We start from the raw sequence: 72,089 nt of genomic DNA on the forward strand, positions 1-72,089 counted from the left end.
TGATGACGAACATTTATTGACCATCACCAAAAGTAACTAAAAAGATCATTAGTGACGGTCAATAAAAGATCGTCACTAGAACTGTCACCAAAGAGAGAATTAGTGATGGGCCTTTAATGGCCCTCACCAAAAGTGTCACCAAAGAGAGAATTAGTGATGGGCCTTTAATGACCCTCACCAAAAGTGTCACCAAAGAGAGAATTAGTGATGGTCCTTTAACGACCCTCACCAAAAGTGTCATTGAAAATGGCTCTGGTGACAAACCGTTAATGAACATCACTATATACACTTACAACAACATTTTTTTAAAGACCATCACCATATGCGACATTGGTGATGGACCTTAAAGGTCCGTCACAAGAATGACCCTCACCAATGACCTTTTTTCTTGTAGTGATCATTGTGTTTGATAGTTAATTCATTATTGTTCTATGCCAATAAATCTGTATCAAATAGCAAAGAAGGATGACCTGGCTGCTTTAGAGATATATAATATGAATTAATTAAAAATTCACAGGGTTATTTCGATTATCATCTTTGTATTTCACTTCTTTTTTTTCACGTAGAAAAAAGTCGTAATTTATATTCATATGTGAAATAAATTACATTTTGTAGATGCTTAGAGCATATGCAGATAGCTGTCCAAGAATTAGGACAAAGTACACTGATAAAAAAAGAAATAATCAAAAAATAACATCAAGCCTATACTTTTCTTCCCTTCTTCTTTTCCACCCTTCGCCAACCCCCTGAGTCAGGTGGGGGAACAATGATGGCCTGCGGGTTCTCTTGTGCGTTCGCTGGAGGTTCTTTGTCGGATTCTGATCCTTCAGATCCATGTGTTCTTTTATTGCCGCTAAATTCCAGCTGTGGAGTTTGCTGCTGCTGTAAATGGTCCTCCGCTTGTGGGTCCGGTACTTTGTCTTCGTGTGTGCCCTTCTGTTCCATATTTATATCAGGTTTTTGTATTTCACTTCTTTAGAGGAAACTATATATTAAAATACCAACTCAACTCAAACCAAACTAAAATAGAGAAGCCTAGTTATGAAGATGTTTCTCTCTCCGTACCTTATAATGACATCAATTTTTTGAATTATACTTTAACTCACTGATAATAACCTGGATCTATATATTTATTTTAGCACCAAATTGAAGTCATGGTAAAAATATGAATATCCCATTAAATATGACCTAAAGATGATTCAAAGAATATCACCTTTAGTCTGAGCACGTTTCAAAGTAATTTTTGAGGTGTGAAGTTTTATTAGAGGCATTGTTTGTTTATTTGTTTTGGTTAGAAAATGGTTTTCTCTTGCTTTTATGTGACTTTCAATTTATCATTTCTAGCAGGTTGAGAAATGGGAAAGAATAATGTGTGACATTTCTCTTGTGGAAATTGATGTTGAATGAAAGGATAAAGAGTTTAACCAAGTTAAAATCCACTTTGGTAAACGTAGAGGGAAATTTTAAAAGGTTACCTAAGAATACACCATATACATAGTTTGAACATAAGTAATATATGGATTTTTCCTTTGCAAATATGTTCTTTTTTCTATCCAAGATATCACAAGAAGACAAATATTGATATTGTAGAAATTGTTAGAGGACCTCATTGAGGTCAATTTTTCTAATGTTCTACTTGATTGATACATTCTCATGACAGAAAGGCTTTAAATACAAATTAATATGCTACCAAAATAAATTATATTCAAAGTTTATACATATAAAAGGTAAAAGAAAATGTGAATTCCTTCATTTGATAGTTACTTAACTCTAGTTTGCGTAGGTTACATGAAATTTGATTGGAAAAAGGATGGGGAGACAATATAGAGATCATGTCTTGGATATGATTCATTTTTTGTTGGAGATCCTTCACGCACTTCAGCCATCGACTTTGGAAATGTTTCTAGTAAGTATTCCTATGGTTTTTAATGTTGTGATTCTTTCACCTCATGGTTATTTTGGGAAAGCAAATTTTTTAGGAATGCGTGATAAGATATCGATGGACAGGTAAACAAATTTTTTATAATTGCAATGTCCATTCCATGATATCCTCTCTTTACTGTTTGATTGTATTTTGAACGTTTATTTCAATTTCTCTTTGTATTTTAACTATGAAATTGAAAGTACTTGGTATTATGTCTATTTAAACAACAACCAAAGCTTGAAGATGAAATTAATATTACACGATATTGATTGAAATCATTTTAACTATTTTGTATTGAAAGATTTCCATGATTATTAGAAAAGTTTACTTTCATGTTATTATTTGAAGACATGTTGTTTATGTACTTGACCAAAGTCATGCATTAGACAACAAATTGTTGTTGCGAATAAAATGACAAGGATTAAAAATCACACCTTAGATTATTTGTTTTAACAATTTATTTACAGCTTGAGCTTTTAATCATGTAACTTAGTTCACATGATTGTGCCTAAGCTTTCCCTGAAGGTTGAATACTAAGTTACAATTAAGGTGTTATTTTCTATGCTGACTTTAATTTGTTTGTACAAGTCATCTAGCCACATAGTGGCCACTATTGCTCAACTGAAGAACACTTGTTCGAGTTTCTTGCTCTTATGGGGAAGAATGGCTTTAACATTGTTGCTGTTGAGGTATATGTAATATAAATCCTTTATAGTCTACTTTCATTTATATTCTAGTGTTCATCATCTTTCATGTCTTACCCTTTGCATTCTAGGTTCTTTTTTTTTTTCAGAAAAGGAACTCAATATTAATGGTAAGAGACAGGATTTGGAGAAAGAGGAGAACACTAACACTGGAGCGAAAAATGTAAAAAGAGAGAGAAGAGAACCGGTCTAGTGGTACCCTTAAAACCAATATCCTACATAAGACACACACATAAAGATTGATGTTCAAGTCTTCATAGTTGGTGAATTCACCTGCAATGACTTGACAACACAATAATAATGTTTTATAGTGATGAAACAACATTTCATGTGTAAATTGTAGTCCAACGAATGTTAAGTTGGAAATTCATATTGTAATACCCGACATTTCATATAATATAATTTCTGTGGTTGAAATTATTTATAGTTGCACTTGATATTATTTAGTATTTTAACTAACATATGTAATTTTGAATTTTCATATTAGATGAACCAATTCACATTGTATGATGTTTTTTTTAATTTAGTCACAAATCATACTAATTAATCTATGTTGATTAATAATGAACACATAAAATCAATCTGAAACTACTAAATTAGTAGTTTATATTGATTAATGATGAACACAAATAAAATAAATATATGACTAAATTAGTCATTTATAATGATTATTATGAAAATAAATGAAACGAATATAAACTACTAAATTAGTCATTTTGATAATGAAAATGAAACTACCAAAAAAATATAAATGACTACTGCAAATGATTAATTTTTCATTACAAATGACAACTAAATTTTTCATATATACGATTAGTATTAGTTAATCTACAGTATCCTATAACACGACAAAAATTTAGTCATATTTCTTTGGTCATTAATTGGTTTCAAATGATGACTAAAATTTTCATATATATGACTATTAGTAGCTAATTTGCAGTATCTTATAACACGACCAAAATTTTGGTCACATTTCTTTAGTCATTAATTAGTTTTCTTAGATGACCATATGGTAATATATTTTGTTGTATATTTGGTCATTAATTGTGGAAATTAACGACTAAATCAATAACTAAATTAATGTCCAAATTTATGACTAAATATACTACTAGATGATAAAATTGATACAATCAATTAATGACTAAGCTAAAAATGATTAAAAGTTGGTCACATTTTAAGATACTGTAAATTAGCTACTATAGGTCACCGACTGAAAAATTGTCATTTATATGCAAATTTTAGTCATTGTTTTAGTAACTAATTATCCATTTTGTACTAGTGATATATGTTTCATATATGCTTATTGATGTATATCAACCACATTGGTAAATGTGGTTGTGCTATTATTTAACCATGTTGAGGGTTGGTGTGCCCTAAGTCATGACAGGTGTTATCTCTAGATTACTTTAAAAATTAAGATGCCCCTAAGTAGTGACTACCTTTAGGTAGTGGCTACTGAATCCATTTGTTAGTAATACAGTTATCTTGAGACTCACATAAAATGACAGGCTCCAAAAAATAACAACCAATACTTAAGTAGATCAAGTATTATATATTATGGATAATTCGATTTCCATTTACACGCGATAACGAGAATGATGGAGAATCTGTTAGCATCTCGACTACCACTGGAATTTTAGATAAATGGACATTTTTCTTTTCTACACAAAGAATATCCACAAAGAAAATATTCGTCGGCCTCCTCCAAAGGGAAGCTACTGAGACGAAGGTCTATAACCTTCTGAAATCTGAATTGTCTTGGAGTTTCTCATTTTCTTCACTCTCTGCATGATGTTCACACCCTCACCCAACCTTGCTCTCGTCCAGCAGTTTTTTGCAAGTGGGCAACTTAAGAAAATCCACTCTAACACAGCATAGGTTTCTCTACTTGTCCATCTTTAGAGTATAAGAGTACTCTATAAATTCAATAATTAAAATATTAGACATAAGTGGCACTCACAAAATTGACTCTCATCTATCCTTTCACTTTAGATTGTTCGAGGGTATTTGCAACAACTATAGCGATGAGATGTTAGCATTGTGCGGAGCTTTGTAGGTGGTGCTTTGGCTCAGCATTGACAACATTTTTTTTCCTGGGGACTCTCTTTCCACAACTCGTTTGACACAATATTGCTTTGTTTTACAGGTCCCATCCCTCTTCAACTAGATGTAGCGTATCTTAAATCTCAAGGCTCTCTTCTCATAGGTTTCCTTTCAACATATATTTAGAGAGAATAATGTTGATGTTGATGCCCACTCCAAGCGTGCTCTTTCACTTTTGCCTGGGTATATATTTTTTGAACAAATTCTGGATGGATCTATTTGTAGTGAGGGCTCTTTTTCTTGTGTCTGATACATTGTTTTTTATCTGCGACCTTCATTTCCTTTTACGGGGTGGTTCCATGCTTTCTACCTTAGATTTTGTTTCTCCTTCAACATTTATTATAGGTTCCCTCAATGGCATGATTGCTGAGCAATGTCCTATTTCTTTATGAAGTGGCGAGGAATATTAGTGTTCTAATTTTTGTTAGATGTGAATCAGGGGTCTTTTTCCTTGGCTTACCAAAGGATGTATGTCTGTCATAGTTTCCAAAGTCCAAAGTGTACTAGAACCATGAATATGTAAAACATTTTATCTATATAATGAAAATGTTTCAGATTTTCTTCTTGAGAAAAAGTGGCACTCACAAAACAAAGCAAGAAAAAGTAGCATAGTACGTAATACTTTTGTCTTACGAGCTACACTGAGTTAAGGTTGTACTGCTTGTTATGTGCATTATCTGCATTTTCCTTAAGTCTAGACCACAACAAATAAATGAATGTACAGCAAATCTGAATATCATTTAAATGGGAAAGAGTTGGAATTAGTTTCCAGTAGTACTTATTTAATAAAATAAAGAGTAGGAGGTATCTATTATGATATAAGATCAAAGTAGGAAGAAGTTCAATTAAAGGGGATAGAGTTAGGAATTGGTTTTAATGGAATTTATCTAATATGATAAATAGATTAGAATGGCTATTAACAATAATATATAACAAAACTTAAAATATTTACTAACATTTACTATATTATATATTTTATTTGGTTAATATTTAAAAATCATAAAAAAAAACTAAATTATAATTATAATTTAAATAATTATCAATATTATCATTATTAAATAATAAAGGGTAGTAATGGCTGAGGAAGGCCTCCCCAACTTAGTAAGGTAGAGATGTTGTCCACACTAAATCAAATTACCTAAAAGAAAAACTAAAAAAAAAAATGTAAAGTAAACATTTTACTTTGTCAAAATAAAATAAAGAAATAAAAATAACAAAATAAAAATAAACCGATAAAAACAAATTATAAATGTCCATGGTATTGAGAACTCATGGTATTCATGTAGAATCTAGCGTATTCAAAGGGGAAATTAAACAAACCTAAATCCATCTTAACTCCAAATCTACAAGGCTGACATGGATCAAATCTCTTGAGATGTATCTTGAGATGCAAACGTCTTTTAGAGTGAAAAGGGATTGAGCCTAAATCCATCTTAACTCCAAATCTACAAGGACGAGAGGGATCAAATCTCTTGAGACGTCTATTGAGATGAAAACCTCTTTCAGACTGAAAATATATTTGATGGCTCTGTGTAGTTGGTAGATCCAAAGTTAATATGGATCTAGGTTGATATATAAGTTAATTGGCTAGTATGGTAGAGATGTTATATATATATATATATATATATATATATATATATATATATATATATATATATATATATATATATATATATATATATATATATATATATATATATATGTTGTAAACCTCTAAAAATCACTATTTTATAATTATAATTTATATTATTAGTATTATTATTATTATTAAGGGAATTAGTATATAAGTTACTTTATATACATTAAAAAAAAACATGGAACAATATTGTTAATCATTGATTTACTCTCATTTTACCATAAAGATTCATAATTTGTACAATACCATGGCTTCAATATCACATTCCCAAAAAACCATAGGTCACTTGATATGGCATTTGTTTAGATAATCAATTTAATTCAAAGGAGAAAACAAATCTCAAGATTTGATTTTCTGTATCCTACTATGAATATGGTACAATAAAATGTGAAGATTAAATCTCTACCATCCACTTAATATTTATTTATTAAACTAAAATTCTGGAAACCCTAGTCTAAAATACACAACTTAAAAATAGATATTTTCAACATTAAAATTTATTAAGTTTAAAGAGAAATGAGAAACTTTTATGTATAATGTTTTAATCATTTTATTTTATTTATATGCTAATGCATTGCATTCTTTATATTGTTAAATAATTTTATATTTGTTTGGAAAATCTTTATGGAAAGTATAATTTATTGAAGAATATGATGATGTATTTTGTATTAATCACAACATTAGGATTTGGTTGACGTTTGGAACCAACTAATGTGGTTCATCCTCAAGACAAAGGTGAGGATGAACCACATTAATTGGTTCGAAACTTCGACCAAATCTTAATGATGTGATTAATCCAAAAGACATTATTATTCACAATATGGATCACAAAAGTCTAAGATCTAACAATATCATGATGATTAATAACAATAATGCAAGGTTGGTTAAGTTTAGTAAAATTTTGTTAAAATGTGCTTTTTAGGTAACTAGGTTGAGTTTAGACTATCATAACCACATTAATAAATGTGGTTGATATAGGTTGATATTGTATATCAATCACATGTACAAACAAATTAGTAAATGTGGTTGATACCCACCGATATTAATATTCATATTTATAAAAATATAATTATAGTAATGATATTATAAAAATAATTATTATTTTAAAAAAATATTATTTTTTTTATATTAGAATTACAATAAAAATTATAATAATCATACTAATAATTTATAGCTATTATTATTATATTATAATAGTATGATAATATTAATGATATTATCAATAATGGTAGCATTCTGGGGCTCTGAGCTAGGGTTCTGAACGACCTACCTACGGCGCCGACAGTACAGCAGGAAAGACCCTCACGGACGAAGAGAGGACCCCTATAGCGTTTTAGAGCTGCAGGGCATTAGCGCATCGCAATGGCACAACCTCTGGGGGGGGCGTCAGAGCCCTCCTTGTCGCAGCGCGAGCTGGAGCAAACCGTTATTTTCGGATCTGTTGACAAGGAAATATTGGACAGAGGGAAGAAACTCCAAAATGACAATAGGGAAACTGGAAAGCGGAAGGACGAAGACAGTGATCCACAAGAAGGAAAAGAAACCCCAGAAGAAGGCCCGAAAATATCCTCAACAACATGCCGACCAGTGGCCAAGGAACGGCCACGAATAGAGCTGCCGGGAGACAAGATTGACAGACGAATAGAGTACATGCGAGATCATGCCCTCATTGGGAAGTTCATAGGGTTCTGGCCGACTGAGAAAGCCCTATATGGTTGGATCGCGGCGAAATGGAAACCCAAGGGAGATGTCACACTGCAGCTAGGGCCGAAAGGCTTCTTCACTGCAATCTTTTTCTGTCTAGAGGACAAATACAGAATACTAGGAGGAGGGCCTTACTTTTTTAACTCTGCAGGATTATATCTGAGGGAATGGATTCCCAGATTCAATCCAGACAAGGAAGATCTTACCTGGGCGCCAGTTTGGATCAGACTATACTCTCTCCCAGATGAATATTGGGATGAGGACCTCCTCAAAAGGATCGGAAATGGGGTGGGAGAGTACATCAGAGCAGCAGAAGAAACCAAATCGCGTAAGTACATCTCCTACGCTCGTATATGTGTTTTCATACGTCTGAATGAAGCTCTACCAGAGTCGGTAACTCTAGCCCATCGAGATGAAGAATGGATCCAGCCACTCGACTATGAACATGTTCCCTTTCGGTGCAGGAAATGTCATGTCCTGGGACATCTCTTCAGGGATTGCCCTCAAAATGCCAAAATCAGTACCCCTGACCCTTCCAATACCCTAACTCAGGAAGGCTTCACTAAAGTCCCAAGCAGGAAGCGCTCTCTCAAAAAACCCCAAAATGGGTACAAACCGCAAGCCAACAAATCCCATGGCCCAGTAACCAAGAACAGCTTTGATATTCTTGGACAAACCTCTGATGAGCTCCCTACTAACGCTGAGGCCAACCCTACTCACCCATCTTCCTCATCCCATCCCCCACCATCAAAATCCCCTCCGAAATCCCCACCCCCCATCATTATCCCTACTATCCTCAGTCGAGATCAGAAAGAATCAGAAGAGATCCACAAGGAAATGGAAGTTGACGGAAAAGCAGACCTCCCCCAGAATCCAGAGAACAGCATTGAAGACAGCAATCAAGGGCAACCAATGGAAGAAGAGCCAGAAAGCATAGATCTGAATGGCCTAGATATTCTGGAATTAGAACTTGCCTGCAAAAAGAAAGCATACGATTCAATTCCAGAGCACCAACTTAATAAGCTCGAAGTGATCATCTCGCGAGCTTATCATCAGCACCAACTCGGGATACAACCGGGAAGCCAATGGGATGGTAATCTACGCCCAAAGGATACAAAAAAGAGAGGAAGGAAAACCGACCTCCAAAGAACGATTGAGATTGGGAAAATCCTGGTAGACTCAGGCAGATATGCTAAGTTGACAAAGTACTACAAGCCCTCTGTCAATGGTTAAATCATGAAGCTAGTATCATGGAATTTAAGAGGGCTAAATAGCCCCGGAAAGCTCAGGATGTTAAAAAATATGATAAAAATGGAAAAGCCACAAATGTGCTTCCTCCAGGAAACTAAGTGTAACAGTTCTATGCTAGGCAGCATTCTCTCAAAAGCCTGGCCAGGATGTCGTTCGGTTGCAGTAGATGCCTCCGGAGCTTCAGGAGGGCTTGCTATAGCATGGAACACCCAAGCGGTAACCCTCACAGATTTTCATGCATCTCATCATCTCATACAGGCGACCTTTCACATTTTGGGTACCAATATTCATGGCAACTTATCAAATGTATATTTCCCGCAAGACACAGGAAGTAAAGTAGCGCTCCTTGACACGATAGAAGCTCTGAGCAACAATAGAAGGTACCCACTTTGGATTGTTGCAGGTGACTTCAACATGATCACTAAAACCGAAGAGAAGATAGGAGGGAGGAACAGAATGGAACCAGAAGCCAATCGCTTCAAGGAATTCATCCAATCAACGTCTCTCATAGATATGCCATTTTGTAACGGTACCTTCACTTGGAGCAACCGCAGGGCTGGAAAACATCAAATCGCCTCCAAATTGGATCGCTTCCTCCACTCAAACAACGCGGTTCACTTAGGAGGAGACATCTTAGCAGCTATTCTTGCTCACACAGGGTCGGATCACTGGCCGATCGCTCTACAATGGCAAAGACCAGGTAACTTAACAAAAAGACCCTTCCGCTTTGAAGGGTTCTGGCTTACGCATCCCACCTTCATGGACTTTTTCAAGACCACTTGGGCATCTTTCATCCCTCCAGAAGGCACAAAAATGTATCAATTCCAGCAGAAGTTAAGATTTCTCAAAAATCACCTAAAAAGATGGAACAGGGAAACCTTTGGAAATATCTTCAAGGCACAACAAGAATTAAATCAGGATTTGGCGGATCTCCATCAAAAAATTATATCGGAAGGGCACACGGAAGCAACCCTGGAGCAGGAACGGCTCATCCATAGCCAGATGGAGGATAGGAGAAAGCAGGAAGAAATCTACTGGAGGCAAAAGTCAAGAGTCAGATGGCTGAAGGAGGGGGAGCGTAACACCAAATTCTTCCACAGAACTACAGTGCAGAGGAGGATGCACAACAACATACCCTTCATCCAAAATCAAGTAGGGGCAAAAGTAGAGAAACACGAGGAAATTGAAGAGGTGCTCCTCAATCACTTTCAACATGTCCATCAAGAGCCAATAGAAGACCGGCAACAAGCTATTAGCAAAATAATCAGCAATGTGCCAAAGCTCATCACGGAGGAACACAATGAGATGCTCATGCACCCTATTCTTCCCCAGGAAGTGGATGAGGCGATGTCTCAGCTCAAAGAAGGTAAGGCCCCTGCCCCAGATGGATTCACTACCACATTCTTTCACACTTTTTGGGATATGTTAAAGATGGAAGTCTGGCAGATAGTTGAAGAATCCAGGGCCATGCGCTGGCTTCTTCCCTCCCTCAACTCCACTTTCATAACTCTCATCCCCAAAGAGGAGGACTCCATCACCCCTGATAAATTCAGACCAATTGCCTTATGCAACGTCATTTACAAAGTCATATCTAAAGTCATTGCAAATCGGCTTAAACCCCTCCTACCTCGGCTCATCTCTCCGGAACAGTCAGGGTACGTGGAAGGTCGACAAATAATGGATGGTATTCTACTCACTCACGAGATCATTCACTCCCTCAAGCACTCAAAGCAAGCAGGTATGCTTCTTAAATTGGATCTTTCCAAGGCATTTGATAAACTCAGTTGGAATTACATATCTCATATGCTAAAAGCTTTTGGTTTTTGCTCCACTTGGGTCCGATGGATTATGAGCCTAATCACATCTACTCAATTTTCAATCCTGGTGAATGGCATTCCCTCCCGCCCCTTCAAACCCTCTAGGGGTATCCGGCAAGGGGATCCCTTATCCCCCTTTCTCTTTGTTCTCATGGCTGAAGGGCTTGGTCGACACATTAAACAGGCCCTCCATTCTCATCAGCTCAAAGGCATCTCCGTTCACAACACTGCTGCCACCTCTCATCAGCAGTTCGTTGATGACACCATGCTTTTTGGCTATCCCTCTGTACAAGAAGCCTCCCGCCTAAAATCCCTCCTCCAGGATTTCTCGGAAGCCTCTGGCACCCATGTCAACTGCTCTAAATCGCAGGTTTTCTTCTTTCACACTCCCCCTTCGGTCAAATCTGCTGTAACTCGCATCTTGGGCTTCCCCTCCGCAACCCTCCCCTCCAAATACCTTGGTGCGCCCCTCACCGCTTCAGCCATAAAGCAGCCAGCATGGCGCACCCTCCTTGAGAAACTTGATTCCCGCCTCAACCTCTGGACTCATAGATCTCTAAACTTAGCCAGTCGCGTGGTTCTCATCAAATCTGTCCTTCAGGCAATGCCACTGTATTTGTTCTCTATCCTTGCAGTGCCAAAGTGGGTACTAAAAAGCATAAGGAACCTTCAGCGCAATTTTCTATGGAGCAGCTCGGCTACCAATCACAAATGGGCCCTGGTCAAATGGACCACTATATGCATGCCCAAAGATAAGGGAGGCATAGGGCTAAGGGACCCGGAGTACAGCAACTCCATTATGAACGCCAAGATTTGGTGGCATTGGATCACTAACCCAGATAAGACCTGGGTCAAAATCTGGACAGCCAAATATGCTGGCAACAGACCTCAAGAAGAACTCATCAGATTTATTCCCACCGAAAAGGGATCGCTAATATGGAATGCGGCCAAACAGCACTATCAGCTAATTCAACAGCACAGCTTCTGGGAAATCAGGAATGGACGTACGACAAGATTCTGGACAGATGCCTGGAACCAAATGCCCAAGCTCACAAGTGTTCTTCACCCTTCTCTGATACCAGATAGACAGGAGCAGCAGCAGGAAAAAGTACAACAATTTTGGACGCAGGAGATGGAGCATGGATTCAGAAAATGGAAACAGAGTAACCAAATTCTCAACAATACAGATGCTTGGAAGGAAGAAGAGTTGGGGACAGAGTTAAGGAAAAGAAGCATAAGGCAGGATGACGGCGGGGATATCCTCAGATGGGGATACCAACCCAAGGGGACCTATACTACCTCAGAAGCCTACAAGATGATATGCAATTTCCCCACTCCACCAGACCCTTTATGGAGCAAAATCCGGGGGCTCGGATCCTGGCCAAAAGTCTCCTGCTTTCTCTAGCTGGTAGGACATAAAAAAATTCTCACATGGGATAAACTTAGAAAACGTAACTTTCATGGTCCCTCTATTTGTTACAACTGCTTTCAAAGTGAAGAAACTCTTCAACACCTCCTGGATACTTGTCCACTTGCCAACCAACTATGGGATAAGGTCGGCTTCAGATGCCAGAAAAGATGCAGAGAGGAAAATGACATCATCAACTCCATAAGACAATGGCTAAAGCATCCCTACAAAAGCGAGATCCTCAACCATCTATGGAGCATCATCCCGGGGATCGTCTTATGGAACGTTTGGAAGGAAAGAAACCAACGTATATTTAAAAACAAACGCTCTCCTATTGAAGAAACCTGGAACAGGATACACAGGAATCTCCAAGAAACAATGTCGCTTCAATCGTGGACAAAGGAAGATCTCCCATCCACAAACAATGAAAAAAGCATTCTGGACAATTGGCAGCTGCATTTACCTCAAGAAACGCTCAAGAATAGCCCATCTAATAGCAACTGTAAGGACAACTGCCATTGGAAAGCCCCCCCTAAAAACTCATATAAACTTAACTTTGATGGGGCTTCCAAAGGTAATCCAGGAGCAGCTGGATTTGGCGGCATATTGAGGAACCATGAAGGCACTCCTATGCAGATATACTTCGGGAATATGGGGTGGGATACCAACAACTCAGCAGAGCTAGAAGGGCTTTGGCAAGGTCTCCTGCAAGCCTGGAATCTCAATCTTCAACCCCTGATTGTAGAAGGCGACTCACAGATTCTTATTAACATGGCCACTCGCATACAGAACGGCTCGCAAGCAAGGAAAGTAGCCCCCAGTTGGAGACTAGAAGCGAGGCTAAATGACATTGCACAAAAGCTGAGCAATCATAGAGCCATCTCCTTCAATCACACTAAAAGAGAGGGCAACAAAATAGCTGACCTCCTGGCCAACATTGGAGTTGAGACCGACCATATCCTCCTATTCGGAAACACGAACATCATTCCTAACATGCACCAGCTCCAGGAATGTGAAAGCCTGATCCAAGGAGAAGCCGCCTCCCCGGATGCGGGTGTCAACATGCCAGGCAGTGAGGAGCCACATGCCCAACATGTGCCACCTCGTGATCGCCAAGGGAGTTTAATGCCCCTCGCCGCCGAGGAGTTAAGACAGGAGGCGCAGAGCAGAAACCTTAATGAGGAAGCAGGGTACGATGACGAGCTTGCAGAGAGTAATCAAAGCGGGCAAAAATCGAGGGAATGTCTGTTGTTTTAAGAATGAAGGAATGTTGCGGTTTTGGACTCAGAGTGCAGAGCAAGCAGCTCAGATCTCTGAGGGAAATTGTCTCTTTCAAGCTTTTGTTCTTGCTGGGGGCGACGGCATTCATATTGACGAAGAAAACTTCATGCTTGTTTATCCGGGGTACCGCTGCTTCTGTGAGGCTGAGCTCTGTTACAGAACAGTGGGGGGACGAAATTCAGTTGGGGGGCGACTCAATCCCGACAAGCCCTCAAGCATTGTTCGGTTACCAGCTGTTGGCATCTCTGCAACCATGGCTTCTCCCCGGGAAAGGATGCCATGTAGAAGAGGTTCTGGGCGAGGAGGTTCTTCACGTCACCCTGCAGCGGATGCCCACCATCACTGTTGCTGCTGCTACTGCCATAGAAGGGTGGGAGCCACCCCTATACCGGCCAGTCAATTTATGGAGGCCGGCAGCTCCAATGATGGAGCGCCCCTGCTTCCAGCATTTGGCTCAGTCATATTCACCCTTGGCAGCTCGCGGGACAATCCTGGCATTAACGCACACATATCGGTTCTCTTCACAAAGGTTCCTCAGGAGGATGTCGAAGGAACACAACCAGACATTGCAGAGGAACATCCAGAGGGTAGTGGGGAGAAACGCCAGGATGTGCAGAAGGCAATTGCAGAGGATAATCCAGCGAAGGAGCCTAAGCAGACCCCCACCCGACTTCAAGAGCAGGAGACGCCAGCCTCCACGCAGGACCCCATGGCAATGTGGGAAGGCTGCCCAGAAGGCCACGGGTGGTGCAAAATTATTGAGGAAGAGCCAGAGGAATAGTCTCCAACAACCCACTCTGGCATACATTTTTCTCTCTCAGGTCTGGTATAGGATCTTGGTCTCTGTTGGGGCCTGGATTAGGCTATATATCTAGGTTAGTGTCTCTTTAGTTCTTGTTTATGTGCACGTTTACTATAGTCTGGGCAGTAGGCATTGCAAGGTCTGTTACGAGTCTTTTTGTTTGATGCCCCTGCGCGGGCTGTTTTGGTATGATCCGAAAACAACTCTGTGTTATGTCATGTGGGAAACGCTGCCCCTGCGAGGGCGAATTCTGAGTCAAGAAAAGCCACCCAATGTGCCACAGTTGGCCCTGGGCAGCCTATCTTTTTGATTGTAATGTTTGCCTGTACATAATATAATAGAATAGATATCTTTACCGAGAAAAAAATGATATTATCAATAATATTATAAACTCAAGGAAATAATATTGTAAATAGAATGGAATAACATTAAATCAAAGGGATTAATAAACCTAAATGATAATAAATATTATAAATGCAAGGAATTAATATTAAAAACCTAAGGAATTAATATTAAAAAAGAAAGGGATTAATAAATCCAAGGAATAAGTCTTATAAATCTAACGAATTACTAATATTATAAACCCGAGGGATTAATGTTATAAAACTTGAGGATTAATACCATAAACCCAATAGATTATTAATATTATAAACCCAATGGATTAATAAACCCAAGGAATTAATATTAAAAACTTAAGGAATTATTTCTATTAATAGACCTGAGGGATTGATTAACCCAAGGGAATAAAAGTATTATAAACTTAAGGGATTCAAAAGCCAAGGAATTATAAATATTATAAACTTAAGGGATTAATAAACCTAAGTGATTAATATTGAAAACCCAAGGGATTAATTAATATTATAACCCTTAAGATTAATATTATAAACCCGAGGGATTAATAAAACCTAGGGATTTTTAATATTGTAAACCCAAGGGATTAATAAAATCAAGGGATCATTAATATTATAAATCCAAAGGACGAGTATTATAAGCCAGAAGTATTAATATTAAACCCAACGGATAAATTTTAAACCCTATGATTAATATTATAAACCTAAGGGATTATAAACACTAGGATTACTATTATACAATGAATGTATTATAAACCCTATAATTAATATTGTAAATCCTATGATTATAAACCCTAATATTAATATTATAAACTCAAATGATTAAAACCTAGAGAATTATTGAGACTATAAACCCAAGGATTAAAACTAAAGCCTAACATTAATATTTAACCCTACGAATATAAACACAAACATAAATATTTTAAACCCAAGGGATTATAAACGTTGCCACAATGGGTATTAAATTGATTAATATTTCAAACACTCAGATTAATATTATAAACCTAATATTCAAAATCCCTATCATTATAAACCTAACATCAAACCCCAATTTTGTAATGTAACAATGCGACAATGATTGCCCGATTGATTGCCATATAGAGACAATGTTTATCATAATGTGATGTTGGATAGAAATTTGTACCATTCCAATGTCACGATACTAAACCCTTATATAAACCCTCACATTATAAAACCCTAACATTCATATTTTATATTAATCACTTAGGGTTTAATATTATAAAACCATGCGAATAATAACCCAGGCATTAGGCACTATTAATATTTTCAATCCATGGGATTAATAGACCCTTGAGATTAACGTCGCAATGCAATGTTGAATAAATTTCAATGTAATGCAAAATTGCAATAATGATTGCTAGATTGATTGTCTCATTAAGACAAAGTTTTTCACAACGTGATGTTGCGAAAATCATTAAACTCGAGGGATTAATATTATAAATCAAAGGAATTATAAATGAAGGGAATAATATTAAACCCTAGAATTAATATTAAAACATATTACCAAACTAAAGGGATTAATAAACTCAATATATGAATATGCAAGGGATTATTATTAAACCAGAGGGATAAATAAGCCTAAGGTAAATAACATTAAACCCAAGGGATGAATATTAATGTCGTAATGTGAAGTTCAATAAAGTGAAATGTAATGTCACAATGAAAAGTTAAATAAATTGCAATATCATGTAACATTGCGACAACGATTGTCATATTGATTACCTCATTGAGACAATGTTTGTCGCAATATGACACTACGACATATATTAAATCCAACGGATTAATATTATAAACCCAAGGAATTATATATCCAAGGGAATTATATTAAAGTGTAAGATTAATATTGAATACCTAAGATGAAAAATCCATAACGTTATAAACCCAATATTAAATCCTAGTTGTGTAATGTGACAATGTGATGTTGAATAAATTGTGATGTTGATTAATAAACCATGGTAAATTTTAGGGGAAAATTTTAGCCCAAGGGCGAAATTTAAGGGGTTTTTCATTTTAGAGGGGGGAAAATTTTATAAAACACCCATTTCATATATTTAGCATAGCTTTAATTTAAAAAATAATTAACTTTTTCATTTTGGCCCAAAAAAAGGGGCGTATAAACTATGAAAAGACTCATTTGACCCGATTCGCCTGGTTTGGGAGGTTATATTCCATTACAATCACCCGATTTTCTTCTTTGTAATGTTAAGCTCATTTGCAATTGCCTATTTTCTGGTTTGGGTGGTGGTTTGGGAGGTTGTATTCGGTGTAAATAGATAAAAATATAAATAAAGTGGAGGTCTCGTAAATAAATAAAACCTCTTTTTTATACTTACTCCAAAGGTATGGTAAATAAATAAAAATATAAATAAACTAGAGGTGTGGCAAATAAATAAAACCTCTTTTTGTATTTAGTCCATAACCCTCTTTTTATTTAAGAAGTCTCAAAAAAGAGGTTTTATTTAAGTGAATCCCTGGGCCAAATACCATATTTATAAAAGAGGTATGGTAAATTAATAAAAATATAAATAAACGAGAGGTATGGTAAATATTTAAAACATTTTTTAATATTTACTCCATAAGTCACATTATATTTACGAACATGCAAGGGTGTAAATAAATAAAAATATAAATAAAGTGGAGGTATGGTAAATAAATAAAAATATAAATAAACTAGAGGTATGACAAATAAATAAAACCACTTTTTGTATTTATTCCATAACCCTCTTTTTATTTAAGAATGCTCAAAAAAGAGGTTTTATTTAAGTGAATCGTATGAGCCAAATACCATATTTATAAAAGAGGTATGGTAAATTAATAAAGATATAAATAAATGAGAGGTATGGTAAATAGATAAAACATTTTTTTTATATTTACTCCACAAGTCACCTTATATATACGAACACTCAAAAAATGAGTTATATTTAGATGAAGCCTATGGGCTAAATTATTATTAATACCATGCAAAAAAACATTATTAACCCTAATATTAGTATTAATAAAAATAAAGATGTCACATGGTATTGACCCATGGTATTCACGTGGAATGTAGACTATTTAAAAGGGGGAATTGAATGAGCATAGATCCATTATTACTTTGGATCTACTAAGCACTGAGAGGGATCAAATATCATGATATGAAAACTAGCATAGAGTGAAAAAATATTTGATCCCTCTCGTGGCTTGGTAGATCAAGGGTAAAAATGGATCTTGTAATTTAATGTCACTTAAACATTTTAACTTGGTTAAAATAAAAATCAATTATTAATTTTATTAATTTTTATAAATTACTAATTGTAGTTTTTAAGCTCCACGTTTGTGATAACCCATGGTATTGACCCATGGTAATAACATGGTATTCATGTGAGCATAGACTATTTAAAGGGGAAATTCTATCAGCTTAGATCCATCTTAATTCTGGGTCTACCAAGTGCTGAGAGGGATAAATAAAATTCATCCCTCTAAGAGTGGTAGATATGGAGTTAAGATGGATATAGGTTGGTTTTTATGATAATGAAGATATTAAATAAACTTAGGAAATTATATTGTAAAAATCATCTTAAGGTGAATGCTTAAAGCTACATTTAGTCACTTCACAAAATTTAGTAAAAAATACTAATATCTCCATTAATATTGGTTTTTCTTATTTAAGAAAAAAAAAAACAAAACAGTGAAATCTTATAGCTCTTTTTGCATCACCCTTGTAGAAGAGAGATAGTCACTGCCCAAATTTCCCACCATTTTTCAAACGTTATCAATATGATATCTTCATGAAAAAGTTAAGGTACTGATATTGGATTAGTTGTTTGAAAAATATGCTGGTTTGTACAACCTTTCATCTTCTCTGTTATTCTGAGTTTGTCGTGATGCTCTGTAGAGTTTGGGCCACTGGACCATATTGTCCTAAAAGGCGGAGATTGTGCACCAAAAAGGAAATTAATCCACATGTTACAACTCTGTTAAAAAGTGCAAGATGTAGGAAGGTAGTGAATTATGCTAACAAGAAATTTAGATCGGGAGAGATGTAATTAAATTTTATTATTTAATTGAATATTTCCAATTAAAATAATAATAAATCTACCTTTATATATTTATATATTGATTGGAAGGCTTCTGACAACGATCACTTCTTTCCATTAGATCCCCTTCAGGCCTTTGGGATACCTACTACTTTCTCATATTATATAGTTGGGGCTTGCTACTTATTGCCGTGTTGGGGTAAGCAAACTTAATTTGTTTTTTTTTTATCTCGCAGTTGGAGTCTATGAAATAAGAAAGAAATTTGATAGCTTGACAAAAGTCGTAGCCTGACAAGAGTGGTAGAGAAAAGATTAATCTCTCCTACCTTGATAGAACTGGTGGTCAAGATCAACACCTACAAGAACTTTGTTTATGGAATATTATGAAAAATAATAGAAGGATATGAAAGAGTGTATAATAAGAACCTTGACAAACACGGCCACTGAAACTTGCAACATTGTTTGTAGGAAGATAAAATTTTGTTTCTTTTTTCCAAACATGTATGTTAGTATATTACAGTTTAATGAATATGTTTTCCTATTATCATATATGGTTTCATACTTTAACAAAACATTCGCCAAGACTTCACAATGTTTTATTATTCAATGAAATATTTTCCAAGATCTTACAAGATTTTATAAATTAGCGAAAGATTCGCCATGAATTTACAAGATAATATAATCTAGTGAGAGATTCGCCAAAATTTTTATATATACATATTATATTATTGATAAAATCACCTCCCATTTTTCCTATGTATCATGGGGATTCACCCATTTATTATACATATGAGTTTAGGGTGGTTCTTAAAATTTTCCCTGTGATAAACCCAAGTGATTAATATTATAAACCTAGGAGATTAATAAAACCAATGGATTATTCATATTATAAACCCAAGTGATTATTGATATTATAAATCTAAGGGATTAATAAACCCAAGGAATCAATATTAAAAACCCAAAGGATTAGTAATATAAACCCTTAGGATTTATATTATAAACCTAATAGCTTATTAATATTATAAACCTAATGGATTAACATACAAAGTTAATTAATATTAAATACCCAACAACTTAATATTAAACACCCAAGGGGTTATTAATTAATAAACCCAAAGGACTCATAAACACAAGGATTAACATTATAAACCCAACAGAATAATAATATTAAAAACGCAAGGGATTAATAAAACCAAGTGATTAATGTTGAAAACGTAAGGCATTAATATTATAAACCCTTGGGATTAATTATATAAACCTAGGGTATTAATAGAACCCAAGGATTCTTAATATTATAAATCCAAGAGATTAATAAAACCACAGTTATTAATTTTATAAACCCAAGGAATTGTTCATATTATAAACTGAAGGACTTAACACTAAATACTATGATTAATATTATAAACCCCTGGGATTAATATTATAAACCTTATGAATATAAACACCAGCATTAACATTTTAAAACCAAGGGATTATAAACATTTCCACAATGATTTTGAGATTGATTTTATTTTAAACCTTAGGAATAATATTCTAAACTATATGTTAAACCTCAATATTATAAAACCAATATTAAAAATTCATAATATTAAAAATCTAATATTAAAAACCCTAATATCATAAACGTTATATTAAACCCCAATTTTGTAATGTAAAAGTGTGACCTTCAATAAATTGCAATGTAGTGTGACAAGATGACAATGATTTCCATATTTATTATCATATTTAGACAATGTTTTCCATAATGCAATGTTGAATATATTTTTATACCATTCCAATGTGAGAATACTAAACCCTAATATAAAACCCTGACATCATAAAACCATAACATTTACCTTTGATATTAATGAGTTAGGGATTAATATTCTCAAGCCTTTGGATTCATATTTTAAAACCATGGGATTAATAAATTGAAGGGATTATTAATATTTTGAATCCAATGAATTAACAGAGCCTTGGGATTAATGTCACAATGTGACATTGAATAAATTACAATGTAATGTACATTGTGACAATGATTGCTAGATTGGTTGTCTCATTAAGACAATGTTTGTCACAATGTTACGTTGCAAAAACTATTAAACCCAAGGTATTAACATTATAAACCAAAAGAATTATACTGATTAAAAACCTAATATCAAACCCATGGGATTAATAAACCTAAGGTATTATTAGTATTATAAACTCATAGGATTAATAAACCCAATAGATGAAAATTATAAATGCAAGGGATTAATAGTAAACTACATATTAAACCTTAATATTATTTACCCTATATTAAAAATTATACTATAAACCGAGAATTGAAAATACCTAATATTATAAACCCAATACTAAATCCCAATTTCGTAATGTAACAATGTGACGTTCAATAAATTGCAATGTAGTGTGACAATGTGACAATCATAGACAAATTCATTGTTGTATTGACAAAATGTTCATCATAATGCGATGTTGGATAGACTTTTGTACCATTCCAACGTCAGTATACTAAACCCTATATAAAACTCTGACATTATAAAACCCTAACATTCACCTTTTATATTAATTAGTTGGAGATTGTTATTAGAAATCCTTGGGATTAATATTATAAAACCATGGGTGTGATAAGCCCAATGGATTATTAATATTTTAAACCCAAGAGATTAGTAGACCCTTGGGATTAGTGTCATGATTAGATGTTGAATAAATTGCAATGTAATGTAACATTGCAACAATGATTACTAGATTGATTGCCTGATTAAGATAATATTTATCACAATGTAATGTTGTGACAAACATTAAACCTGAGGGATTAATATTATAAACCAAAGGAATTATAAATCCAACGGAATAGTATTAAACCCTAGGATTAATATTATAAACCTAATATTAAACCAAAGGGATTATTAATATTGTAAACCCATGGGACTAATAAACTCAATGATAGGATATTCCGACACATAGGAAATAGTTAAGTATAACTTGGTCTAATATAGAGTTAGGTAAAGAGTGTTTCTTTACTATGGACATTTGTAACTTACAATCTGATGGTCACGATATGTTCTAGACATGAAGTGATCCGATGGTTCATTCTGTCCTCGGTATTACCGACACTTGATCCATGGATTAACAACTGATTGGTCCATGAACTATAGTTAAAGAGCATGGAGGGTTTGTAGGGTGAACGTTCATGATAGAAGCTTGTGTAAATTTTATTTCTTTTATTAATAAATTTCCTGAAGTGGCCACATTGGCTCATGCTGTGGAATGTTTCCCTCTTTGAGGCTTTTAACCACATCAATAATATTGGTGTATTGATCTGTGATCTATTTCTGAGTGGTGTCCTTTGGCGTTCTATATGAGGAACTTACCCTGTAAATTCCTACATGGTATCAGAGCTATTTGAGGGCAGCATCTGTTTTTGATCCAAATCAGAAGCCGATACAACTGCATTCGACTGTCGTTTCCTAGATCTATTGTGTCTGACTACTTTTGGGCTGAGAGGACTACTCTATTGTGTTAGGAGTTCTAGTGAGGAACCCCTTTCATTTCAAGTGAAAAAGTTACTGATAGCCCTAGCTATGTCATTTTTAAGATCTAGAGGTATACAATCTTTATTTCCAGTTTCAGTTATTTATCTCTCTGTTTATTTCGGTTTATTTATCTCCCTTTTTTTTTAATTACCAGATCTATACCTTTCATTTCTGCATATGCTCTTTGTCCTGTGACTTTATGTGATCTAGGAAAATCAGAAATAGAGAGGAAGGATTTTTCTCATGCATATGCTCTTTTCCGCCGCGCCCTAGTGTGATCTCAGAAAATCCGAAACATTGAGGAGAATATTTAGTTTCTGGCAAAAGCTAACTTCAAGCCATAAGGTTTTGTTTTTTTGTATATCTGTGTTGGGTTGTGTGGCTTTTTGTTTTGTAGGCAAAAAGAGTTTTTTCAAGTAAGCCACACCCCAAAGCTTCAGTAACTAAAAAAGAAAGAAAGAAAAACCCCTTCCTCTTTTCCAAAAATTACTAACCTTTTAAACTAGCTAACTTGGTCCAAAGTTACTTTATGAGAATAGATGTCTTCAGTTCAAGTCTTCTTTTTGTTGAGTTAATTTTTCAAAAAGAACATGTAACTTATGTTTTAAAGCTACTTTATGCAAAAATGTTCTCACCCATTATAAAAAGTGAGTCACTTATAATTCTAAAGTCTCTTTATCTTTTATTTAAGTTACAATTTAGTGGGTAGCTCATAAAGTACCATTGTAAAAGTGACTTTCACTTATTTATAAAAGTGGGTCACATAATTTTTTTTTTTAAAGTGAGCTAATTAGATTATGTTTGGAAAGTGGCGGGGATTTTTTTAAAATATAACATTATCATTCACTTTTGCACATTCACGCACTTCGTCGGCATCTTCAACAACTTTTCTTTAAAAAGCCATAACTTCTTCATCCAGAAGCCGTTTTCAAAGCTGTTTTTTTAATCTGCCTAATTTTTCAAGATATTTCCATTGGAACACTTAGTTTCACCATCTACAGCTTTAGTTTTTGTTAGAATGGAAAATCCATGCCAAGTTATTCTTGACAGCCCCAACTAGTTCCAATGGTGGTCCTACATTGTGGATTTACTTAGAAGTAAAGGTCTTTACAGAATAGCCTTAGGCCAAGAAAATAAACCTAAAGATGAAGATAAGGCAACCAAATGGGAAAATAGGCAAGATCAAGCATGTGGGTTGATAGGGATGTCTATTTCTCCGGACCTTAGATTCCATATCGCTGAACTTGATACCCCTAACGAGGAAATGAAACAACTCACTAAAGTTTTTGGAATTAAAAATGAAATTAGATCCCATCAACTCGAAAATGAGTTGCTTACGTTGGATCCCAATAATTTTTCTTCCATTGAAGATTTTTTGTCCAAGTTCAAGGCCCTTAGACTTCTCTTGGAAGGTGTTAAGGTTAGGAAAGAAGATGGTAGCCTTATCTATTCCATTCTTACTAAGTGGGGACTAGCCTACTTTGTGCTTGTTTCCACCTTCCATTCTACTAGAGAAGCCTTTATTTCTCAAGGAAAAGACTACAAGTCCCCTTCTTTTGATGCCTTTTGTGATTATTTAATAAGAGAACAAGAAAAACTCTTACACCTTGGTCTTCTTAATCTTGGAAACTCTTCTAAGAAAGCCTTGGCCGCCCATCAACAACCAAATTCAAAGAATCCTGGGAAGTAGTATCCTAAAAAGAATGGTCCTAAACCATACAAGGGTCTTAAGAAATTTCAGTCTCAAAACGAAAAATCAATTCAACAAAATGATAAGGCAAATAAAAACAAAGGGAAGAAGACTGATAGACACTGCAACTTTTGTAATTGAGATGCCCACTAAAAATCCAAATGCTTTAAGAGGATGGATGCCTTGGAAGAAGCAATGAAGAATCATAACATCCATTTGGTGCATTCTTCAACTTCAACTTCATCTTCAGGAATAGCACTTTCTACATGTGGTTGTCAAGCATCTCGATCTTGTTATGCACTAAATGTATCTTCTTCTTTTCATTCTCATGAGTGGCTTATTGATTCTGGAGCTTCTTATCACATGGTCAAAAACAAAGTCATGTTTTTTTCTTTAAATGATTGTAACACCAAAAATATATATGTTGATGATGATAGATCTCTTAGTGTTGTAGGGACCGGAACTATTCATCTAGACAATGGTCAATTTAATGATGTATTATGTGTTCCAACCTTATCTTGCAACCTTCTATCTGTATATTAGATAACTCATTCAGGTGAAGGTAAAATCATTGAATTCTCATCTCATGATGTTGTAATTAAGGACCTAAGAGATCCTAGATAGATTTTAGCTACTAGAATTGCTAATGATTCTACAAGATTGTATAAGTTTAACAACTTTGGGTCATCAACAATTCCCTAGATATTTGTTTCTCATAATGATGAAGTGAACAAACTTTGGCATGAGTGATTTGGTCACTTAGACTATCACTCCCTTCAAAATATATATAAAGAAAATATGGTGACAGGTCTTCGTATAGTATCTTGCATAGATGGTGTTTGTTCTGGATGTGTACTTAGAAAACATCATCGGAATAGTTTTGAAAAACCTGCCTCTTGGCACGCCTCAACCCCTTTATAGCTTGTGCATAGTGATTTACGTGGTCCACTTCCAGTTGTTTCATTCTTTGGATATAAGTATTTCTTAACTTTCGTTGATGATTTCTCTAGACTCACTTGGGTATACTTCTTAAAACTCAGGAGTGAAGTATTTAACATGTTGTTGGCCTTTAAGGCCTTTGTTGAGAAACAATATGGACATCAAATTTTTAAGCTAAGATCTGATAATGGTGGAGAATATGTTAACAAAAAATCCATCAACTTTTGCACTGAACATGGAATTCAAATGCAACATATTTTTCCATATACTCCACAATAAAATGGCGTAGCTGAAAGGAAGAATCGCACCCTAAAGGAAATGGCTAATTGTATGCTTCAATCTTAAGGAATTCGTTTTAATTTTTGGGCAGAAGTAATTAACTATGCAAATTACATAGTAAATTGCACTCCTACTAAGGTTTTAAAGAATATCACTCCAGAAGAAGCATGAAGCTCAATTAAACTAGATGTAAGTCACTTTCGTGTCTTTGGAAGTGAAGCATGGGCCCATATTCTAGATGAGAAACATAAAGCTTTAGAACCTAAGACTGAAAAATGTATTTTTGTTGGATATTCTGAAGATGTCAAAGGATATAGACTTATTCCACTTAAGTCCAAAAATGTTATCATTAGAAGACATGTAAAGTTTGCTGAAAAAATATCAGCCTACAAACCTAGTTTGGTGGATGTGCCACCTCACTCTATCCCTTCTACTTCTGAAAAAATTCTTCTTTAGATGATGACAATGAGGATGACAATCCTCCCCTACCTTCTCAGGATCCTCGTTCAACTCCTCACCTTCCAAAATGGGTCTGTGCTACTTGAGATGCAGCAGGTGCTCTTACAGGTGATCCTATAGATCAGCGACGTACACATTCTCAGTTTGATAGAGCCTCTTCTTTACTGGATCAAGCTTCAGTGAATCATGATCCTAACACCTTTGCAGAAGATTCAGGCCATCCAGATTGGGACGTAGCTATGAATGAAGAAGATCATTCATTATTAGAAAATGATACATGTGATCTTGTTCCTTTTCCAAAGCAAAGAAAACTTGTTAGATGTAAATGGGTTTACAGAACCAAGTTTGGACCAGATGGAAAAGTTGATAAACATAAAGCTCGTCTTGTTGTTAAGGGTTTTTCATAAGTTGAAGGTATCGACTATACTGAAACCTTCTCCCGTGTTGTGAAAATGAACTCCATCCACCTTGTTCTTTCCTTTGTTTCCTCTTTCAAATGGGAAGTCCATCAGATGGATGTTAAATCTGCCTTCTTGCATTAGGGACTTGCATGAAGAAATCTATATAGAACAACCTCCTGGATTTATACAAATGGACTCCAGCCTTGTATGTCGGCTTAGGAAATCCCTTTATGGTCTCAAGCAAGCCCGTTGAGGTTGGTATGACAAAATAGATAGCTTTCTTTCAGATACTGACCTTTCTAGGTGTCATTCTGACAATACTGTCTACACCAAGAAAGTGGGTAAGTTCCTTATCATTCTTATTCTTTATGTTGATGATTTTATCCTTACTGGTAGTGATCGCAACCTTATAAACCATGTGAAGTCCAACCTTAAAAACAAGTTTGAAATGATAGACATAGGACACTTGCATTATTTTCTTGCTCTTCAAGTCTTGCAATACAAGGAAGGTATTTCCCTTTCCCAGTCCAAGTATGCCTATGATCTTCTACACCACTTTCACATGGAAGACTATAAAACAACCCCTACTCCCTTTCAGTCACTTGTATTTCCCCTGAAGTTGATGCTACCTTATACCGTCAGCTTGTAGGAAAACTTTTGTAATTGAACCATACCTGTCTTGACCTTTCCTTTGCTGTTCGCCTTATTGCTCAATTTATGAAAAATATATATGAAAGTCAGTAGAAAGCAGCTAAAAAAATTCTTCGTTACATTCGAGGTAGAGTTCAGTTTGGGATTCATTACAGTGCAAAAGCATCTCCTCTATTGGTTGGTTTCACTGATTTCGATTGGGCTGGTGACCCTGATGATCGGAATTCTACTGCAAGTTATGTCTTCACTCTTGGTTCTATACCTATTACATGGGCTTGCAAGAAAAAAGTGTCATTTCTCTTTCTTCAGCAGAAGCATAGTATCGTGGTGTTGTAGAAGCTAGTAAGGAAGCCCTGTGGCTTTGTGATATCCTGTCAGAGTTCGGCTTTCAGTAGCAACATCCGACTACACTTTGGTGTGATAATCAAAGTGCCATTCAACTACGCAAAGATCCATTCCAACATCAGCGTAGCAAACACATTGAACTACACATGCACTTCATCGGAAATCTCATTCATGACCATGTTGTTGAAATGCAATATTGTTCAACCGATGATCAAGTTGTAGACATCTTTACAAAGGCTCTCATGGAGGTGAAGTTTACTAAACTTTGATTGGTGGTTGGAGTTCAGGAAGTTGTCACTAAGGGGGCATATGTTCTAATGCCTACTTCCTTCTCCTATTGTGTCATATTTGTACATCCTTCAATCCTATCCCAAGTTGTTCTTTAGGGGGGATGTTAGGATATTTTGACACATAGGAAATAATTAACTATAACTTGCTCTAGTGTAGAGTTAGGTAAAGTGTGTTTCTTTACTATGTACATTTGTAACTTACAAACCGATGGTCACGATATGTTTTAGACATGAAGTGATCTGATGGTTCATTCTCTCCTCGGTATTGACGACCCTTGATCCATGGCTTAACACCCGATTAGTCAATGATCTCTATTTAAAGAACATGGAGGGTCATTAGTATGGAGATCGTTCATGAGAGAAGCTTATGTAAATTTTATTTCTTTTATTAATAAATTGCCTGAAGTAGTCACGTTGGCTCAGGCCGTGGACTATTTCCCTCTTTGAGGGTTTTAACCACGTGAAGAATACTCGTGTATTTATCTGTGATCTGTTTGTGAGTAGTGTCCTTTGGTGTTCTATCTGAGGAACTTACCCTATAAATTCCTACACCCAAGAGACGAATGTTATAAATGCAAGGGATTAGTATTGATCCCAAGGGATTAATAAACCCAAAGGATTAATATTAGATGAAAGGGATAAATATTAATGTTGCAATGTGTCATTGAATAAACTGCCATGTAATGTAATGTTGCGACAATGATCATCCTATTGATTGTCACATTTAGACAATGTTTTTAGCAATGTGACATTGTGAAAACATTAAAACCAAGAAATTAATATTATAAACCCCAAGCATTATAAATCAAAGGGAATAATATTAATTTGTAGGATTAAAATTAGTACCTATTATTTTCCATAGGTCTTAGATAGTGGCGATAGGGTGCTTTGTTAAGACACTCCGTGATGTGAAGTTACTGGTTCAATTCCATGTCCTGGTCGAGGTGATATATTGGACATGATGAATATGTAGCCCTTCCAAGTATACAAAAAGATATTGAAGACCTAATATATAGAACCAATATTAAATTCAAATTTTGTAACATAAGAATGCGATATTAAATAAATTACAAAGGAACGTAAAATTGCAACAACGATTGTGAGATTGATTGTCATATTGAGACAATGTTTATCATAGTATGATGTTTGATAGATTTTTGTACCATTTCGACATCACAGTATTAAACCCTAATATAAAATCCTAACATTATAAAACCCAATAGAATAAATTGCAATGCAATGTAAAATTGTAATAAAGAATTTCATATTGATTTTCCTATTGACACAATGTTTGTCACAATGTCACATACGATAGATTTTTGTGCCATTCTGGTGTCATAGTTTTAAACCATAATATTAAACCTCAATTGTCTAACGTTACAATGCTATGTTGGATAGATTTTTGTACCATTCCAATGTCATGATATTAATCCCTAATACAAAACCCTAACATTATAAAACCCAATAAAATAAACCTAAGCTTACTATTATAAACCTTAAGATTATTATTATAAACACTAATACTATAAAGTTTATTTAGATATATTAAAACCTAAGACTATAAACCCTAGGATTTATATTATAAACCCTATGATTAGCATTCTTAACCCTAGCCATCCACTATAAGTCCACATCGTCAACCATGGCCATCCACTATGTTTCACTATAGGTCACTTATAGATAGACCATGATTCCTTAGGTAAGTATGATTCACCAAGGTAGTTGCATTCACTATTGTTAAATATGATTCACATGTTGACTATAGTTGACCATGTCCACAATGGTCAACCATAGTTAGCAGCGTTAATGTATAAATATTATAAACCCTAACATAGTTAATCATATTTATCGCTTTAGTGTATAGTATTAATTCCATGGATTTGTTAATTCCTTAAAACTATAATATTAATCCCCTAAGTTTATAATATTAATAATCCTTTGGGTTTATTAATATCATGGGTTTATAATATTAATAATCCCTTGAGTTTATAATTTCATTCTCTTGTGTTTATTAATCCCTTAGATTTTTAATATTAATCCCTGAGGTTTATAATACTAACAATCCCTTATGTTTATTAATCCCGTGTGTCTATAAAATTATTTACTTGGGTTTATTAATCCCTTGTGTTTATATAATTATTATGTTGGTTTTGTTAATCCCCTGGATTTAATATTATTCTCTTTGGTTTATAATATTTATCCCTTCGATTTATAATATTAATAATCCCTTGGGTTTATAATGTCAATAATCTCTTTTGTTTATTAATCCCTTTGATTTAATATTATTCCCTTGGGCCTATAATATTAATCATTTGAGTTTAATATTAATAAGTTGTCGGGATTATAAAATTATTTTGTTGAGTTTATTAATTCCTCGGGCTTAATATTATTCTCTTGGCTCTAAAATATTAATTCCTTTGATTTATAATATTAATAATCCCTTGGGTTTATAACATTAAGTCCTTAGGTTTATTAATCCATCCAGTTTTATATTATTCCCTTTTGTTTCTAATCCCTTGAGTTTACAATATTAATCTTTTGGGTTTATTAATCCTTTCGATTTATAATATTAATCCCTTAGATTTACAATATGCACAAATATTAATATGGAGATATATTAATGGAACTTTAAATCATATTTTTAGAATCCATTAAATTTTTATTTTTTATTTTTTTATTTTTATTAATAATTATATTATTAAAGAGAAAATATTATTTATATTATTTATTAATATTAATTTTAATAAACATAATATTGTAAATTGTAATATTAAAACCCAATATTTTAAAACTAATATTAAACTCAATATTATAAAGTCTAATATTAAAAACCAAACATTCTAAACCCAAATATCAATCTTAACATTATAAACCCTATATATAATAATATATGAATTCATAGTTATTAATATATTATTATAAAATTAAATAATGTTTAGATAATATTATCAAGATAATAAAATATTATTAATTAAAATATTATTAATATATTAAACTCTTATTAATGTTATTTAAGTATTATTAATGTTAAATAAATGTATTAATGATATTATATATATGTAATAAATTAATATCATATTTCCTTATTTAAAAAAATAAATATATCAAAATTATATATATATATATATATATATATTATTTAAAAAAAATAATATATTGATTATTAATAATATAGGTTTCTTGGGGCGTCAACTAAGAAATATACACAAACCCAATGGTGATAAGTGAGTGTTGGCTTATGATAGAATCAATTAATAAATGGTGTTTGACGACCACCAATATCAACTTTAATAATCAATATTATCAAGCTATGCTACTCTCCTAGGACTGGTTTCTACCAGAAAGGACATGAAAGGACGTGTATTTCATGAAAAGGTCATCATTGATGCAAGACATACATTCAAAACACCATAAACAATTTAGACATAGAATCGAGTCTAACATGTTCAATACAACATTGTAGCAGCAGCTGTAATGTGAAGTTCATCCAAAAAGGAATATATATTACATGGGCACGTCACAGACTGATTGTGTTAATGCTAATATCATTTACGGTGAACCCAAGTTCTATTAGTATTGAATGAAACTATTCATAAACTATAAGAAATACATGAAACTATTGAGAAAACATCAATTAAGCATATTCAATATATAATAGTTGACTATTTGAACTATTGATCACAGTTTCTATGGCCATTTGACATATAATTAACGGTTGGAATTTCTCTAAGGTCAATTTTTTTGTTGTCGAGGGCTGGACAGGTAACTCTTTGTTCTCTAGTGTTTTCATTGTAGCAATTGAATCATGTGTTTTGCCAGTCATATCATCTCGAGGATTCCCGCTGTGACCAATTTGCAACAGTCGTATGTTTCTCCACTATTCACATATAGGTGTTGTATCCATTTCCGTATTGTGAACCCTTTCTTCTCCCCAGATTCCACCTTACCCTGCCACTACCTCTTTTTTCTCAATGGACTCCACTATAGCATTCATTTGCATGAAAATCAATTTAAGATTGTAGCAATGTGAGATAGTTTATTGAAATGAAATAAAAAATATAAAAGCTCGGTGCTAGAAGAAATAAATCTAAACGATTCATCAATTCAAAATAAACTAAAACTGATACATAGGGAGTGGGAAAAATGTCTTGGCATTGCAGAAAAGTAAATTCAAAAGTTTCATCACTACAAAAGAAATCAATACTGAATTTGAGATAATGCAATAACATCTGCGTCACTCCGAAGTCGACAATGAAGTCACAGTCGTCGAAATTTCTCTCCTACGAGGAATATTATGTTGATATCAAATACAAAATTTATACAAGCCTACATGTTGTGTGAGCTGAAATAGATAGTCTATGGGTTAACTAGGGCTAGCTAATTTATTAGATGCACCAAATAGATCAATCTTCAACCTTGTTTGGATGCTTATTGGAATATTTTAACTTTCTCAAAAGTGGCTTCCATTCTTAAACTCTCCCTACTCACGCCAACCTCTCCATACCTAATAGGAACTAATAGATTAATTAAATCTTTTGAGAGGTGTAATACAAATAAACTATAACGAGCTTGGTCTTGCATTAGAGATGTACACCCAAAAATCCACAAGAGCACTACTACCATGGTTGATCACAACATAGAAAGGGTCGTGCCCTTTGGTATTGATAGGTCAACCTTTCAGTTACACTATATACTTCGAGAAAAATCCAATTTTACAAGGACATTACACAATCAACATATGTCATGCTGGTCGTTCCACTCCCATCACCTTCACGTTCCCTGAACCGACGTCACTTGATATGTGCATCGGTTAGAACCATCCTTCAACCGATGTCAGAAGATACATACTGACTCATACCCAAGGCGTGAACCAACCAAACTCTTTGCTCAACTGACCCATGTGCACATGCTCTTGCTACCATATTGACCAAACACATGAGCCATAATGCGATGTAATCAACATCTGCATCGAATTACGAAGGGCTGGAATTTCAAAACATATCCACCGAGTTTACAACTCCTAGTGTGTCTTTATAGTTTCAACGCAGAATGTTCACAATTTTGTAAATTTTTAAATTGTATTTGATAAATCAGCCTATGGCACTCAATTTTTCCATCCAATTCCATCCCTACCTTCGCTTCAAAAGGCATGCCCATGACATATATCTATACCATCATGTGATTGTGTGGCACATGGCCCGTAAGTTTTACCTATGACGAGCCATGGTGAGGGAAACCATAAATTGATGCGAGGACCCAAACCAAGGAAACTAAGTACTATTAGATAATGAAAAATGTGGAAAATATAATAGAGAATGAAAAAAGTGGAGAAAATATTACTCTTACAAATATTATCAAACAATTAAATAAAATTACCTAGAACACCTCAATAATAAATGACACAGTGAGACTCAAATAAAACTTACTGACACTAAAGTGATAGCAAACTAACTATGACATTTGGATGTATTGTTATGACACCTAACACTTGTTTGTAATTAGATTCTCCAACACGCCCCCTTAATTACAACCACACAAATTTAAACTAAGATGTGTGCTAGTCTAAGTCTCAACTAGGTTTAAAATTTTAAAAAAATTAACATCAACAAGATTTCCTTTTGTTTTTTCTTTTGTTCCAAATTCTATATCCTCTAATCTATTTCATATTTTCGTTTATGTTCTAGGTTTCAAATTTCACATTCTTCATTTGGTGGTGCAACTCTTCCATTGTTCCACGTTGTCTAAACATTCCCTTGAACTCTTCAAAAATTATTTTGTGTGTTAACCACTTCCACATGTCAACTTCTATTGTGTGCTTCTCATCATCATATTCTGTTGCAACATAAATCTATAGTAAAAAATTATCTCTTCAAGATTCTTGTTCATGAAGATATCATTAATGTTTTCATCATCCTTCAAAATTCATTTTTGTAACTTCTATGTAGATTTTATCAAAACATCATGTTGCAAGCCATGTTTCAAGTAACTTTGACTCTTCTTCATAGTTGTCTTGTTTACGTGCACACTGAAAGTCAATGGTAAGTTTAAAAACATCTACATAATCATTTTGATTCTCTTCTTTCATTCTTTCTCTGTATTTGTCACTAGAAATAATGGAAGACAAAATTGAATGGGAAAAAAATGGCAGTCCTTAGCTGAGGAGACCTTGAGGCTTCCCACAATGTTGGGAAATTCATTGAATTAACAACAATCAATTACAACCTTATAAAGATGCATAGGACTAGCATAGTTAGAACTAATTCCTAGAAATCAAGAAGTAATCCTTAATTGAAGCAAACATCTAAACAAATATCCGTTTCTCCATTATTTTCAAGTTCCCCCCTTAATTTAGAAATGATTGATTTGAAAACCTAGAATCTCTCTAAACACTTCAAATTTTATCATCCCAAGGGGTTTTGTGAAAATGTCAGTAGAATTTTCACAAGTATTACAATATTTAATAAAAATTTCCTTAGAATTACCATGTTTTTTTCTTGCATGAAAAACAGCGTATTTTCCAACTTGATTGAGGTCTCATTGTCACACTTGATCATTGTAGCATGCTTTCGTTCTTCTCCAACATCTTGAAAAACTTGCCTCAACCACACATCTTCATAAGTTGCTACACACAAAGCTTCGTAGTGTGCCTCTGTAAATGATAAAGATAAAATAGGTTGCTTCTTGATGCTCCATGAAACAATGAGAGGTCCAATACTAAATGCATAACATATAGTAGATCTTCTATCATCAGATGATGAGCCCAATATAAATCTGAGTAACCTGTCACCTTAACATCAACTGAATCGGTATATTTAAGACTGAAAACAATTGTACCTTTAATATACCTGAGTACTTCTTTCACTTCTCTCCAATTGATTTCTAGAGGTCTGGTCATGGATTGACTTAGCACACTAAATGAGCTTGTAATATCATGCCTAGTGGTAGTAAGATAATTCAAAATTTCAACTAGTTGTCTGTATAATCTACAATCAAACTCTTTTCAACCATCATCAAGATGAAGCTTCACATTCTATTGGATTGGAACAAAAGCATCTTTGCACTGATCCATCTTAAACATTTTAAGCACTTCTCTCACATACTTACCCTGTGAAACAAAAGTCTAACCAACACATTGCCAAACTTCAAGACATAAGTTGTAATGCAACTCACTGAGATATTTCATCTCAAATACTTGTGACATCTGCATCTTAATTTCATTAATTAACTTTGTTGAATTTCCTATAATGATTAGCTCATTAACATACAAATAAATCAACACCACATACCCCTTTGCATAAAATTTGGTATACAAATTCAGATCACTTTGACTTCTCATAAAACCCTGCTAAAAAAAAGAATCTCTCTTTTCATACCACAACCTAGGCACATGTTTCATCCCATAAAAATCTTTCTTTAATCTACAAACTAAATGTTCCTGCCCTTTTCTCACAAACTCTCTAGGTTGTGTCAAATACACCTCCTCCATTGAGTCACCATTCAGAAAATAATATTTTACATCTAGTTGGTGAATACTCCAATGATACTTTGTTAGCTAATGCAATTAACAATCTATTAGTGTTCAATTTAGCTATAGGTGCAAATATTTGTTCATAATCAATACCCTATTTCTGAGAGTACCCCTTTTCCACCAACCTAGCTTCATATTTATCTATGATGCCATCTCATTTAAACTTGGGTTTGTATAGATATTTGCATCCTATGGGCTCTTTTCCTTTACGAAATTCAATCCATTCCCACGATTTATTTTTAATTATAGATTCATATTGTTCCTCCATAGATTTTCTCCACTCTTCATATTCAATAGCTTCATTAAAATTCATGGGTTCTATGACATTCAAAACATTAGTCATGAGAGAATAGTCATTTTACCTTTCAGGTAGTCAAATATGTCAAGTAGATTTATTGCATGCTTTACTACTTTCACCTATGTTCTCTAAAATTACTTCTCCATTTCTGATTAGGCTGTAACCATTGATGATGTCCACATCACTGTATTCTTCCGCAAGCTTTTGCTGCTCACTATTTTCTTCTTTTTCTTCTACTTTATTGTCTTCAAATTCAAGAAGAATGTGTCATCTTTCATAGATGTTATCCTTGTTACCTTCATCTTCTTATTCCTGAAAAATGACATCTTTACTCACAAATACTCTATGAGTATATGGATCAAACATTTTATATGCTTTAAATTTTGAACAGTATTCTACAAAAATATATTTGATACCTTTAACATCAAGTTTCTTTATGTTCTCCATCGAAATATGTGCAAATGCCTTACACTGAAATATCTTCAAATCATGAACGGTTGGTTTAAAACCATACAAGGCTTCAAATGGAGTCTTGAAATCAAGATACCTTGCTGGACTTCTATTCTTTAAATAAAGAGCAGTACTAATGACTTCTCCAGAAATAACATTTGAGAGGTTCTTACCTTTGATCATACTTTGTGCACACTCCACTAATGTCACGTTTTTCCTTTGTGCAACACTGTTCTGCTGTGGAGTATAGGGTACTGTGAATTGTTGCACTATTCCACGATCCTTGCAATACTTGACAGAGTTCCCCAATCTATATTATCCCCCTTGATCTGCATGAAAGATATTTACAAACGTCCCTGTCTTCTTCTCTCCCATGTTTTTGGATTCTTTGAAATGCTAAAAAACACCACTCTTTTTCCTGAGGAAGTACACCTAAGTGTACCTTGTGCAATCATCAATAAACAATAAAAAATAATAAACTTCTCCTAGGGATCTGGTCTGCATGGGACCACAAACATCAGAATGCACAAGTCCTAATACTTCTCTTATTCTCCTATCAGAATTAGAGGGGAATTCATCTCTGCGAATTTTACCTAATGCACAACCTTCACAAGCAGCATATTCATTCTTTAACATAGGGAGACCTTCAACCATACTATGCTTCTGCAGCAACAATAAATCATGATAATTCAGGCCACCATACCTGTAATGCTAAAGAATTTATGTTGACATAGTTGTAGAATTTAGTGTTTGATGACTTTTTCTAGTAACATCAAGCGTGTACAAGCCTCCAAATCTTACTCCTGAAGAAACAAGTTTGGAGTGATCCAACAAATGTTTCACTTTGCAATGTGTTTTGAAGAATTCAACCTTCAAGTTCTAATCTATAATTATAGACACAAAGATCAACTTTTTCTTGAACCCAAGAACATACATAATATTATGGATGCACCTGATGCTTCCATTTGGTAAAGTCAGAGGTATATCGTCATATCCCATGATCTTATATGCACGATCATATCCAAGCTAGATGTTTCCACCATTGCTAATTTCCTTGAAATTTTTGTATCAGTCCTTATTGCATGTCATATGAATTGACGCTCCAGAGTCCACAAATCATGTATTAACATCATCCATTTCAGCAAGCAATGCATCATTAGACACAAATAACTTGATATTTTTGAGATCAAAATTCAGGGCTTCTTCTGCAAAATGTCTTGACTCTCCTCTATGTTTATGTCTAGATTTGTAATTTTTCTTCGTATAACAGTCTCTGGCCAGATGCCCACTTCTAAGACAATAAAAGAATTCCATTGCAGATTGCAAACCTTGATTTTATTTCGGAAATGGCCTTTTCTGGGATGAGCTTCCTCCTTTGTTTTCTCCTCCTCATTTCCATTTGAAGAATTTCTTCTTCGCCACAGTGGCAAATCTAGGTTTTGAGGATTGAAGTTCTTGCAAATCTCTTCTTCCTGCAATAGTATACTTGTCAATTCTTGATATTTTTACACTTTCACCTTTTCTAAAAGAACTATAATAAACATCGGGTAATCTTCTTACATTCCATTTAACGTCATTGTTATCCTTCTATTCTTTAATTCTAGAAATAAAGTCATTAATAGATTTGTTCTCTTTCATTTTAATGTACATGAGATTACTTTTCAAGAAGAGAACTCGATTTGTGTTTTTAGTCTCATATAATTCCTTGAATGTATTCCAAGTTTTAGTAGAAGTCTTACAATCACAAATATGAGGAATTATATTATCTTTGACAGACATTCTAAGCAATACCTTTTCTTTATTTTCTCTCTTCTTCGAGTCTTGAATTGTTGTAGTTGTCATGCCTTCAACATGTTTTGATTCATCCTGCGTTTGCAATGGTCTAGGCGCCATAGCCTTGTAGCATTGTCTGCAGCTTGAATTTCTAGTTAACATAGTTTGTGCCATCTAACTTATTGGCTTCATTCAAGTATGTCTCTACAAGTAATTTTCCATTTTCTTCCGATGAATCTTAAGAGAACTTTCACCAGCTCCAAATAAATTTAAATAGAGGCTAAAAGCCAATTAATAAGGCCTAAAAAGCTAAAGCCCTTTTTCTCAAATAAGTGCTCAACCTTAAAAAGACCCCTTTTCAAGTAGGATTGCCTTTCATATGTGCGCTCCAACAAAAACCAAAGACCATTTTTTTAAAACAAATACAGACTAGATCGGTTTCGAATATAGCGAAAGCGTTGTGGTCATTATTGACAAAGCTCATATGAAGAGGGGCGATAGTAGAATAAAAAAATGAGTGGACCGACCAACATTTAAACAAGTATTTTAATCTGCTTCAAACAAACTTACGTTGACCGAAGAGCGCTCAAGTCCACTCAACTTTGGCTATGACCACAACAGGTGTTGTTGGATGATCGGAGCTATGCATTTGTAAATATTTGGGTTTCATAAGTTTTCCATTGTCAAAGAAACTATCACATAGTTGGAGGATGCGGTGGTAGAAATAAAATTTTATTTTTGACCTTACCAAGGAGTTGATCTTCATTTCCTCCAGCTCCTCTGTGGCACGTTGCTTCAACACATTGGTTTTCGACTTCACCAAATATTCTCGACCGACTAATCAGGGTAGGTCAAATATCCTCCAGCTCTATTAGGCAAATCCACTCTTTCATAGGCTCAAGCAAACTCGACTTATCACAGGAAATGCAGACTTGGCTCGACATGTGGTGGAGAGTTCGAACAAGCTACTCTGACTCTGACTATCTCCTGTAAATATAGCTTAGCTCGTCCAACCGTCTCTCCAACAGATCAAGCTTACAAACATCTCAGCTTACGGGCAGCAGTAACACTATAGGCGGCTCAGCCCATCATTTCCTGGTTCATTGTATCGAGTTCACTGTTCTCCAAGAGTGAACAAGCTTCATATTTAGCAATTTAAAAAAGAAAACGCCAACGTTGATTGCATTAAACACAACTCTGCAATGTCTCTTTAGATTAACGGGCGCCACTGATAACACAGATCGGTCTGGTCCAAATCCCCAATTTCTCCACGAAGAAACACTTTCTTCAATCTAATACTCATAGAGAAGTCATTTCCCTGCGCCAAAAGAATACCTTTTCTTAGTAACCCATGACATCATGATTGCAACACCAAATCAGTTGCAAAGACCATACTTTAACACAGTTCGCCTCTACTCAACCTTCTACTATTTAAGAACTTGAAGGATCACACCAGAAGACGCTTCCTCTGCTCAACATTCCACATCTCCAACACACTAAAGTCAAGCATAGACAAACACATCATAAATTCTAGCACTTTACCACAGCGCTCCACAATACGACAAGGCCTCACCCAACAGAATCAAGTACCTAACCTCAGCTAGAGGACTATGTCACCTCTTCCCCGGTGCTCTGATACCAACTAGAAATAATGGAAGACAAAATTGAATGAGAAAAAAATGGCAATCCTCATGTGAAGAGACCGTGAGGATGGCCACAATGCTGGCCACAACACTGACAAATTTATTGAATTAAAAACAATCAATTACAACCTTATAAATATGCATAGAACTAGGATAGTTAGAACCAATTCCTAGAAATCAGGAACTAATCCCTAATTGAAGCAAACATCTAAATAACAATATATTTATTCATTATTTTCATGTGTGTGGCTTCTAGTTCTTTATGAACCTAAGCTACTTCAAAGACATTGTCTTCCACTTGGTTTTAGATCCAAGTCAGCTTCTATCACCAAATAATAGTTTATCAATAAGATGCTTTAGTTACATCATATGCAACCATTCATCATTATCCAAATGCTCTTCATGAAATATAACATCAACAAATTTCATTGCTAAATTCACCATAACACTCTATGCTCCAATGGCAACTTCATTTTCATCAACAAGCTCTCTTGTTAGATTCACTTGATTGGAATCCACTTGTGGTTGTGCACAATGGGATTGAGTGCTCTTTCTTTGTAGTTGCTAACAAACATTCATCATTTTCATCCACTTAAAAGTGCGATTCACCAAAATATTCACCTCATTGTAGATCTGATGTTATATATCCACCTTCATCCTCAACTTGAATGATCCCCCTTACACCAAAATTCCTCTCAATATTTCTTAGGCCTCCTTATTTTTCTTTGCATTGATAATGAGGAGAAGGATGTTATCATCAACATATTCTTTTATGCTTTTCAAGACAATGAAAAATCTTTTGCTTTTTTTTTTCCAACTCATTAAAATAGATCTGAAATAGCTCTTTTTGTTGCTTTGACTCTCTTAGCCTCTTAGATTTTCCCATCTATGGAGGGTTGGGAAAAGTGGCTTCTCTACTACAATCTCAGACTCTAACAACAATGGCTATAAATGTGGCTTAAAATGGCCCATAAAGCCTCCTCCACACCTGTTTGTATCTTAAGGCTTTTTTCTTTATCCTTGTAAAAAAGACTTTCAAATAAAACCCTTTTGTTTTAATAAAAAAAATTTCAAATATAAACAACTTCATAAATAAAATACCTATTATATCATTATGAATAACGCAAAAACTCCTATTTAAAAAAAAAAAAAAAAACCTTTAATAAGCCCTTTGAATCACATATATGTATTTTTCCTTATGAATATCTCATGAGAAGATTCGTACTCTTTTTTGTTGTTAAAAAGGGCTTCAAAAATAGTTTTCAAATGAACGCCTTACACCAAATAAAATGTGCTTCCATCCTTTGACTTTTCGTGGCCTTAATGGAATTCAGCATAAAGACCCACTGTTCATTAATACGTGCTCCTGTTCTTGAATTGGAAATCGGCGAACGCAATTGTTAAGGTTGTGTTGTAGCGTGTGACGGCAATCGAATGATTCTTCTCGACCTTTACCGACTTGGCGAAAACAAGATTCTTCAAACAGTGAAGGATTTCTCAATAACCACACACGGATCCTGGACGTTGCTTTGAGGGAGTGTTATGCAAATTTTCCTCTTCAGTTTGTCTGTTGTTCTCGAGAAGACTTATACAGAGTTAGCTCTAATTACATGTTAGAGAATAAATGAATGCACTCAGAGTGAATTAGAACTTAACCGAACTAGATGGATCTCAAAATAAATATGACACTTGGATGGACGATTATAACACCAACCTCTAGAAGGTGGTTGGAATTAGATTCTCCAACAAGTACTAATGGTCCTCTAACTATATGGGCATGGTGCATGAGCCCCCATTGTATTTCCAATTTTTCGGGAAACCAAACTAGTTGTAACCATATCATAGAAAATTTTAGGGCCGAATTTTAGCCCATGGACTAAATTTAAGGGGTTTCATATTTTATAGGGGCAAATTTTTTAAATTACACACTTTTCAATAGTTAGCAAAAATATATTTAAAATACAAATGATTATTATATTTTAGCCAATTAAAAATAGGGCAGATAAACATTGCAAAGCTGGCTTTGCCTGGTTTGGCTGTAGAACTTTCATGGCATTGCCTGATTTTTGGTTTGGATGTAGAATTTTCTTCTTGGCATCGCCCAATTTCTTGTTTGGTTGTAGAATTTTCTTCTTGTCATCACCCCCATTTCCAGTAATAGGACTGGTTAGGGTCTATGCCCATTCCTTGTAAAAACAAAACTAGGTTGTATTCTGCGTGGATTTTAGGGTGCATTGGTTGGAACTTTGATTCATTGAATTTGCATTGCATTTGACGTGCATTTGATTAGCATCTATGGTCTCTCATAGCCTCTAGCCCTCATTGGCACCAGGTTCGGTGGAATCTTGTTGAATGAGATATATAAAATGGAGGAGCTCATAAAACTGGACCTCTGAGCCAACGATGTTTCTGGGGACATTCCTAGATTTAGACAGTTGCCTAAGCTTGAGGTATTGTTCTTGTGCTCTAGCCTGTTGAATGGTACTAGCCTGCTTAATGGTATTTTTTCCTCCTTCCTTGGAAATATCTCTTAGTTGAAAAGCTTAACACTATACTACAACCCTCTAGCTCAAGGGGTAATCCCACATGAACTCGGGAACTTGTCAACGTTGCAGTACTTGTGGATGACAAATTGTAGTTTAGTAGGAGAAATTCCAGAGTCATTAGGGAATATAAGAGATATGGTACACTTGGACCTCTCACATAATCATTTATCTGGAAGGATCCCAAACACATTGATGGCCTTTTCAAAGATGACATATTTATTTCTATATAAGAACAATTTATATGGACCAATTCCAAACAATATCAACAATCTTAAGAGTCTTGTGAATTTGGATCTAGCAATGAATGAGCTAAATGGAAGCATCCCCAATGGGATTGGATATCTAACAAACCTAGAGACATTGCAGTTATACAGCAACAAACTCTCTAGGTCTATAACCTCTGGTCTTGATAAGCTTATTAATTTAGTCCATCTCAAGCTTTTTACGAACAAGCTCACACAACTATTGTCCCCAGGAATTGGGATGGGTTCTAAACTTGTTGAGTTTGATGTATCAACGAATGAGCTTTCAAGTCGTCTTCCGCAAAATGTCTGTAAAGGCAGAGTATTAATAGTTTTTATTATTTTTAAGAATAAATTTAATGGAAGCCTGCCTAAATTTCTAGGGGATTTTCCTAGTCTAACCAGTGTCCAAGTGCAGGATAACCATTTAAGTGGTGAGGTTCCTCTGGGGTTATGGATTTCTCCTCTCCTTGGAGAATTTAGATTTACAAACAATTCTTTCCATGGCCACATTCCTGTGAAAATCAATAAAGCATCCATTTTGTGGGCGTTGGAGATATCAAACAATCAATTCAGTGGAATAACTCCCTCTGGCACTGGACAATTGTGGAATCTCAACAACTTTATGGCCAATCACAATAATATATCCAAGCCTATTCCAGTGGAACTCACTAGATTATCCTCACTGTCGAGGCTTTCTCTTGATCACAATATGTTGTATGGGGAGCTTCATGAGACAATAATATCATGGAAATGTATCTCACAACTTAACCTTGCCAACAACCACATCATTAGATCAATTCCTACATTGCTTGGGTTGTTGCCTCTTCTTAACAATCTTGACCTCTCAAACAATTTGCTCTCACGGAATATACCTCCTGAGTTAGACAATCTCAAGTTGAGTTTTCTGAATCTCTCTAACAACTTTTTGTTTGGTTATGTTCCTCTTGGTTACAATAATCTCGCCTATGACAAAGGTTTTCTTGATAATCTGGGCCTTTGTGGAGGCATGCCATTAATGCTACCTTCATGTTTCCAGCAGAAAGGTAGATCTAAAGCTCATCTATATAGGGTATTGATTTTGGTTATTGTTGTGATAGTATTACTCTACTTGATTGGTATAGGTTTCTTGTATAAGATATAGAAGAATTTTCCTCTGGTTAAATCAAGTACAGAGTCATGGAATCTCACAACCTTTCACACGCTAGAATTTGATGAGTTAAACATTTTGAAGAGATTGACAGAAGATAATGTTATTGGAGATGGAGGTGCGGTAAAGTGTACGAAATGATGATATTGTTGCTCTAAAAAGGATTTGGAACAACATAAAATTGTAGTCTACCCAAGACAAGGGATTTCAAGCAGAGGTGTAGACTCTAGGGAAGATTAGGCATGCCAACATTTTCAAGTTTCTTTGCTACGTATCTAGTTCAGATTCTAATATGTTAGTGTACAAATACATGCAAAATGGTAGCTTGTATGAATGACTTCATAGTTCTCAAGTGGAAATGTTGGATTGGCCTACTTGTTATAAGATTTATTTTGGTGCTGCTAAGGGAATGTCCTACCTACATCTTGGTTGTTCCCCTCCAATAATACATAGGGATGTTAAATCTTATAATATATTTTCCGATTTTGAATTGGAGGTGCATATTACTCATTTTGGTTTAGCTAGAATTGTAGACAAGCTGGGTAAGAACAACATAGTATCAAGTGTTGTTGGAACATATGGATTGATTTCCCCACGTAATAATTTACAGCCGAATTGTTAATGCCTATGAATATATGTGTGTATATATATGCCCTAGTCAACATAAAATAAACAATTTTATATGAACTGATTTAATTGATGGACATGTATGCGTAGTATGCTTACACCCACAAAGTGAATGAGAAAAGTGACATATATAGCTTTGGTTTAGTCTTGCTCGAGCTCATGACTGGAAAGAAGCCCAATGATGTAGAATTTGGAGATTACTCACACATTGTTAGGTTGATTTAGAATAAAATTGACATCAATGTCAATAACATCCTAGATGCACAAGTAGAAAACTCATATAGAGAAGAAATGATGTTGGTGTTGAGGGTGGCTCTGTTATGCACTCGCACTTTGCCCATCAACAGGCCTTCCATTAGGGAAGTTGTGAAAATATTTCTTTTCTACAACACAGCTGAACGAATTAGAAAGGAAGCAACTACCACTTTGTCTCTCCATCTCAAGAGGGATCCCAGTTCTTTTAGATACGCTTCCTCTTTTGTATGCATTATCACATGTCCATTTACATATATTTATAGAAAGACAAATATATGATTTGACAAATAGAGTTTCAACAACATTTCTAAAGAAAAATGAAAATCTGAGTTCGTTTAGCATGGTTAGCATGAAAGTCTAGACTCCATTCCACATGGTCAAGAATTTTTCAAATCTACCTCGATGAAGAGGTTATTTAGGCCTAAATATCGATTCCATTCTATGCGCTCCCAAAAGAGAATGTTGTCTAAAAAAGAGTTGGCCTTAAATGAAGCTAGTTTGCTGAAAACACAACTATTAGTAGGATAAACGCCAGGGCCTTGGTCAGGTCCTTGTGGGATACGTTCAATAAGATAACTGGTTACCAAGAATTTAAAGATCCTAGGATTCATGTCTCCTCTTTCGCATTTGTAAAAATTACGGCTTGTCAAAATCCAAAGTTTCTTTCTAGAACTCACATGGGAATGCATCCAAGCTAGTATCTGTATCTTCCATTGTAATGTAAGGGCTCCTTATACTCATCAAGATTCAATGCATATGTGAATGTTGGTGTTAAGGGTGGCTGTGTTATGAACTAGCACTCTACCCATCAACAGGCCTTCCATGAGGGAAGTTGTCAAAATGTTTCTTTTTTGCACCATAGATGAACGAATTAGAAATGATGCATCTAACACATTGCCTGGCCATCTCAAGAGGAATCTGAGGGCTTTTAGATGTTCTTCCCCTTCTGTATGTACTAGCACATGTCCATTTAATGACAATAAATGTGTGACAAACTTGTGACATTTATCTTAATTTATATCTGATATGAAAAGCATTATTCAATGATTCCCTTTACGTTGTTCAACTGTAGGAGAATTTGATTCAAGGAGAAGTACTAGACCTCTATCTTATATTGGATTTATTAGTTTTTTCCAAACAAGAGATACATCTATCCAAGTGGAAACATTTCAGCAATCCCTCGCATAAAAGAAGTTGTTATACCCCAAATCACCAATAACAAACTTATATGAAAATAATAGACATGTTGGGTCTCGAACAAAGACATCGGGAGATCCTCCAACGAAATTTGGTAACAATTCATAATACATCTAGAATCTCACTTTCTTGATAGAAGCACATACATGAGCTATTTTTCTGTAGTAGAGCCTTCGAAACAAGAATCAAGTTGAGTTTCACATTCCCTTTAGTGTATATAATAGGCTATTTTCGTAGCCCAACTATGAAACATCTTATGCAGGGTAGCCTATTTTAAGATTGTTCTATCAAAGAGATGATGACAAAGGAATAGATGTAGAACAATGCGGTTTATTCTAAATTAAAAAGTATAGGGAATACAACTTGAAAAACCATATCATAAAGCACAAGGACAATCAAACAACCTTGTTAGGTGGATTAGCTATTTCCCTTTGATTTACATCTATTTATGGAAAGACAAATATATGATTCAACAAATAGAGTTTCAACAACATTGCTAAAGAAAAAGGCAAAAGCCCAATGCTTTTAGCATGGTTAGCATGAATGTCCAAAGTCCATTCCACATGGTCAATAATTCTTGAAATATACCTTGATGAAGAGGTTATTTAGGCCCAAATATTGAGGCCATTCTATGCACTCCCAAAAGAGAACGGTGCATAAAAAAAGTTGGCCCTGAATGAAGCTAGTTTATGGAACACATAACTATTAGCAGGATGTTTAAGCGCCAGTGCCTTGGTTAGATTCTTGTAGGATACATTCAATAAAATAATAGGTTACCACGAATTTAAAGATCCTAGGATTAATCGCTCTCCTTTCACACTTGTAAAAAATATGGCTTGTCAAAAATCCAGCGTTTCTTTCTAGAACTCACATGGGAATGAATCCTCACAAAGGAATGCATCCAATCTAGTATATTTATCTTCCATTGTTCATTAAGGGCTCTTGTCAAATCATCAATATTCAATGCATATGTGAATATTGGTGTTAAGGGTGACTCTATTATGCACTAGCGCTTTTCCCATTAATAGGCCTTCCATGAGGGAAGTTGTGAAAAAACTGCTTTTTCGGCACCACAGATGAATGGATTAGAAATGAAACAATTACCACTTTGTCTCCCCATCTCAAGTGGAATCTTAGTGCTTTTAAATATGCTTCCCCTTCTTTATGAATGAACACATGTCCATTTAATGACAATAAATGTGGCATAGACTTGTGACCTTTATCTGAATTTATATCCAATATTAAAAGCATTGTTGGGTGACGCCCTTTACATTATTGAACTATAGGAGAATTTGATTCAAAGAGAAGTACTAGATATGTATCTTATATTGGCTTTATTAGTTTGTTCCAAACTGGAGATACATCTATCCTAGTGGAAATATTTCACCAATCCCCTACACATAAGTAGTTTTTATCCCCCAAATCACCAAAAACAAAGTTGCATGAATATAATAGACATGTTGTGTCTTCAACAAAGGAATGAGGAGATCCACCAACCATATTTGGTAACAATTAATAACACAACTAGAATCTCACTTTCTCGATAGAAGCACATATATGAGCTATTGTTCTGTAGGATAGCCTTCAAAACAAGAATCAAGTTAAGTTTCACAGTCCCTATAGTGTATATAATAGGGTATTTTTAGAGCCGAACTATGAAACATCTTATGCAGGGTAGCCTGTTTTGAGATTGTTTTATCAAAGAGATGATGAGAAAGGAATAGATGTACAACAATGTGGTTTATTATGGATTAAAAGGTGTAGAGAGTAGAGCTTCAACAACCATATCATAAAGCAAAAGAACGATCAAACAACCTTGTTAGGTGGATTAGTTTTTTCCTTTTGATTTACATATATTTATAAAAATACAAATATATGATTCAAAAAAAAGATTTTCAACAACATTGCAAAAGAAAAAGGCAAAAGCCTAATGCCTTTAGCATGGTTATCATGAAAGTCCAGATTCCATTCAACATGTTCAAGAATTCTTGAAATCTACCTTGATGAAGAGGTTATTTAGGCCCAAAGATCAAGTCCATTCTATGCACTCCCAAAGGAGAACATTGTCTAAAAAAAGATGGCCCTGAATGAAGCTAGTTTTTTTAAGACACAACAATTAGCAAGATATATAAGCACCAGGAACTTGGTCAGGTTCTCGTAGGATACATTCAAAAAGCTAATTGGTTACCAAGAATTTAAAAAGCCTAGGATTCATGGCTCCCCTTTCACAGTTGTAAAAAATATGGCTTGATAAAACCCATAGTTTCTTTCTAGAGCTCACATGGGAATGCATCCTCACATGGGATGTTGAAAAGTGTGCAACAAGAAATGCTTGTTGAGAATGCAACAGGATGATGGAGCTTAGTGGAAAGGAGTCACCTTCACTAAGTGGTCCCGCAGGCAAGTTTTGGTGCAAAGTCTATTTTTAGACTATGTCTATTTTTAGACATATGGATCATGGTCTATGAGTTGCAGTTTGTTGTTTATGGATGATTGGTCATGTTGGGAAAAATAGATGGACTTCTATTTTTGGATCACAGCAGGAGTGATCAGAGTCTATTTTTAGACTGCTAGTCAAAAATAGAAAAGTCATATATTATTGTCTCATAATAATATTTAGACTATAAACTTTATCTTATCCTCTTGGAGCACTTCAGTTTGAGCTACATATGTGGCAGATGTAGCTGTCAGAAGGAAATAATCTTTCTTTGTGGGTCAGTTGAGCTATTGCATGTAGGACATCAGTTAGGACTCATGTGGTTGAGTTGTGTGGAGTTGGATGAGCAGTTAATGGAGTTGTCTTCAGTTTGACTTAGTTGAACCAGTTGTATTTAGTCTAACTGGCCAATAGACTAAGTGATGAGTTGTGTGAATTAGTTATTAATTAATTCACTAATTATTAACTCATAATGCAATTGCAGAATACATCAGTTAACTCAGTGCATGTACAATTCAGTGGAGACAGGTGTTAGAGGTTGAGATTGCTATCAGTTGTGACTATTGTTGTGCATGAGATCTTGCACAAGCAATGTATTGAGTATGCCCATGAGGATTGCACAACATATACCAAGCGATATAGCCTGTGCTCATGTGATTTCCAGTGTGAGTGATTTTCCAAGGTAAATAGAACTTGGAACGAGTTTGGATTCATTCATTCTCTTGCAGGATTGTGCAGTGGAGGCAGGCAAGCAGCGAAGGAGATTTGGAGATCAGATCTGAGCTGTATTATGTGTAACAGGTGGAGATAGTGCTAGATAATTGTGAGGAGTATTGTACTATGTAATGTTACATGTTCTCAATCATTAATATACAGATAGTGTGGGGTTTTCAGCTGTATGATTTCCCTGCGTTACATACTGTGTTAATGTGTGCATGCGATTGATGTTTCATTGTTTTTAATGCTGCTAAATTGATGATCAACGTAGAGGATATTATGTATTGTGCATGTATTCCGCAATAGTGTATAATCGAGATAATCTCTGTGAATAAGTGTTTATTATTCAAAATTTCTACATGGGAATGTATCCAATCTAGTATCCTTATCTTCCATTATTATGTAAGGGCTCTTGTATACTCATCAAGCTTCAATGCATATGTGAATTTTGTTGTTAAGGGTGGCTTTGTTATGCACTAGCACTCTACCCATCAACAGGCCTTCCATGAGGGAAGATGTGAAAATGTTGCTTTTTTGCAACACAGATGAACGAATTAGAAAGGAAGAAGCTACCACTTTTTGTAACCATCTCAAGAGGAATCCTAGTGGTTTTACATATGCTTCCCTTTCGATATGCACTAGCACATGTTGATTTAATGACAATAAATGTGGAATAGACTTGTGACATTTATCTTAATTTATATATGATATTAAAAGAATAGTTCAGTGATGCCCTTTATTTTGTTTAGCTATAGGAGAATTTGATTCAATGAGAAGCAATAAATCTCTATCTTATATTGGCTTTATTATTTTGTTCCAAACAAAAGATACATTTATCCGAGTGGAAACATTTCTCCAATCCCTTGCACAGAAGTAGTTGTTATCCCCCAAATCACCAAGAACAAAGTTACATGCAAATAATAGATCTATTGGGTCTTCAGCAAAGACATCAGGAGACCAGCCTGCCAGATTTGGTAATAATTCATAACGCAGCTAGAATATCACATTGTCGATAGAAACACGTATATGAGCTATTGTTCTGTATTATATGCTTAAAAACAAGAATCGATTTGATTTTCACACTCCATTTAGTGTATATAATAGGGTATTTTTACAGTCCAACTGTGAAACATCTTATGCAGGGTAGCATGTTTTGAGATTGCTCTATCAAATAGATGATGACAAAGGAATGGATGTAGAACAATGCACTTTATTCTAAATTAAAAGGTGCAGAGAGTAGAGCTTCAACAACCATATCATAAAGCACAAAGACAATAAAACAACCTTGTTAGTCTTATCGGGAAATCTAGTGTCTATGTAGAGCTGCTAGTCCCACTAAGACAGGTAGCTATCTTAGAAACAAACAGATTAAAGTCACTTGTTTTTCCTTTATGAGAGAGAGATGGGAAAGAAGCAAAGAGTACCAACCTCAGTCTTCCACTTTGCTCCTTGCTTGTTTCCTTTCCCCTTTGACAGAATCTCGCCATTGCTTCCTTACTTGTCCAGCTTCAAAGCGCACCTATAGATTCACAGCAGCATAATACCATCAAAGCATAGAGATCTTTCACTGTAAACAATATAGGATCAGATGTATATTGGCCATACAAATGCATATAACAAACATAATATTCAGAGATACACAAGAATATGGAGGAAAACTCAAATAGCTTTATTAGTAAAAGTCATAGAAGAGAGGATTACAACCACTTGGTCTGACCCAGCGCCATCCTCCCAGCTTGAAATCCCTTTTCACCTCACACAAAGCAAGATCACCCAACAATGTCTTCAAAGAGAAACCATCAACACCTCTTTGCAAATTACCAAATTCCAACCTTTGGATCTCTTGGATGAGGGATCCATTTATAGATATTTGCAGGGGGGTGAGTCAGCTTTTGTGATTTTGATTAGTGTCATCTCTCTAATAGTTCTTAGTTCCACATGGAGATTTTAGATCTCTTACTCATCCCTGGGCGAACTCAGAGAGGCAAGTGTCAAATGAGCAGTTTCTAGAAGATTCTCTGGGTTTCCACCTAGCAAACTGTTTGTGCCATTTGTCTGCTCTCGCTCGTCGCACCCTATGAAAGGGCTTTCCACTATGCATCGCACTTTTTACGTGTGGCAGGTGAGATGCATCGTACCTTTAGCACTGGGTAGTCTGTATGGTCCTGCTCTGACCAGTTCTGAGTAGCTTTTCATGGAGAACATCTGGGAGATGATGTAATCAGCTGACCTTGCTCCTTTAGGGTATGAAACAACACTTTTACGGATTTAGGAGCCCTTGGTTTATGGACATATGTGATTGGGGTTGCAGTGCCCAAATATGTCTATAACAGTTAGGTGCATTAGTTGTTTCCTTTTGATTTAGATCTATTTATAGAAAGACAAGTATATGATTCAACAAATAGTGCTTCAACCACATTGCTAAAGAAAAAGTCAAAAGCCCGGTGCTTTTAGCATGGTTAGCATGAACGTCCAGACTCCATTCTGCATGGTCAATATTTTTTGAAATCTACCCTCATGAAGGCATTATTTTGGACCAAAGATCGATTCCATTATATGTGCTCCCAAAAGAGAACGTTGTCTAAAAAAAGTTGGCCCTCAATGAAGTTAGTTTGTTGAAGACACAACTATTAGCAGGATATATAAGCGCTAAGGCCTTGTTTAGGTTATTGTAGGATACATTCAATAATCTAATTGGTTATCAAGAATTTAAAGATCCTAGGATTCATGGCTCCCTTTTCACATTTGTAAAAAATATGCGTTTCCAAAATCCAAAGTTGCTTTCTAGAAATCACATGGGAATGCATCCTCACATGGGAATGCATCAAATATAATACATTTATCTTCCATTTTTCTATAAGGGCTCTTCTCTACTCCTCAAGATTCAATGCATATGTGAATATTTCCATATGCTGTTTTGGTAGGTTACTTGACAATCGAGACTTTGTCTAAGCATCTCTACCTATCTTATGCTCCTTTATTTTTTGGGATTGAAAAACCAAGTTGTAATGGCTGAAAACATGTTTTCAATATATTCTAAGGAAAGTCAACCATTTATCATTGTTTTAAGTGCAAAAATTTCCCCTGGTGTCCTTAGTTACCAACACTATGAAAGAGCTTTAGCTCATTGGTCTTTAGTGTTCATTGAGTGCAAGCGAGTTTTGAGCTGTGCTCCTTTGGCTCAAAAAACATCATCCCAGAATTCACTGAGTTTGGTCATCCAATCTTGTTTTCCAGCATGGGATTTTCTGTCGAATTTGGGATATGTATTCCAAATCATTAACGAACATACTGTGATTTTTATGAATGTTGGAAATTTCCCACCTACGGCCACTTGGAAAGGCAAGTGGCTAGTAAATGGCACCCCCCCACTAGATGATCCCAATCTCCATCACCCTTTAACCTGTGTAACAAATTATATTTTTTTTTCACAATCTATACAACTGAGATTGTTTGGATGTGAAACAGTCAAGATATTGTTTATTCTCATTTTCTTGCACATCCCTTCCCACGAAAACAAGGACACAAATGTTTTGGTGGGGTGAGAGTGTGGCCTCCCCTAGGACTTTTATTGGCCTCTCTCTCGCAAATTTGAAATAAAAAGAATTTCTCCTCGAGAGCGTGGCTCAATATAACATTTTCATAATCCTCTCAAGACCTTTGCAAAAGTTATTGTAGGTTAACCAAAACTATACACGTCATGGAATCAAAATTTGTTATGGTCATACAACTGTAGGTTGAATTAGGCCATACAAGTTCATTTCTCCCATGTAAGTGGGTGAACCAGTAACATTCCTTTCCTTGTCTTATGAATTCTCTACCATAGCGTTCTGCAAATAATCTAGGGTGCCTTTGGCAACTAATCAGTAGATAACATCCAAAATGTTTCCCTTTCATGCTTGTAATTTGATATGTAGATCTTCGTTAGTCCAACAAGCTAACCATATAGGATAAATAAAGTCAAAACAAGTTATTTAGGTAGCGTCTATCCCCTTCTCAATAATCCCAGAAGCCAGCCAAGGAGATATTAACCAAAAGAATTAAAAACAGCGTTCAACCAGATAACATGCAAGGCTTTTCTCAACAAAAATGTTGTCATTTGACTTTGTAACTTTGACTTCTCGTAGACAAAAATAGAAGCTTTCTCAATGCTAAGCGAGGTTTGAACTATAATGTGTGTTTTAAGTGAACTCATACATGCACTAGATGTTCCAGGAAGTAACCGCATTGAGAAAAGGCAAGGATATCTGCCATCTCCTCCTCGTTATCTTTAAGGAATTCAAAAATCTGGAGGGGTTTGAATGTTTAGTTATTTATGCAAATCAGTGGTCCAAGGTGGTGATATTGGACTCTTTAGAAGTCCATTAGTTGAATCTTTAATCAAAGGGTTGAGCAGAGGGGCAGACAGTAAGTTCTATGACCATCACATTGCGAGGAAGGCATCAAGGTGGGGTGAGCCATTTCTTTCTTGGGTGGGTGCTTATTGGAGACACCTGGAGTAGGAGCTTTGGCAACATGAGCCTTTAAAGAACAATTTTTATTTTTTTCTTATTTTTTTTCAAACTAATTTGTCCATTTCACTGTCAATTTTATTAGTGGTTGAAGAATCACTTTGAGCTTGGATATCTTAGGTGACAGGTTCAAGAGTTTATGTGCAAGTGGTACGCTAGGTCATCATCAGCTAATAGTCCTAGATTTTGTCATATAGACTTTGGAACTAAAATCATATGGTTGGGAGGTGGTTTTACTTCACTAATAATTGTTTAGGCATCTTATCCCCCTCCCAGAGGAAGACAAATTCCTTCTAGTAATTGGAAAGTTTGTTGAAGAAGAAAACCCCTTTCTAGGGCTGAGTTAAAAATTGTGAAGACTCGTGGAAGTTAAACCAACCAATCCATGTGGAAAATGGATTTGAGGAAACTGTAGGATTGCATGGAATGTGGGGAAACTCTACCCACACTCGACAACAAAGTTGGGCCATCCACGTCACCAAGTAACTCTCTTCACATTGTGAAACACAACTGGAGTTTTTTTACACACCCAGATTCTGTGGGTATTAACTTAATGGACATTAGCCTTTTTAGTAAATTGAAATAGGAAGAAGACCTTATTCGGGCTTCTTGTTTAGAGGTAGCTTTGCCTCTGTAGTTCCCAAACCTTCTTAATGTGAATTTTAATGACAGACTTTTGTGTGACCCCTCCCACAAAATACCCTAGCAGGGATTACTCTCTAAAAGCAATACACATTATCATATTCAGACCAAGAAATATCAATAGGGGTTTTTCTAATTTGGGATACCTCATGGTATACTTTTGGATCTAAGTTGCTCAATGCATTTCATGTTATCGTCACTCCTACCAGTAATATGGTTTCCTGCAACGAGTTCTTGCAATAGTTGGTTCACAGATACATTATCAAGAGGAGGGGATGGCATTTAAGGGTTATTCAAGGTGTTGTGCCTAGGCTGACTACAAATCATGGTGAACTCAAGCTACTTAAATGCAACAAAAGTAGTAAGCAACACACAAAAATGTACACCAACTCAAAGCATAGCATCAATGGCCATTTTTTCTTATCACATTCTTTGCTTTTCTATTTAATATTATTTTGTGAACAATATGTATTAATGTTATTAGTCTAGACCCAAAATCTATTTAAAAATAATTTGAGTAAGCATGTGTAGATTTTTTAACTTATGCATGTTAATTTTTCTAACTTACATAGTTATTCCTTTATTCTTTTATTCTTTTATGGGATAATAGGCATTTGTGTAAGACTAGAACGATCCACTTTCTATGTACTCTGCAATTAGCAGGGAATGATAGATGGCAATTAATGAGTATATGTTATTAGATGCCAAAGTTTGTTGACACCTTAAGTTGTTGCATGTCAGCCTTCTAGTCATTCCTTTGTCAATCTTTCCAAGAGCACATAGATATTCATAATTGAAGGAATAGATATGTGAATTAGGCTACGAACAAAACAATATGGGTGATGGCTAGGTTATTTAATAGACTTATATATAAGTTATTAATATAAAAATAGATCATTAGCTATCTAACGAGGGGGGGCTATGACTCCACAAAAGAGGAACAACATAATACTAAGGGGGGCAAAGGGGCCAAAGCCTTGAAATAATGATATTTTATTATAAGCGAAAGTACTTTACCTTAAGCTATGCAAAGACATCAACTTTGGAAATGTGTGTCATGATAGTTGGGAAAGACTTCCTAGAGTGCAAAGTGGCAAGTTAAATCCATACATACATAATCCTTGCATTTAGGGAGTGAAGGGGGAGTCTCATGCGAATTCTGACCATGATTCTATCCAAGATTGCAAGATCGCCCTGTGTTGCAAGGTGGAGAGAAAAAACTAGTAATTGAAGACTAAGATACCTATATGTAATTATGTTTCCCAATTTCTTAAGAAGAATCCCTAGAGATTCTAGAATACATATTTCCTAGCGAGTCTATGTTGGAGCCCAAGAAGGATGTGTGATATCCCATGGGACTATATTGCTGAGAAGTCGATCCACCCTTTGGGTTATGCAGATTGAAGGGGAAAGAGTGTTGGTGATTTGGGATGGTTGGGTGAGTGACAAGGTTGTGTATAAATGAGAAAATTGGGCTAATTGAAAAGGTTCATTATTTCTTGCGAACTCATAACATCAATATAGGGATGGATTGTTGTAGAAAGACTCGGTTCAATAGTGCCTATGGCTGAGAGGAATGTCCCACATAACTAGCAAGTTATTGTACATTCTTTATAAAATATAAGTGTTTTGGTTATGGATTTCATGATGTTTTACATTATTATGTAATTATTGTTAAAAATTCTATAAATATTAATTATTTATGAATTATTACAAATATAAAATGTTTTCTTAGGAATTGCAAGTAATTTTTCATATATTAGTATGTGTAATGTTTTATTAGTTGTGAATGCAAAACAATGATGATAGTAGAGATGTATAGTATGTTCCAATGACGGAAATTTGTGAGAAATTTTTAATGCCTCTCCATCCCAGTAGGCACAGTGGAGGACATGCATGTCATAAAGTGGTATCAAAGCCCTATTGGGCATAAATAATTATAGTGTCAAAGTATGGAAAAGCCATATTAAAAAGGAATTTTATAAATTCATCTTTTATAGAGGTTGAACTTTTGTGACATATTCCTAGAAGTGAGTTTGGGGTGTATTGCAATGTGGTATCAAGTTAAAGCTACAACAATGGACCTACATAGGGAAAAATTAATATGTGAAAAAAATAATTACATAGATGAAACCTTTCGAGGATACTTGGAAATCATTTGTCAAAGGTTATTGTGAGAAAATTAGGGGAAATTTCTATGAAATTAGAGGAAATGGAATTCAAGGGTTAAAATATTTGTTTTTAATCTATGCTTGAGTGATTACAAGCCTAGAATTGGCCGAATTTAAAATTATAGAACAAGGAGAAGCAATGGAGAGTATTCTTGCAAAACATTGGAGGAAAGTCCTTGGATGAAATTTGGTAAAAATTAAAGGAAAAAACCCAAATTGTGGATGAATTTGGGGAAATTAGCAAAATCCTAAATTTTCATAGTCAATTTAGGTTGAAATCATGGCCATCATTTTCAAACAATTGAATACAGTAGCAATTCATTTGTTTGTAATGATAAATTTGGCTAGGGAAGCCAAATTACAAAGTTCCATGGTGGCTAAGGGAAAAATTTTAAAACTAAGCAATTTTGAAAATTTTGAAAATTATTCCATACATATTGACATGAAGGATATGCACCAAGTGAGGTGGAAAATGAAAATGGCACATGGAAATGGTAGGATACATGTGACAAAGGCCACAAAGGTAAAAAAAATGAAGGTTTGGTGCATGGTAGTGGGGCTAAGGGATGTTGTAGGGGTCATATAGCATAATTTGTTTGATCGGGAATTTCGAGTGATCGTTTTGAAAAAAAAAAAAAAAAAACCCTATGACCAATTAGATGGTGATGTATGGTAGCATCGTGGTAAGTGGTGTTGGGACTTGGAGGAAAAGGTAACCTCCTTGCAACTCAATCCCTTGTGATGTTGCACAACCATCTATTTTCACTCAATATCCCTCATTTGATACGGTGAAGGGCAAGTTATGTGCCAAGAGGGAAAGGATGTGGGATTGGCCTTACTTGTCACCTTAGCCTGTGAATAGGGAATAGGTAGAAGGTTGCTAGAGGATGTGGGACCCTTTTCCCATTTGTAACAAAAATGGTGGGTGGGTGGCTAGGATATGTGGGCCCTTGAAAAAAGTGTAAACACTATGATAAAAGGAAAATAAAATATGATGGAAGGAAGAAAGAGGAGTGGGGAGAGAGAGAGAGAAGGGTGATTGAGTGATGATAGTTCAAATAAAAGTCGGTCGTGGCCAAGGAGGTGATGTCGCAACTTCTTAGGGTGACATGTCGACCTAACATGCCACATAAACAACCACATTGACAACATCCCAGATCAGCAAAGTTGTTGTATCTTTCAAGAAAAAGAAAAAAATTGGAGCCAAAATCTTATTTTGGCCATAATAGGAGAAAAAAACACTATGTTAGATGAAAATTTTGGTTTAAGTCTATAATGTGGAAAATCATATAGGTGACAATGAGGGCCACTAACCAATTATGCACCTAGTCCCGCTTCATATCTTTTGTTGAACATTATCTTCTGGTTCTACTTCATATCTCCATTGCTACTACATGCATTGACAAATGATGTGTATGTTGGGTATCAAGTAAGACGCCATGTTGAACCATTGCTACTCATAGATTACCATGTATAGTAAGGTCAAAACCTATATATCTTCCTTCCTTCCGATATGTTATGATAGGAAGCTCAGAATCATCCTTATCTTTATTAAATGATTGTGATAAAAATGCCATTGATTGTGTCTCGCTACTTCCAAATGCTTTGATCATTGTGAAGAAAATGGTAAGCCAACCTTTGAAAGGCCCTGGTAGCATATTCAAGTTCCTCATACTCACCTCTCATACAATGGTATCATCTATAGGGAACTCTTCATGCAAAGATACATGGATCCTCCATATGACAGTTACAAAGTAGGACTCTTACAAATCGAGCAAGGAAAAAAAAGGGTTTTTGCTTTAGGGTTCCACATTTAATGCCCAATAGAATTGAGGGTACCATTATACAAAAACGTATATTCACCTATGAAATAATGGAAAGGGTTCCTCCCTTGCAATAATTTCTCAAGTGAACATTTTGGAGATTAACTTGCCATTATGGGTGTCGCTACATAGATGAAAGTTTTTTCAGAACCTGATAGGCCCTCTAGTTTTTGTCTTAATAAATTGGAAAGTACTGTTGAGCATGTATTCCTCAACCTCTTCCTAATCTGCAGCATAAATATTGGCTTATAAACATTACCTACCACCTCCATATATGCCCAACCAGTATTGGAAAATGTTTCATAAAATTTCTCAAATTGAAGTTGTTAATTTAACTCCCACAATGGCTTTGTATACCCAATCATTTAACTCCACCAAAATACAACTCGATGTCATTTTAAATACAATTTCTTTTGACTATTCTCATCTTTGCTCCATTATCCCACATGCCATCTGCAACATGAATGTTTGATAGAAGTTCATAAAATTTAGAATTTCGAGACTCTAAGTTGCAAAGGTGTTCCACTTTAACTCACCTACCTCAAAAATGTAATTAATTTAGGATGCATCAAATAAGGACCTAGACAATAGGACCATATTATATTGTCATATTTATTAGCAAAGTATTGATTCTATCTAAAATAATATGCATGACCAAGATGATCAACTATGAAAAAATAATATTTCTAGCACAACACTTCTCACTTGCACTCTCTCCATGTTTCTCCAACTCTCTCCATGAGTCCTCGATGACTGCAAGTACACAAAATTAAAAGAGATGAATTTGGTGAAAGGGAGAAAGAAATAAATACTTACATCCTTATACTTGTTACAACAGATATAAATTCAATACCAAGTGTAAGAAAATTCTAAATCCGTGCAGATGTTAATTTGACATTAGCACCAACTTTAGTCAATACTCTGAATTAACTTAATTATTTGTTGGAAAGGAAAGAGGGAAGTGTTGTTAAGATTATGAAGTAACTTAATAGCATAATAAAAATGTATCCTGAAAGGAGGCATATCCTTCAAACACAAAAATAACTATCTAGGTTGAAGCACAAACACCTAGCTATAGAACTTCACAAAGGAGGTAGTTGAAGATTCTAAAATGCATTAAGAGTACAATAAAAATGTAACTGAAAAGAAGAAATTTCCTTAAAATACAAAATTAGCTATCTAGGTTGAACCACAAACACCTAACTATATAACAACACAAAGGATACGGTTGAAGCATGTCAAGTGGAGGGATGGAATATTGGGAGAAAAAGATTAGATTAATGAAACATATCAAAAGTTTATGTTGCGCTTAAAACCTTTAAATAGTTGAAGGGTATGGATAGCCTACAATAATATTGTTGTCATTGACCTTTGTAGAGTTCATTTCACATAGAAATTAGTCAAAGTCTTTATGGTTGCCTAAAAGTAACCAAATCATGTTATAACAAGCATATATGTTGATGAGAAACAAATAATTAACTAGAAGAGCTTGAATGTTTTTTTATTAATTGTAACCTACCTCTAAGTTCAAAATGGGTAAGAATCAAACTTTTCCCATACCATATTTATTCTTTGCACCAACAGAAGAAGGGCGCTTGATAGTTGAGGGTGCGGGAGATCCCCATGTGTGGGTGTGTCACTAATACAATAAAATGAAAAAAAAAATCTATGTCTTATTCATTTAAAGACTTCAACATAAAATAAAAATGAAATGACATCATATTTATTTCAATTTCTATATTTAAATTTTAAGCAATTAGAAACCAACATAAATCCATCTTATCCTTGGATCTATTAAACATCAATAGGGATAAAAAAAGACAACATGCAAACCTCAAACATCTTTTCTCACACCAATGGTTATTGTTTGAACTAAAATTAGGGGGTTGTAGCTATACTTGTACAAATAATTACAACAAAAAAAATGGGAGAATTATATCTCCAATACTCATATCCGTCCATCTCCATTTCAAGATAGGTAGGAGGATGAATATTTTTTTCACAAACTCCATGCTCTAAAATAGCTACTTGGCAACTATTTTACAAACTAATTAGATTACAAGATACATAGATAGGTCATACCTAATTTTTCAATAGGCCTCAAAGGAAGTACCCAAACTTGGTGAGCAAGGATTGTAATCCCAATGCTTTGTTCCATTTAAATTCTTGTTCTCACATTTCTTTCCGAGATTTCCCCCCTCTCATGACTGGCATATAGCTTAATGTATGTTTAGGTACACTTGCATAAGTGAGAGTTATAATGTCTCCCTTTCTTACCCTAGGAGGAGGGGACATCTTCCCTCACTATCTCTAACCGTTGTTCCTCCCATGGATTATGAATTTGTTGTTTCACCATTTTTCCCATGTATTTCTTCTCCATTTTTGCATTATTCACCTTTTTTTATTTTTTGCACTTATCTTCTTAGTGTCAATTTTCTATGGACTTCTGGTGGCTCATTTCCCACTCCTTGCTCATATATTTATATTCCAATACATGAGAAATATCTTTATATTCCATATGAGGAACATACATATCTCAATAGTGGAGGGATGGTTTAGACAACAAGGCTCATAGCCATTACAAGAAATACTCATTATGAGTTCAATACATTGTCACATATAGGATTTCTCCTTTTCGTTCTTGATGGATTGCTTAACAAGGCTTGAAGCCACTACAAGAAATATGCATTACGAAATTTATTAGCCCTTTACAAAGCCTTTATTATTCAGTGAAAGATTCACCAAGATCTTAGAAGATTTTATAATTAAGCGAAATGTTCTCCATGATTTTACAAGATAATATAAATTGGTGAGATATTAGTAAAAAAATTATATATACATATTATATTATTGAAAAAATAGCATTCCATTTTTCCTATGTATCATCGCCTATTTATTATACATATAAATTTAGAGTGGTTCTTAAAATTTTAGATGAACCAAATTAGACTTTATCTCTTATAACATTTGATTAAAATTTTATTAAATTTAATCAATCTTATCTCATTATTATTAATATTAGTCATTATATATTTTCAATAATAATATATAGTTAAATGAAAGCAATTACCTTCACTGAATGAAAAGGAGGAGGCAATGAACATATTCAATTGAACAAATTTTTATAACTCTCATTTGTATAAATGAGAATGAGAGGGAAAATTGATTATATTATATTTTATTAATTTACATATTTACATAAATATTGTAAAATAAAGGAGTTTATTTTTATAACTCTCATTTGTATAAATGAGAATGAGAGGGAAAATTGATTATATTATATTTTATTAATTTACATATTTACATAAATATTGCAAAATAAAAGAGTTTGCTAGCTACGAGTATTTTAGGGTTGAAATTTGAAATCTCCATTTCCCTTCAAAAATTCTCTAGCTGTTATAGAAAAGTATAATTTTTTTATTAATGATAATTAATTTTTTTATTAATGATAATTAAAATAAAAAATTATTTGTCAAATTTAAAATTAAATTTACTTTTCAAATTTTTAATTACATAAAATTTTACAAACATTTAAGCTCACACATATTTCCTTATACTCTAAACTCATTAAATTAATCTTTCCCTTCAAATTTGATTTCTAATGGAAATTTGAGCAAAAATGAACCTACTATGAGATTTAGAATCCATGTGTGATTTTCCGATACTCTTCTTTTCCACTCACAATGCGCTGTTAGCCGTTCGGGAAAACAGCGACCCTGGTATCTAATCGTTTATTATTTAAATCATTAAGGGCGTGGGAATGTTAAACTTTCAAGGACACCGTGTTTAGTATATTTGATTAAAATAACATCTGTAGAGGAGACAATCATGGCTTGGCAAGAATTTGACGCACCTGTTCATTACTGTGAACAGAAGTTTGAGATTGTAAAGTAGTTTTTACATATACTAAAAATGAGAATAAGTGTACTTGTGTAGGGTTAGCATACCATCGGTTATGCTACAAATTCCTTAGAATCCTTGGAAATTGCAGATAAACTTTAGACAACACAAGTTGATCACCCTCCGGAACACGCTCTGTAACAACAACCATGATTATTCATATTCAATTTGTTGGGATTGTTTTTCGGGTAACTTGAAACGAAGGAACTGTATTTTCAAATTGTATGTAACATGCAGGGTACCCTAATTTGGCCACGAAATAAAATTGATTCTCTCGATCCGCCCATGCCATTATTCATCTTCTCCCGAACAGGCTTTGGAGCATTGAAAAATTGTTGCTGAATGGAACATCACCATGAATGATAAGCGGGAAGTAATAATGTTGAAAATAACTTTATTTGGTGGAGACGCCTTCTTAAGTAGGTCACTCAGTTTTTAAGATGGATCGAAGAGAAACCACATAATAACACAATTCGATAGGAGCTGTTGGTCACTAATTTTCATAATATTTTAAAGATGGATTGAGGAGAAACCACATAATAACACAATTCGATAGGAGCTGTTGGTCACTAAAAATTATATTAATGGCTTGAAGTTACATAATTTAATAGACTCTAAAATGCTGAAAATAGATATGCTAATTTTTGCTCACATATACATTTTTATACATTTTCTTTTCAAGGAAGAAAAAGCTGTTTCTTCATATTACTATAAAAAAAATAGTACATGTATTCAGAATCAAAAATAGTACATGTATTCAGAATCTCTTATTTTGTGTGTTTTTTATTTCTATTGTATCCTAATAATTTTTACTAACAGTCTTATATAGTACTTCCTACCTATTTCTTGTTTCATTGTTGTTCATATAAATCATTAATATATATTTCTCATATCTTCTGTCATCTATTCTATTAAAACTTTATATATATCTTATAAGTACAGCATACATCTTATAAATATTTCCTAAAAAATGTTATATTTTCATCTATGAATAGTTTATGCTGCCAGCATTAACCATTATCCCCTGTTCATAAGTTGTAAATATCTTTCTTGTTTCCTTAGCAACACCTCTATAGGGAAGAAGATCAGCAATGCAGTTTTGTTCCCTGTATATATGTGTAAGCTGTATATGTTGGAAAGTGCTTACTAGATTCCAAATGTGTCTCATCCAATTCTTAAGAATGGGTGGGTTGAATCTTGTGTTGTCCCTAGTCCATTCAATGAAGTCTTTAGCATTTTAGAAAACTTGTATACTCTCCAACCTCAACCATTTTATAGCTATAAAAATACTCCATAATGCAATGATCTTTACATTGTTGTTTATACCTTTCCCACCTTCCCACCAGAAATAATAGAACTTACCTGTATCAATGACAATAACTGTTCCATATCCACACTCCCTCGTATTACATGCTCCATCAAAGAAATCCACAAAATAATAATTGTTCCATATACTTGCATATACTGTATCTTCTATTCTTCTTCATGAACCAATGTCCTCTTCATGAACCAATGTCCTTGTAATATGCTACTGTCTTATTTAGGTCACATTTCTAGTAAGTCAGATAGACCACATAATGTATAGAGAGAGGGTCCTAAATTCTTTTTATATTTTGTTCTAATTTTTCAAATATGTGAAGAGTGACCAATTGCTAGGGACTGCTGTAATCTTTTCCATCTCAAAGTGCCTCCGCATACTGACATTTGTAGAGCAATTGTTCTGTTACATACACTTTTTAAATTAGAACTCTAGCATGATTGACACATTTTATATTTATATTATATTTAAAGCGGTCGAAACTGCACACTCACTAACTGTAACTCAGACAAAGCAGAGCCACGAAGAAAATACGCATTGGCCTCCTCCAAAGGGGAGCTGCGGAGACGGAGGTCTATAATGTTCTGAAATATGAACTGTTCCACTCGTGGAGTTGGTCGCTTTCTTCACCTTCTGCACGATGTTCACGCCCTCTCAACCTTGCTTTCTCCCACCGGTTTTTTTGCAACTAAGCAGCTTAAGCAAAACCACTCCAACGCTGCACACGTTTCTCTGTTTGTCCACCTGTGTGTAACCGTACTCTGTAAATTCAATAATTGAAATATTAGATGTAAGTGGCGATGGAAAAATAAAGCAAGAAAAAATAGCATAGTACTCAATACTTTTCCTTATAAACTAAAGCGAGTTAAAGCTGCACTGCTTGTTCCATGCAGTATCTGCATTTTTCATGACCTAATGAATATACAATAATCCCAATAGCATTTAAATGCGAGACAGCTAGAGCTGGTTATCAGTAGTGCTGATTTAATAAAATAAAGAGTGGGAGAGAGCTAGAGCTGGTTTTAAGTAGTACTGATTTAGGAGGTGTTTGCGATGATATAAGATGCAATTAACCAGAAGATCATTTAAATGGGATAGAGTTAGGAGAATGCATATATGGTGATTTAAAATAATTAATTAATTTATATAAATTAAATAGTTAATAAATATAGATAATCAATAAATAATTAATAAGTACTAAAATATTAATATTTATTATATATTAATTTTTTATGCGTTTTAGGTGGTTAAAATTAAAACAATCATAAAAATTAAAAAAATATACTTTAAATCATTATTATTATTAAATAATATATATTTAAAAAAATAGGAAACAATATTATGAATATTTATGCCTAATTTACTCTAACATACTAATCAAATAAAAATTACACGTATAAATTTTTTTTCTCATTAATTAATCAGATTAAGGTGTACATAAAGGGGTCTAGGTAGCGGTGGGAATTAAAGCGGTGAAACCCTACCATTTAACTCGATTGGTGCTTGCATGCCTTCGGGATCACCTCGCCATTAACGCGGAGCGAACCCGAGGTTTGTAGGCTGACGTGCAACATTAAATGTATTACACAGGGAATTGGATGGAATAGTCTCGAACTCCGGCAGTGGACACCATCTTCACCGTTGGATCAGAGAGATCCACGGCCTTGATGTCTCGGCGAATGCCGTGGAGGTTAATGTTCTTTGCGGTGAGGTAAGGGTCATTTGTTTCCTGCGATGTCATTGTTGTTTTGGCTCTGCAACAGAGAGTGGCCGGATGGCTGTAAGGCACCTCCTTCCGCGAGGACTACGTCGACAAGCCTTGCAGGTAAGGGGTAACGGACCTAAACTCTTCCATATTGTTTACTATCTTTCCGTTAAAGCTCCTTCTCTGATACATAGCCGGTTTCGTCCTTCTGGATCCAGGTAGAGGGTGAGTTGCTGATGGCTCGAGTCTCTGCAACAGAAGGAGGCGTTGGTTCACTTCGCGACTAGAGGTAATTTATCCAGCTACAGCAATGAACTTGTCATTTTGATGTGATCTTAGGAAACCCTAATGGCACCTCTCGCTTTGTCACGTACCTGATGCATTTTCCTTCTAAGCAACCTTACTCAGGTAAGTCATCCTTGGCTCCGGAATTTAATGTTAATTATTCTTTCTTTGAGTCGTTTTCTTTATCTAATCCAATGCGCCTTCGGTTCGCAGGTAAACTAGGTTGCGGTATGGTTGTTTACGGTTCCAGAGGGGTTTCGTTCCAACCGCTCTCTTACATCGGTGCTGCGTTTAAATTTCACGTTGGTATTCTTCCAGATTGATCCTTGCGATGTGTTTTCTCAAACTACAGGCCTTATTACTGGAGGAATAGTGTTATTTTAAAGCATTAGGTTCTTTTAAGGTTTATGACGTCGGCTAGAAAGCCACGGCTACATATGTATTACTGTAGTTATTTGTGGGCAAATGAGGAACCCGTTGAACAATACGATGTTTCCATTTGCAATATTGATAAGGATTTTTGTGGGTTCTGTAGATACATAGTTCTGTTAGGTTAATGTCTTCATGTCTTTCACTTGGTTGTACCAATTTCGACCGTCCACTGTTTCATCCTTGTTAAGTTTTAATGCTGCCAGGGTTTGAGTTTTAGAGCTGGGTTGGCCACTCAAATACTGTATTTATTTTGTGGGTATTCGTTGTTGCTTTGCATGTTAAGTTATATTTTTGGGTTTTGATATAGAAAGACGTTTTATTTATTCACACCACAATTCTGGGGTAGCGAACCATGTGTATAAAAATTTGTGATTTATGGTGGTAATTTATGATTTAAGGTGGTAATGGGTTTGTGAGCGATTCACTCAGAATCCCAAACGAGAGTCATATACCTTCACAGTATTTATTTTCTTCCATTCTTCTCACTGTTGCATGTAATGTAATTTTAAGTTCTCTGCTAATTGCTTTGCATTTGCCTAATACTACTAGAATGGAAATATACTTCAGAATTTTTAGGAGCTGATAAATGTCTATTTCAGTATTGATGAATTCTTCAACATAATTTGCATACAGAAAGTGAATAGAAATATGATTTATTCTGTTGTACTTCTTTCGTATACTATTATTTAAATAGCTAGTGCATTCTTTTTGGTACTCTCTCTTGAGTACATATTTCCTATAGTCTTTACTTTAATCATGCATCAGTGTTGGACATGCTAGAAATACAACAGAAACCAATAAATGTTGGATGCAGATTGTCATTGATGTCATTATGGCAATATTCAAGGAAGGAGACAGAGCCAAAGAAGAGGAGCAAATAGCCATTGGAGCAACAAAGCAAGCAGAGCAGACCAAGCCAAAGGAGCCACATTGGAGCAAGAGGAACAAACGAAGGAGCCATATATATATAACATATATATATGCCAAAGAAGAGGAGCTATCGGAGGCAGAACCCATATATATATGCATGCATTTAAACACTATCGAGAGCGGCCTTAACACTATCGGCGGGCAAGCTATGCATCCCTGGCAATACACTATCGGAGACCAAAACTCACGTATATATGTCGTTACACTATCGAACGCGGAAACGGGACTTGAAAATATATGCACGGCAGATTTGGGATCCTATCGGGTCTGACACATTGCATTGGCACTTCGGAAGCGGGCATTACAGCGTGTCAAGTGGCCCCTTTGCGATCGTCGATATCAATTATTGCATCGGGAAATCAGAGTGGAGGTAATTTAGTGTAAGGCCCTGACCATATGCGACTTGCGATCGCTGATAGCGATATCACATCGGACCTGACCCTGTGCGACTTGCGATCGCCGATAGCGATATCACATCGGACCTCCGCCAAGGGCAAATCCCGATTGCGATGAACGGATGCAGACCCGATGAGAATATCAACTGCTATTTAATACCATATCGCGTCCGCAGGAGGATCGGCCGATCGGCCATTGGTGATGTCATGAGGTCACTATATAAAGAACTTTGGGAAGCCACGATTTCCGATTGTGATAATGTTGTGGAGGAGCGAACCCGATGTCATTTAAATGTGGGTGTAATAATTCCTGAAGTTCGCCCCTTCAGTCTTTTCAACTGTAATCAAGTTTTTTGGGTTGCGCAAGGTTTTTTTGGGCCGAAAGGACTATGATAACTGTTCTCATGAATTAGAAGGTTGAGCGTCAGTTACATGGGGTGTAACAAGGCGATGGAGATTTCGATTGGAGCATAACATGTCCATTAAACAAAACAGTCTCGGTGGATGCCTGTTATCATTGAAAAAAACGAGCATCTATTATAGTTTTAACACACAGTGACTGTAAAGCCAAGAAGTTGAATGGAAAGCGAGTATAGAGGAAGCCATAACGACCAAGGAGGGAAGCTGAAAGATCAAGCGGGTCAGAGGAAACAACAGTGACTGAGGAGGAAGCCAAAGAGCCAACGAGTAAGCGGAAACAAATGGACTAAGGCATGAGAATGTATAAAACAGTAAAAACAGAGAACTGTTGGGGCTGTTATTATGGTGAAGAACCAGAGCGTGAGGTAGTAGAAGCAGCAGAGGTAGAAGAGGTAGCAGAAGCAGTGGAGGCTATAGAAGCAGTAGAGGCAAGAGAGTAGGAGTGAGAGAACCTTAGCTGAATAGAGTGCAGTAGCATAGTAGTGTATACCAAGATTGGGTTGGAGCCCAAGAGGTTGGAGCCTCAGAACTGAACAGGACTAAAGTTATTAGGGCTAGGAGCTCCTAAGTGCATAACCACTGCTAAACAGAGTTGGTGCTCTGGAGGTTTGAGCCTCACTGAAGTCCAAGTTGGAGCTTGGCAACTATTCACAGTCATATATATACTTATATTGTATTTATTTCATTGTACTGTATTGAGTTTTAATAAAAGAATCAACTATTCACAGTGAGATATATACTTATATTGTATTTATTTCATTATACTGTCTTGAGTTTTAATAAAAGCATTGATTCTACCTATTGGTTTTTGTACCTATTGGTTTTTGTGTTCTGTGTATACATATACATATCTATATATGCTTTTGGCAATCACTAGAATAAAAAAAAAGTAAGAAATACTCATTCGCCCCCCTCTCAGTATTTCCAACAATTGGTATTAGAGCAGGGCTTCTTCATACCAGCCTAACAGCTTGAAGAAGGATCTGCAACCATGATGAGAAATCATGAAGCATCAGGAAGACCTCCTTTGTTCAATGGCACTAACTTTGGTTTCTGGAAGAAAAGAATGACCTACTACTTAATTTCCCTTGGACCTGAAGTCTGGCATTTTGTTCAAAATGAATACAAAACTACTTCCACTCTTCCAACAGACCAAGATGAGAGGAAAGCCTACATCGCAAATGCAAAGGCCATGAACTCCATCACTAGTGGAATCACTGATTCCGAGTTTACAAAAATCCTGCACTGTACCTCTGCCAAAGAAATGTGGGAGAAGCTAGTTGGCTTGTACGATGGAGACTCAAAAGTAAAAAAGGCAAATTTTCAAACTCACAGAAGTCAATTTGAAAGTTTGAGGATGGAAGATGAAGAAGATATTGCATCATATCTCCTTCGAGTAGCTAAAGTGGTAAATTCCCTCAAAGGATTGGATGAAAATTTTGAAGAAAGTACCATTGTTCAAAACGTATTAAGGTCTCTTCGAGATAGATTTGACTCCAAAATAAGCGCTATAGAAGAAGCAAAGGATCTAGATACCCTCAAAATGGATGAACTCCATGGAATTCTCACTGCCTATGAAATGAGGAAAGGTGGCCCAAGCTCCAAAGATGCAGCATTCAAGGCCTCAAAGTCAAAGAACGGGAAAGAAAGGAATGACTGTAGTGATGAGTCAGATGTGGAATCCGAATTGGCTCAATCTATACGAAAGATGAAGAGAGGATCTAAGTTTAAAGGCAAGTATCCTCTTATCTGTTTTAAATGTGGTAAAATAGGTCATTATGCAGCAAGATGTCCTCAGAAACATGATAGTGATGATGAAGGAAATTCTAAAAGAATGGCACACAAAAAGAAAGGGTTCAATAAGAAAAAATTCTTCTCCAAGCAAGATGAGTCTGATGAGGATGAGTTTATGGTCATCATAAAGAAATTAGATGAGGAAAGTGATCATGATGAAAGCCAAGAAACATTATTCATGGCACTCATAGATGATGATGACTCAGGGCTGGAAGGAAATGTAGATGAACTGTTAATAAGCACCATTGAATAAAATGAGAAACTACAGAACAAAATCATTTCTCTCAAAGTGGAAAATGAGGAAATAAGGAGAGAAGATCTCTTGGAAGAAAAGCTTAACGAAAAGGAAGAGACTTGTGAAGAACGTGAGGCCGAAATAGTGTCTCTGAGAAAGGAGTTGGAGCAAATTAAAAAGGGCTGTAAAAGCTCTCAAATACTTGAGACTATTCTGAAAAGTCAAAAACCTCAACATGACAAGTCTAGAATAGGTTTCAAAGGAGAATCCTCAAGCACTAAGAATAGTGCGAAAAGCTATGCCGATGCACTTTCCTGCAATCCAAAAGATGAAAAAGTATGTTATCAAAAGTGCATCCCAGATCCCAAGAATGAAGAGAGAATTAGTGCAAAGAAGAATGTGGAGTCAAATCATGGGCATTAGAGCAAATACAAACTTGTACTCAACCAAGGGCCCATCGCAAATCCAAAGAACGAGGGAGGAGTAATTCCTAGGAAGGAAATCAACTCAAACCATGGTTGCTTCAACAAGTTCAAAACCATCTTTCTTGGACACTACTTTCACTGTAAAAACTTCGGTCATCAAGCGAGACATTGTATGGCTCGCATAAGTGAAAAGACAAAGCTAAAGGATAGAATAATCAACTCATATGCCCCCAAAAGGCAGGGACAAATCAAAACCTTCAGTTCATTTGATCCCTTGACCAAATTTGATCTGATTTGCTCTTTCTGCTACAATAATGGACACTATGAACAAGACTGCCCACTCAAAGGAAGAAAGACGAGTAGCAAGAACTCCAGCATGGAAAAATGTGGTCTGGCTCTATATGCTCAAAATAATAGAAACTAGTGGTTTATAGATAGTGGGTGCTCCAGACACATGACAGGAGACAGAAGGAAGTTTGTCTCACTGAGCAAAAAGGAAGGGAATGTGTCCTTTAGAAGCGGATCTGGTAGAATTGAAGGAAAAGGAATAGTTACTCTGATCAATGGAAAAGGAAAAGCTCAAGATGCTCTGCTAGTTGACGGACTCAAACACAACCTCCTGAGTGTCAGCCAAATCTGTGATCAAGGACATAAGGTTGTTTTCAGCACCAAAGACTGTGAAATAAGGAACTCTGCCTCAGGGAAACTTGTGGCAAAAGTGGTGAGAAAACGAGACAACATATACATTCGTAACAAGATTCAAGAAAATAAATGCTACTTGAGTCAGACAGATGAGAGTTGGCTGTGGCACAAGCGACTTGGACATACAAGCTTCAAAAATCTGATCAATATCAGCAAGATCAAAGATGTACGAGACATCCCAAGGCTGTTCAAACCAAATCAAGTAGTATGTGGACCATGTCAACAAGGAAAGTAGACCAGAATCAGCCACAAGACAAAGGAGCTCTCTACATCGAAGCCCTTGGAGATCATCCATGCTGATGTGTGTGGGCCAAATAGAAATCAAGCACTCCAAGGAGAAAGGTACTTTGTGTATTTGTTGATGATTATACTAGAATGATGTGGATATATTTCATAAGGTATAAATCTGAAACTTTTAAATGTTTTAAGAATCTAAAAGCCCTTATAGAAAATGAAAAAGATTCAAAAATTAAGTGCCTCAAAACAAACAGAAGAAGAGAATTCACATCAAATGAGTTAGTGAGTTTTGTAATATTCATGGAATTAAAAGGGAATTCTCAACTGCCAGAACACCTCAACAAAATGGGGTGGTTGAAAGAAGAAACCGAACAGTCCAAGAAATGGCAAGAGCTATGCTATTAGTAGCAGACTTACAACCTAAATTCTGGAGAGAAGCGGTAGGGACAGCTGTCTATACACTGAATCGAACTCAATTAAGACCAAATTGTGAAAAAACTCCTTATGCGCTATGGAAAGGAAGACCTGCTTCGATGAAGTACTTCAAGATCTTTGGAAGCAAGTGCTTCATAAAAATAAATGATGGCTCTCTCGGAATGTTTGATTCTCGGGTTGATGAAGGGATATTTCTTGGATACTTTACACGGGGCAAGGCTTACAAGTGCTACAATTATCGATTGAAGAAAATAGTGGAAAGCATTGATGTAAAGGTTGATGAAGATCTTCCAGAAAAATAAATTGAAGAACATGAAGATGACTCTCTCATTGAAGAAGAAGAACCTAAAGAAGAAGAAATAAGTGAAGAAGAAGAAGAAGAAGAAGAAGAGGTAAGAGAACCACCCAATACCCCTTCAAAGATGAAGTATGTCCAAAGACATCATCCAGAAGAGCAGATCATTGGAGATAAAGATGAAGGTGAGCAGACTCGAAGAAGGATAACAATCACACCTAAGAGAAAAGTCATTGCCCTCCTATCTATGATAGAACCAGAAACATTTGCAGAAGCAAGTAACGATCCTCATTGGGTAAAAGCCATGGAAGAAGAAATGTCCCAAATTGAGAAGAACAAGACATGGGAGCTGGTACCTCGTCCAAAGGACAAAAACATAATAGGAACCAAATGGGTGTTCAAAAATAAAATGAATGAGGAAGGACAGGTTATCAGAAACAAGGCAAGAATTGTCTACAAAGGCTATTCACAAATTGAAGGAATTGACTTTGAAGAGACATTTGCACCAGTGGCTCGTATGGAAGCTATCAGGATGTTCTTGGCATTTTCTTGGTCAAAAGGATTCAAAATCTATCAAATGGATGTGAAATCAACATTTCTAAATGGGGAACTCAAGGAGGAAGTCTACATGTAGTAGCCAGAAGGTTTTGATCTAACAGCAGGAAAGGACTTAGTCTGTAAATTGAAAAAGGCTTTATATGGGTTGAAACAAGCTCCTAGAGCTTGGTATGCAAGACTGGATAACTATCTACAAAAACAAGGCTTCGAAAAGGGAGTGGCTGGAAGTAATCTATACATAAAGAGAGATCAAGGTAAGTTACTAGTTGCTCTTGTTTATGTCGATGATCTGATTTTTGCTAGTAATAATGATGAAATGAGCCATGAATTTTCTCAAAGCATGTCAAAAGAGTTTGATATGTCAATGATAGGAGAGCTGTCCCACTTCCTTGGACTTCAAGTATCTCAAACTAGAGCAGAATTGTGT

The 72,089-nt window shown here is 35.2% G+C and overlaps 1 pseudogene; it reads left to right on the plus strand.

Annotated features, from left to right (window-relative positions):
* The first annotated feature begins 13,814 nt into the window (after nucleotides 1-13,814).
* LOC149181060 (uncharacterized) lies at nucleotides 13,815-49,134 on the plus strand (annotated as a pseudogene).
* The last annotated feature ends 22,955 nt before the right edge of the window (nucleotides 49,135-72,089 follow it).

The sequence above is a fragment of the Pinus tabuliformis genome, chromosome 3_2, assembly GCF_031772625.1.
Source record: "Pinus tabuliformis cultivar Carrire ecotype Pingquan chromosome 3_2, CPIR1, whole genome shotgun sequence".
NCBI classification, from domain to species: Eukaryota; Viridiplantae; Streptophyta; class Pinopsida; order Pinales; family Pinaceae; genus Pinus; species Pinus tabuliformis.